A 72,089-nucleotide genomic window follows, 5' to 3' on the forward strand; every position below is an offset into this window, starting at 1 on the left:
CTCAAAGTCAGAACTTTCAAAATGTTGACTAAAGTAGAACAAGCATGGGGGGTGTACAAGGAGGATAGAGGGGGTCATGGATGATGAGCGATATTTGACAGTATCAGAGAAGATAACACGGTGCACCAAGGACATCACTGGCACCAGTCTCAGGATCATATACCTGTTACTGGGGTCACATCATGCCACCGGCACCAGGGTCAGGATCATATACCTGTTACTGGGGTCACATCATGCCACCGGCACCAGGGTCAGGATCATATACCTGTTACTGGGGTCACATCATGCCACTGGCACCAGCGTAAGGATTAGATACCTGGTACTGGGGTCACATCATGCCACTGGCACCAGGGTCAGGATCATATACCTGTTACTGGGGTCACATCATGCCACTGGCACCAGCGTAAGGATTAGATACCTGGTACTGGGGTCACATCATGCCACCGGCACCAGGGTCAGGATCATATACCTGTTACTGGGGTCACATGCCACTGGCACTAGGGTCAGGATTAGATACCTGGTACTGGGGTCACATCATGCCACTGGCACCTGGGTCAGGATTATATACCCCTTTACTGCGGTCACATCATGCCACTGGCACCAGAGCCAGGAACATATACCTGTTACTGGGGTCATATCATGCCACCGGCACCAGGGTCAGGATTATATACCTGTTACTGCGGTCACATTATGCCACTGGCACCAGGGTCAGGATTAGATTCCTGTTATTGGGGTCATATCATGCCACTGGCACCCGGATCAGGATTATATACCTGTTACTGCGGTCACATCATGCCACTGGCACCAGGGTCAGGATTATATACCTGGTACTGAGGTTAGGATGTCACAATGGCACTTGGCACCCTGTAAAACGCTGGAGAGCTTTGCACCATTTTTCCCATTGAATGTAGGGTGAATTGGGTTTCGGATCATTGATGACGTTTTTTCTTCATACCTGATGTATCTCAACACAAATTGTTATATCTAAATGTGGCTAAAAATGATGGAAAACACTTCCCATATAATAATGTCACATACATTATGTATACTGCTGTCTCTCTTGTGTCTGATCACTGGGGGTCTCTTGTACTACTGTCTCTCTTGTGTCTGATCACTGGGGGTCTCTTGTACTGCTGTCTCTCTTGTGTCTGATCACTGGGGGTCTCTTGTACTGATGTCTCTCTTGTGTCTGATCACTGGGGGTCTCTTGTACTGCTGTCTCTCTTGTGTCTGATCACTGGGGGTCTCTTGTACTGCTGTCTCTCTTGTGTCTGATCACTGGGGGTCTCTTGTACTGCTGTCTCTCTTGTGTCTGATCACTGGGGGTCTCTTGTACTGCTGTCTCTCTTGTGTCTGATCACTGGGGGTCTCTTGTACTGCTGTCTCTCTTGTGTCTGATCACTGGGGGTCTCTTGTACTGCTGTCTCTCTTGTGTCTGATCACTGGGGGTCTCTTGTACTGCCGTCTCTCCTGTGTCTGATGACTGGGGGTCTCTTGTACTGCTGTCTCTCTTGTGTCTGATCACTGGGGGTCTCTTGTACTGCTGTCTCTCCTGTGTCTGATGACTGGGAGTCTCTTGTACTACTGTCTCTCTTGTGTCTGATCACTGGGGGTCTCTTGTACTGCTGTCTCTCCTCTGTCTGATCACTGGGTGTCTCTTGTACTGCCGTCTCCCCTGTGTGTGAGCACTAGCGGTCTCTTGTATGGATGTCTCTCCTGTCTGTCCCTTTTCACTACTGATTTGCACTTACCTTTGTCTCAGGGTCTGTCTCTCCTGTTTCTGATCGCTCTTTGGCTGTCTCTTGTACAGCAGTCTCTCCTGTGCTTGATCTCTCTCTGGCAGTCTCGTCCAGCAGTCTCTCCTGTCTCTTCTCTATCTCTTGCTGTCTCGTTCTGCAGTTCCCTGTGCTGTATGTCACTTCCTCATTGCAGCTGTCACATGGACTGTGGGGGAGGGAGTGTTAATCTCATTCACCTGTGCTCACACCTCACCTGCCAGGTCAGCGAAGCATTGTGGTCTCTGTAGTGTAATACGTCTGTCTGAGCGCTCTCTTCTTCTGTAGTGTAATACGTCTGTCTGAGCGCTCTCTTCTCGTTCTGTAGTGTAATACATCTGTCTGAGCGCTCTCTTCTCGTTCTGTAGTGTAATACGTCTGTCTGAGCGCTCTCTTCTTCTGTAGTGTAATACGTCTGTCTGAGCGCTCTCTTTTCGTTCTGTAGTGTAATACGTCTGTCTGAGCGCTCTCTTCTCGTTCTGTAGTGTAATACGTCTGTCTGAGCGCTCTCTTCTTCTGTAGTGTAATACGTCTGTCTGAGCGCTCTCTTCTCTTCTGTAGTGTAATACGTCTGTCTGAGCGCTCTCTTCTTCTTCTGTAGTGTAATACGTCTGTCTGAGCGCTCTCTTCTCTTCTGTAGTGTAATACGTCTGAGCGCTCTCTTCTCGTTCTGTAGTGTAAGGGTATGTGCACACACACTAATTACGTCCGTAATTGACGGACGTATTTCGGCCGCAAGTCCCGGACCGAACACAGTGCAGGGAGCCGGGCTCCTAGCATCATACTTATGTACGATGCTAGGAGCCCCTGCCTCGCTGCAGGACAACTGTCCCGTACTGAAAACATGATTACAGTACGGGACAGTTGTCCTGCAGCGAGGCAGGGACTCCTAGCATCGTACATAACTATGATGCTAGGAGCCCGGCTCCCTCCACTGTGTTCAGTCCGGGACTTGCGGCCGAAATACGTCCGTAAATTACGGACGTAATTAGTGTGTGTGCACATACCCTAATACGTCTGAGCGCTCTCTTTTCTTCTGTAGTGTAATACGTCTGTCTGAGCGCTCTCTTCTTCTGTAGTGTAATACGTCTGTCTGCGCGCTCTCTTCTCTTCTTCTGTAGTGTAATACGTCTGAGCGCTCTCTTCTCGTTCTGTAGTGTAATACGTCTGTCTGAGCGCTCTCTTCTCGTTCTGCAGTGTAATACGTCTGTCTGAGCGCTCTCTTCTTCTGTAGTGTAATACGTCTGTCTGAGCGCTCTCTACTTCTGTAGTGTAATACGTCTGTCTGCGCGCTCTCTTCTCGTTCTGTAGTATAATACGTCTGTCTGAGCGCTCTCTTCTCGTTCTGAAGTGTAATACGTCTGTCTGAGCGCTCTCTTCTTCTGTAGTGTTATACGTCTGAGCGCTCTCTTCTCGTTCTGTAGTATAATACGTCTGTCTGAGCGCTCTCTTCTTCTGTAGTGTAATACGTCTGTCTGAGCGCTCTCTTCTTCTGTAGTGTAATACGTCTGTCTGAGAGCTCTCTTCTTGTTCTGTAGTGTAATACGTCTGTCTGAGCGCTCTCTTCTTCTGTAGTGTAATACGTCTGAGCGCTCTCTTCTCGTTCTGTAGTGTAATACATCTGTCTGAGCGCTCTCTTCTTCTGTAGTGTAATACGTCTGTCTGAGAGCTCTCTTCTTGTTCTGTAGTGTAATACGTCTGTCTGAGAGCTCTCTTCTTGTTTTGTAGTGTAATACGTCTGTCTGAGCGCTCTCTTCTTCTGTAGTGTAATACGTCTGAGCGCTCTCTTCTTCTGTAGTGTAATACGTCTGAGCGCTCTCTTCTCGTTCTGTAGTGTAATACATCTGTCTGAGCGCTCTCTTCTTCTGTAGTGTAATACGTCTGTCTGAGCGCTCTCTACTTCTGTAGTGTAATACGTCTGTCTGAGAGCTCTCTTCTTGTTCTGTAGTGTAATACGTCTGTCTGAGAGCTCTCTTCTTGTTCTGTAGTGTAATTGTAAAGGATCTGCCAGGCACAGCTTCTGTATCTACGCCCATAGGTAATCAGTCTGCACCTGCTTCTATGTCTGTGAGACTGACTCCATCTTCCACCACTCAGGATGGCAGGCTTAGGAGTGGGAGAGCCTATCACAGCCTGGCCAGACGGAGCTAGCTCCCGCCCTCTGTCTATTTATACCTGCCTTTCCTGTTCCTCCTTGCTTGTGATTCTTCTCGTTTGGTTTCCTGGCTCTGCTGCTGCAGCTTCTGTACTATTTGACCCTGCTTCATACTGACCCTGGCTTACTGACTACTCTCCTGTTCTGCGTTTGGTACCTCGTACACTCCTGGTTTGACTCGACTTGTTCACTTCTCTTGTTGCTCACGATGTTGCCGTGGGCAACTGTCCCATTTCCCTTAGCTTTGTGTACCCTTGTCTGTTTGTCGTGCACTTATTGAGCGTAGGGACCGCCGCCCAGTTGTACCCCGTCGCCTAGGGCGGGTCGTTGCAAGTTGGCAGGGACTGAGTGGCGGGTAGATTAGGGCTCACTTGTCTGTTTCCTTACCCACATCATTACAGTAATACGTCTGTCTGAGCGCTCTCTTCTCGTTCTGTAGTGTAATACGTCTGTCTGAGCGCTCTCTTCTCGTTCTGTAGTGTAATACGTCTGTCTGAGCGCTCTCTTCTCGTTCTGTAGTGTAATACGTCTGTCTGAGCGCTCTCTTCTCGTTCTGTAGTGTAATACGTCTGTCTGAACGCTCTCTTCTTCTGTAGTGTAATACGTCTGTCTGAGGGCTCTCTTCTCGTTCTGTAGTGTAATACGTCTGTCTGAGCGCTCTCTTCTGTACTGTAATACATCTGTCTGAGCGCTCTCTTCTCGTTCTGTACATGCAGAGCTGTCTCTCGTATGTGACCTCTCCTGTGGAGCATCTGTCTCTTGATAATTTTGTTCCTCGCGGTCTCGTCTCCATGCGCGTGGAGGTTGTCTGCAGATTATTGCTCCTCATCACGTGCCTGACAGTAAGGTCACCACCCCAGATCAGCGGCCGTGTTCAGGGTGGATTTACACTTTGGCCACACACGTTATATAAATATACCCCAAGAAGGGTAAGAGAGGGCGTGAAGCCACCTGAGATTTCCACTCCGATCCTCAGACAATGGCTCTCTGTAAGGCCACGTGCACACGATGCTTATTACGGGCGGATTTGCTGCACGTCGTTTTGTGTGACAAATACTCAGCATAAAATAACCAGCAAAGTAAATGAGATTCCAAGAAATCTCCTCTATACGTTGCGTTGTTTTTCTGCACGTTATTGACCTGCGCAGCCGTTCTCCCCCGATGACGCCACGGTATGTGGTGAAACATGTAGAGACTATTTTAGTTATTTTAATATAAAATCTTTGTCAGGACCTGCCCTAATAATACCAGCACAACTAACACCAGAGGGAGAGGGAGAATGTACAGCACTTTAGGAGGAAAATCTAATGCTGAGTGTGTAATATACTATAGGAGGAATGCCTCTAATACTGAGTGTAATATACTATAGGAGGAATGCCTCTAATACTGAGTGTAATATACTATAGGAGGAATGCCTCTAATACTGAGTGTGTGATATACTATAGGAGGAATGCCTCTAATACTGCGTGTGTGATATACTATAGGAGGAATGCCTCTAATACTGAGTGTGTGATATACTATAGGAGGAATGCCTCTAATACTGAGTGTGTGATATACTATAGGAGGAATGCCTCTAATACTGAGTGTGATATACTATAGGAGGAATGCCTCTAATACTGAGTGTGTGATATACTATAGGAGGAATGCCTCTAATACTGAGTGTAATATACTATAGGAGGAATGCCTCTAATACTGAGTGTGTGATATACTATAGGAGGAATGCCTCTAATACTGAGTGTGTGATATACTATAGGAGGAATGCCTCTAATACTGAGTGTGTGATATACTATAGGAGGAATGCCTCTAATACTGAGTGTAATATACTATAGGAGGAATGCCTCTAATACTGAGTGTAATATACTATAGGAGGAATGCCTCTAATACTGAGTGTAATATACTATAGGAGGAATGCCTCTAATACTGAGTGTGTGATATACTATAGGAGGAATGCCTCTAATACTGAGTGTGTGATATACTATAGGAGGAATGCCTCTAATACTGAGTGTAATATACTATAGGAGGAATGCCTCTAATACTGAGTGTGTGATATACTATAGGAGGAATGCCTCTAATACTGAGTGTGATATACTATAGGAGGAATGCCTCTAATACTGAGTGTGTGATACACTATAGGAGGAATGCCTCTAATACTGAGTGTGTAATATACTATAGGAGGAATGCCTCTAATACTGAGTGTAATATACTATAGGAGGAGTGCCTCTAATACTGAGTGTAATATACCATAGGAGGAATGCCTCTAATACTGAGTGTAATATACTATAGGAGGAATGCCTCTAATACTGAGTGTGTGATATACTATAGGAGGAATGCCTCTAATACTGAGTGTGTAATATACTATAGGAGGAATGCCTCTAATACTGAGTGTGTAATATACTATAGGAGGAATGCCTCTAATACTGAGTGTGTGATATACTATAGGAGGAATGCCTGTAATACTGAGTGTAATATACTATAGGAGGAATGCCTCTAATACTGAGTGTGTGATATACTATAGGAGGAATGCCTCTAATACTGAGTGTGATATACTATAGGAGGAATGCCTCTAATACTGAGTGTGATATACTATAGGAGGAATGCCTCTAATACTGAGTGTGTGATATACTATAGGAGGAATGCCTCTAATACTGAGTGTGTGATATACTATAGGAGGAATGCCTCTAATACTGAGTGTGTGATATACTATAGGAGGAATGCCTCTAATACTGAGTGTGATATACTATAGGAGGAATGCCTCTAATACTGAGTGTGTGATATACTATAGGAGGAAAGCCTCTAATACTGAGTGTGTAATATACTATAGGAGGAATGCCTCTAATACTGAGTGTAATATACTATAGGAGGAATGCCTCTAATACTGAGTGTAATATACTATAGGAGGAATGCCTCTAATACTGAGTGTAATATACTATAGGAGGAATGCCTGTAATACTGAGTGTAATATACCATAGGAGGAATGCCTCTAATACTGAGTGTAATATACTATAGGAGGAATGCCTGTAATACTGAGTGTAATATACTATAGGAGGAATGCCTCTAATACTGAGTGTAATATACTATAGGAGGAATGCCTCTAATACTGAGTGTAATATACTATAGGAGGAATGCCTCTAATACTGAGTGTGATATACTATAGGAGGAATGCCTCTAATACTGAGTGTGTGATACACTATAGGAGGAATGCCTCTAATACTGAGTGTAATATACTATAGGAGGAATGCCTCTAATACTGAGTGTAATATACTATAGGAGGAATGCCTCTAATACTGAGTGTAATATACTATAGGAGGAATGCCTGTAATACTGAGTGTAATATACCATAGGAGGAATGCCTCTAATACTGAGTGTGTAATATACTATAGGAGGAATGCCTCTAATACTGAGTGTAATATACTATAGGAGGAATGCCTCTAATACTGAGTGTAATATACTATAGGAGGAGTGCCTCTAATACTGAGTGTAATATACTATAGGAGGAATGCCTCTAATACTGAGTGTAATATACTATAGGAGGAATGCCTCTAATACTGAGTGTAATATACTATAGGAGGAATGCCTCTAATACTGAGTGTAATATACTATAGGAGGAATGCCTCTAATACTGAGTGTAATATACTATAGGAGGAATGCCTGTAATACTGAGTGTAATATACCATAGGAGGAATGCCTCTAATACTGAGTGTGTAATATACTATAGGAGGAATGCCTCTAATACTGAGTGTAATATACTATAGGAGGAATGCCTGTAATACTGAGTGTAATATACTATAGGAGGAATGCCTCTAATACTGAGTGTGTGATATACTATAGGAGGAATGCCTCTAATACTGAGTGTGTGATATACTATAGGAGGAATGCCTCTAATACTGAGTGTGTGATATACTATAGGAGGAATGCCTCTAATACTGAGTGTGTGATATACTATAGGAGGAATGCCTCTAATACTGAGTGTGATATACTATAGGAGGAATGCCTCTAATACTGAGTGTGATATACTATAGGAGGAATGCCTCTAATACTGAGTGTAATATACTATAGGAGGAATGCCTCTAATACTGAGTGTGTAATATACTATAGGAGGAATGCCTCTAATACTGAGTGTAATATACTATAGGAGGAATGCCTCTAATACTGAGTGTAATATACCATAGGAGGAATGCCTCTAATACTGAGTGTGTAATATACTATAGGAGGAATGCCTCTAATACTGAGTGTGTGATATACTATAGGAGGAATGGCTGTAATACTGAGTGTGTGATATACTATAGGAGGAATGCCTCTAATACTGAGTGTGTAATATACTATAGGAGGAGTGCCTCTAATACTGAGTGTAATATACTATAGGAGGAATGCCTCTAATGCTGAGTGTAATATACTATAGGAGGAATGCCTCTAATACTGAGTGTAATATACTATAGGAGGAATGCCTCTAATACTGCGTGTGTGATATACTATAGGAGGAATGCCTCTAATACTGAGTGTGTGATATACTATAGGAGGAATGCCTCTAATACTGAGTGTAATATACTATAGGAGGAGTGCCTCTAATACTGAGTGTAATATACCATAGGAGGAATGCCTCTAATACTGAGTGTAATATACTATAGGAGGAATGCCTCTAATACTGAGTGTAATATACTATAGGAGGAATGCCTCTAATACTGAGTGTAATATACTATAGGAGGAATGCCTCTAATACTGAGTGTAATATACTATAGGAGGAATGCCTCTAATACTGAGTGTAATATACTATAGGAGGAATGCCTGTAATACTGAGTGTAATATACCATAGGAGGAATGCCTCTAATACTGAGTGTGTAATATACTATAGGAGGAATGCCTCTAATACTGAGTGTAATATACTATAGGAGGAATGCCTCTAATACTGAGTGTAATATACTATAGGAGGAGTGCCTCTAATACTGAGTGTGTGATATACTATAGGAGGAATGCCTGTAATACTGAGTGTGTGATATACTATAGGAGGAATGCCTCTAATACTGAGTGTGTAATATACTATAGGAGGAATGCCTCTAATACTGAGTGTGTGATATACTATAGGAGGAATGCCTCTAATACTGAGTGTGTGATATACTATAGGAGGAATGCCTCTAATACTGAGTGTGTAATATACTATAGGAGGAGTGCCTCTAATACTGAGTGTAATATACTATAGGAGGAATGCCTCTAATACTGAGTGTGTAATATACTATAGGAGGAGTGCCTCTAATACTGAGTGTAATATACTATAGGAGGAATGCCTCTAATACTGAGTGTGTAATATACTATAGGAGGATTGCCTCTAATGCTGAGTGTAATATACTATAGGAGGAATGCCTCTAATACTGAGTGTGTGATATACTATAGGAGGAATGCCTGTAATACTGAGTGTGTGATATACTATAGGAGGAATGCCTCTAATACTGAGTGTGTAATATACTATAGGAGGAGTGCCTCTAATACTGAGTGTAATATACTATAGGAGGAATGCCTCTAATGCTGAGTGTAATATACTATAGGAGGAATGCCTCTAATACTGAGTGTAATATACTATAGGAGGAATGCCTCTAATACTGAGTGTAATATACTATAGGAGGAATGCCTCTAATACTGCGTGTGTGATATACTATAGGAGGAATGCCTCTAATACTGAGTGTAATATACTATAGGAGGAGTGCCTCTAATACTGAGTGTAATATACTATAGGAGGAATGCCTCTAATACGGAGTGTAATATACCATAGGAGGAAAATCTAATACTGAGTGTGTGATATACTATAGGAGGAATGCCTCTAATACTGAGTGTAATATACTATCGGAGGAATGCCTCTAATACTGAGTGTGTGATATACTATAGGAGGAATGCCTCTAATACTGAGTGTGTGATATACTATCGGAGGAATGCCTCTAATACGGAGTGTGTGATATACTATCGGAGGAATGCCTCTAATACGGAGTGTAATATACCATAGGAGGAAAATCTAATACTGGTGCTGGTCGGTGGTCTCCGGTATCTGGCGCCTCGCTGACTGCAGTACATCCCACATTTGCTGGAGGGTGCGTGAGGGAGGATCCATAGAGCCAACAAGACGATCGAGGTCCCACAGATGCTCAATGGGTTCATGTCTGATGAATTAGGGGGACTACTTATAAGTCTTGGTCGTTCTCTTCCAGTCACTGTAGGACATTTCTAGCCGTGTGACATGTCGCATTGTGTTGCTGGAAGATTCCATCTACCCCAGGGAAGACAATCAGCATGTATGGGAGGACGTGATCTGCAATGGTGGATTCATACTTAGATCGGTTCAGAGCCGTCCACATGGATGAGTGGCCCAGAGAACGCCATGAAAATATCCCCCAGACCATAACGCTGCCACCACCGGCTTGTGTTCTTCCAGAAATGGTTGCAGGGTGTTTGTTCTCTGATGTTTCTCACCTGACATGACAATGTCCATCCGTTCCATGAAGCCGAAAACATGACTCATTGGAGAAGACAACCCTTTACCAATCATCCATCGGAGAAGACGACCCTTTACCAATCATCCATTGGAGAAGACAACCCTTTACCAATCATCCATCGGGGAAGACAACCCTTTGCCAATCATCCATCGGGGAAGACAACCCTTTACCAATCATCCATCAGAGAAGACAACCCTTCACCAATCATCCATCGGAGAAGACAACCCTCTGCCAATCATCCATCAGAGAAGACAACCCTTTACCAATCATCCATCAGAGAAGACATCCCTTTACCAATCATCCATCAGAGAAGACATCCCTTTACCAATCATCCATCAGAGAAGACAACCCTTTACCAATCATCCATCAGAGAAGACAACCCTTTACCAATCATCCATCAGAGAAGACAACCCTTTACCAATCATCCATCGGAGAAGACAACCCTTTACCAATCATCCATCAGACAAGACGACCCTTTACCAATCATCCATCAGAGAAGACATCCCTTTACCAATCATCCATCAGAGAAGACAACCCTTTACCAATCATCGGTGGTCCAATTCCGATTCTGCCGTGTAAATTGAAGCCATTTTTTCCCCTGCACCTTTGTTACATAGGAGCAGTGACATCCGTCGGCTTCGGAGCCCCATACGCAGTAGGTTCGCTGTTGTATTAGACACACGTCTGGTCGCCCCCTGGTTGATTTTCAGGGTTAGCTGCTCCATGTAGCGTGTCGTTCGTCCCTCTCGCACCATCGTAGCTGACGTTCACCTCTCACATCAATGGCACGTAGTTCTCCGCAGTTTCCACGTCGGTTATTTCCAATGGCGCCATTTGTCCACTCACGATACACGGTCACCACAGCAGCACGCGAACAGTTCACAAACTGCGCTGTGTGAGAAATACCACCGCCCTGGCCCGAAAGCCGATAATCAGCCCGTATTACAACTCTGATAAATCGCCTGTTACCCATGACAACGAGTGATATTTGATCAGACAGCCGACTGCTCCCCTTATACACCCACCAAGCCCCCCACACATCACATGACTACGCGCTGCCCACGTGGAAAGTGGGAGGTGCTCATAACAATGGGGGGCTGCACTTTGCTCATAACAATGGGGGGCTGCTCTGTGTATTTAGCCTGTGACATGACACACAATGATCATCTTGCCAATATCAGGCCACAGTACAACAGTATCAGAGGAGAACACAATCATACCCAGGAGTGGGGGAGGAACTCTGATCACTACATTATATATGTATATAGCGGTAACATATTCCGCAGCGCTGTAACGAGGTTGGGGTCCAGTGGTCCTCACAATCTAACTTGCCAATTAAAATGTTTTTGGGGTGTGGGAGGAAAACGGAGGATGCCCTCGAGAAGACGGGGTGAACATATGGATTCCCGCAGGTGTGGTCCTTCTTTGGTTTCTAACCCAGGGCCCCAGTTCTGACCCCTGAGATATACACCAAGACCCCCGGGCCTGTCATGTTAATACTCAGCATCAATAGTAGTGACACAAACCTCACACGTGACCCTCCGCCAGCTCCTTACTCATATGTCCCTCTCATCACTCAGCTTCTATCAGCGGCACGGAAATATGTGCAGCCCCTTATCCTAGAGATCAGCGGTGTCATTATTAAAAGGACATATTACATGTCTGAGCAACCGGACCCTCACTAATGACATTATTATGTGTCTCAGCTCCTGGACCCCCCACAAATGACATTGTCACGGCTGTAGTGTATGTGGACCCACTGGGCCGCCCTGCCGGAGAAGCAGCTGATCAAACAACCGTCAGTGATAGACTACAGAACAAGAGTACCTGGGAGAAGACTTGTGCTGGGCCATCAGAAACAGGCTTGGGCTCAATAACAGGACTTGGATACAGGACACGGACACGGGCACTTGACACGGACACAGAACACGGATAATCTCAGATACTTGGCTTGAATCGGACACAAATACGGGTTACAGGATACAGCTAAGGAACCATTTGCGGGACAAATATGGGTAGACCCACCATTGCTCAGGCAAGGAATGAATGGGCAGAGTTCCTTTTGTAGTTCCTGAGAAGAGGGTAAATGATGCCTGGAGGTCCACAACCGCGGCCATTACAGTACCCCCCCCCCCCCTTATGCCCCCTCTTAGGTCCAGATCGTGAGAGAAATTTTCTGATGAGCGTTGGAGTATCCACATTTTCTTCAGGCTCCCACGACCTCTCCTCAGGACCAAACCCTCTCCGGTCACCAGGTAGAAGGTCCTCTCTCCTTCCCTCTTGTAATCCAGGATCTCTTTTACTTCAAAGATGTCAGAAAAAACGCAGGGAGTAACTGAGAACCATGGGATTTGCTGAATCAGTTCAGGTTTAGGAGGGACCCATGGAATGAGTTGGGGATTTTGAGGGTAGGAGGTAGCCGAAGCTTATAGGACACAGGGTTTATTTGTTGCAAAATTTCGAAGGAGCCAAGGAATCTGGGAGCAAATTTGCGGGAAGGGATCTTCAGACAAATGTTTTAGGAAGACAACCGGACCTTGACTCCGGGAGAAAACTGAAGGGGGGTTTTTCTTTTCCTATCCTGAAGGATCGCAGACTTAGTTTGCTGTCAGATGTGATGGAAACCTCCGAAGGAAGAATTGGCTGCAGGCACTTGAGGCGTATTAGGCACAGGAAGAGGAACACGTGGATGTTGACTGTACACAATGAAGAACGGAGAAGAAGCAGTAGATTCACTAGTATCATTGTTGTAGGAGAAGTCAGCCCATGGCAGAAGCTGTACCCAATTGTCTTGTTGAACCGAAACAAATGACGAAGATAATTCTGAAGTACCTGGCTGATCCTTTCCATTAGGGTACGTTCACACGACCATTTTTCAGGCGTAATTTGGGCGTTTTACGCCTCAAATTACACCTGAAAAGACGGCTCCAATACGTAGGCAAACATCTGCCCAGTGCATGCAATGGGTCTTACGATGTTCTATGCAGATGAGGTGTAATTTTACGCGTCGCTGTCAAACGACGGCACGTAAAATTACGGCCGCGTCAAAGAAGTGCAGGCCACTTCTTGGGACGTAATTGGAGCCATTTTTCGTTGACTCCAAAAAAGAACAGCTCCAAATATGTCCGTAGAAGACGCCGCGAAAAATGCAAAAACGTCTGAAATTCAGGAGCTGTTTTCTCCTGAAAACAGCTCCGTAATTTCAGACGTAATTGGCATTGTCGTGTGCAGACCCTTAGACTGCGCTTGATAAGTAGAAGAAAAGTCCAATTTCACACCTAAAGGTCTACGTAGGGCTCTCCAGAACTTAGATGTGAATTGCACACCCCGATCTGACACTATATGGAGGGGGAGGCCATGCAGGTGAAAGATGTGCTCGATAAACAAACTTGCCAGACGAGGAGCAATGTGTCCACCACGACCCAGACTGGAGTACATCCAGTAGAAGGAGGGAGGTCAGTAATAAAATCCAAGGCGATGTGTTGCCTTGAGTATCAGGAACTGGCAGAGGTAGGAGCAGGGCAGCAGGTTTACAGGGAGAAGCCTTGTTTTGGGCACAGTTCGTACAGGAAGAAACATAGTCTAAGATATCTTTCGGTAGAGTAGGCCACCATCAGTGACGAGCAATAAAGTCCCGAGCTTTACGGACACCAAAGTCCCCAGCCAGTTTGGTCCCCAGCGGAGAATTCTTCTCCTGTCACCAAGACGGACAAAAATCTTCCCATGAGGAATGTCCTTGAATAGCAGAGGGTTAACAGCAGAAATCCTAGAAGGATCAATAACATGCTGAGGACTTTCTTCAGAGTTCTTAGTCTCAAACGACCGGGACAGGGCATCGGCCTTAATGTTTTTGTCCAGAGGGCGGAAATGAAGCAGAAATTGAAATCTGGTGAAGAACAGCAACCGTCTGGCTTCATGAGGGTTCAGCAGTTCTGCAGACTTTAGATATGTGAGATTCTTGTGATCCGTGAAGATGATGATGGGATGAGAAGCCCCTCCAGCAGGGTCTCCACTCCTCTAAGGTCAACGTGACAGCGAGTAATTCTCAGCTCCCAATGGAAGAGTTGCGCTCTGCAGGAGAAAAGAGTTCGGGGAAAAATCCACATGATACTGTCTCACCCAAAAGAAACAGGAGCGCTGCTTCACCAATGGAAGAGGCGCCAACCTCCACTGAAAACTGCCCAATCACATCAGGATGATGAAGACGGAGGCCGAAGTGAAGGCGCTCCTGAGGTTGGAGAATGCCGACTCTGCCTCAGGAGTCCAGTCCTTAGCGTTCCCTCCCTTCTTGGTAAGAGCTGAGATGGGAGCAGCAAGAGACGAGAAATTTGGGATGAACTGACGATAAAAATGAGCAAATCCTAGAAATCTCTGTATGGCTCGGAGCCCTCGAGAGCGTGGTCATCCAAAGCAAACTTCACTCTCTCCGGATCCATTGGTAGACCAAGATCAGAGATAATATAGCCCAGGTAGGGCAACAATTTTCTTTCAAATACTCACTTCTCAAGTTTGTTACCCCTTAACCGCGACAGGACTTGGCGTACCTGTGTCATCAGATCAGGAGAGTAAATCAAGATGTCGTCCAGATAAACCACCTCACAGAAATCCTGCAAGATCCCAAACTCCTGAAACGCAGCTGGACCGTTACTCAGTCCAAAGGGCATTACGAGATCCTCCTAGTGACCGTCCTGGGTGTTGAGTGCGGTTTTCCATTCGTCACCCTGGCACATACGGATCAGGTTAGAGGCCCCACGTATATCCAGCTTTGTGAAGATCTTGGCTCCACTAATCCTGTCGAAGAGCTCGGAGATAAGCGGCAAGGGGTACTTGTTTTTTAATGTGATTAGGTTTAACCCACAGAAATCGATGCACGGTCGAAGTTATCCAACCTTCTTCACGAAGCAGAATCCGGCACCGGCCAATGAAGATTTTCTGATGATCCCCCTCTCCAGGTTCCCCTTGACATACTCCGACATGGCCTGGGCTTCAGGCTAGGAGAGAGGAAAAACCCGTCCACGAGGAGGTGAATCTTCAGCAACTGAATAGGACAATCGTAGGGACGATGAGGAAGAAGGACCTCTGCAGTGAGTGACAGAGGTAGTGGAGAAAGAACAGGATGAACCTGAGGCCGGCAGCGGTCAAGACATCGGGTACCCCATTGGAGGACCTCCCTGGAATTCCCATCAAGGACAGTGTCATGGCCGCGGGCCGTCATGCTCATTCACCTGAAAACATGGATCTGTGAGCGCTGGTCCCCATCTCCTCAGGAGACGCCAGCGCTCACTTCCGCTTCTCCCTGCTCGTGCTCGCTCTTAAAGGGCCAGCGTGCGCACCTGAAATCAAGTACAAAATTAGCCCATGAGCACCCTGGACTATAAGAGGGGCCCAGCCCCTTCCTGCCTTGCCTGAGCGTTGTTGTCATTATCCTAGTCTGTCAATGCAAATGGTCTCCTAAGTGTTTTCCAGTTCCCAGTGTTCCCCGTTCCTGCTACCTGTATCCCGTGCTATCCTGGTCAAGTGCTGTGCTGAGCTGTAGTCGTGCTGTGCTGAGTACCACGCCTGTCCTGCTACACCATGCCTGTCCTGCTACACCACGCCTGCCCCCTGCCTAATCCCAGCTGATCCTGCCCGCTGCCTAGTCCCAGCAGAGCCTCTTCGCTACTGTCCGAGCTACCACAGGTACACTATACGAACTATAGACTGTGACCTGCGCCCTGTTGGCCAGCTGCCATACCGTAAAGGCGGTACGACCCAGTGGGTCCACGTACCCAACGTGACAGACAGGAGCGTGTTGGGGAAGCCATGGCAGTCCCAGCTGGATAGGTTTAATAGCCTTGGACAGGACATAAAAGTCTATCAGTTCCGAATGGGGGGCTCCTATCTGTAGCCCCAGAGGTTTTGTGATAGACAGGATTGGGTCGGGCAGAGGTTTGGTGATAGACAGGATTGGGTCGGGCAGAGGTTTGGTGATAGACAGGATTGGGTCGGGCAGAGGTTTGGTGATAGACAGGATTGGGTCGGGCAGAGGTTTGGTGATAGACAGGATTGGGTCGGGCAGAGGTTTGGTGATAGACAGGATTGGGTCGGGCAGAGGTTTGGTGATAGACAGGATTGGGTCGGGCAGAGGTTTGGTGATAGACAGGATTGGGTAGGGCAGAGGTTTGGTGATAGACAGGATTGGGTAGGGCAGAGGTTTGGTGATAGACAGGATTGGGTCGGGCAGAGGTTTGGTGATAGACAGGATTGGGTCGGGCAGAGGTTTGGTGATAGACAGGATTGGGTCGGGCAGAGGTTTGGTGATAGACAGGATTGGGTCGGGCAGAGGTTTGGTGATAGACAGGATTGGGTCGGGCAGAGGTTTGGTGATAGACAGGATTGGGTCGGGCAGAGGTTTGGTGATAGACAGGATTGGGTCGGGCAGAGGTTTGGTGATAGACAGGATTGGGTCGGGCAGAGGTTTGGTGATAGACAGGATTGGGTCGGGCAGAGGTCGTCCTTCTACTGAAGCCACCGCCAGAGGTTTCTGCAGAGGAATTGTGGCCAAGTGGAGACGATCTACCAAGTCCTGCTGAAAAAAATGTGCAGCTGCTCCAGAGACAAATAAGCGGGGACAGAGCGCGATTCTTCACTAGTGGAGATAACCACGGTATAGAAAGTCTGGCAGAGAATTCAGTAGTCGGCGTCGATCCAATCAAACCGGGGTGATGGAGTGTCCCGGTATCTGACGCACTAAATGACCCTTGTGGCCACAATACAGACAAAACCAGTCACACATCTGCGCTGCCGCTCCCGGTTGGACAGTCTGAGTCTGTCTATTCACATAGTCTCCTCCAGGGGGAACAACTGCAGAGGGCAGGAGAGGTCTTTGAAATTTGGGCGCCAGCTGATAAGACCTTTTCTCACGGCAAATCTCCAGGGTGCGTTCCTGGATCCTCATGTTGATCCGAGTAGCCAGTAGTATTAGGGATCCAAGGTAGATGGGAGCTCTAGAGATGCCAGCTCGGATTTTCTTCGGTCCCCGTCAGAAAGTTGCCATTAAGGCCTCGTTAGTCCAGGCTAGTTCCGCTGCCGAGGTACAGAAGTGGATGGTGTTACTGCCCTAAAGTAGAGTCAGAAGTGAGGCAGCGGCAGAAGAAGTTCAGTCTCTAGAAATTGTTTTAAATATTATTACATGTCTGAGCACCCGGACCCCCACCAATGACATATTATTACATGTCTGAGCACCCGGACCCCCACCAATGACATATTATTACATGTCTGAGCACCCGGACCCCCACCAATGACATATTACATGTCTGAGCTCCCGGACCCCCACCAATGACATTATTATATGTCTGAGCTCCCGGACCCCCACCAATGACATATTATTACATGTCTGAGCTCCTGGACCCCCACCAATGACATATTATTAAGTGTCTGAGCTCCCGGACCCCCACCAATGACATATTACATGTCTGAGCTCCCGGACCCCCACCAATGACATATTACATGTCTGAGCTCCCGGACTCCCACCAATGACATTACATGTCTGAGCTCCCGGACCCCCACCAATGACATTATTACATGTCTGAGCTCCCGGACCCCCACCAATTACATATTATTACATGTCTCAGCTCCTGGACCCCCACCAATTACATATTATTACATGTCTGAGCTCCCGGATCCCACCAATTACATATTATTACATGTCTGAGCTCCCGGACCCCCACCAATGACATTATTACATGTCTGAACTCCCGGACCCCCACCAATGACATATTATTACATGTCTCAGCTCCCGGACCCCCACCAATGACATATTACATGTCTGAGCTCCCGGACTCCCACCAATGACATTACATGTCTGAGCTCCCGGACCCCCACCAATGACATTATTACATGTCTGAGCTCCCGGACCCCCACCAATGACATATTATTACATGTCTCAGCTCCCGGACCCCCACCAATTACATATTATTACATGTCTGAGCTCCCGGACCCCCACCAATGACATTATTACATGTCTGAGCTCCCGGACCCCCACCAATGACATTACATGTCTGAGCTCCCGGACCCCCACCAATGACATATTATTACATGTCTCAGCTCCCGGACCCCCACCAATGACATATTACATGTCTGAGCTCCCGGACTCCCACCAATGACATTACATGTCTGAGCTCCCGGACCCCCACCAATGACATTATTACATGTCTGAGCTCCCGGACCCCCACCAATGACATATTATTACATGTCTCAGCTCCCGGACCCCCACCAATTACATATTATTACATGTCTGAGCTCCCGGACCCCCACCAATGACATTATTACATGTCTGAGCTCCCGGACCCCCACCAATGACATATTACATGTCTGAGCTTCCGGACCCCCACCAATGACATTATTACATGTCTGAGCTCCCGGATCCCCACCAATGACATATTATTAAGTGTCTGAGCTCCCGGACCCCCACCAATTACATATTATTACATGTCTGAGCTCCCGGACCCCCACCAATGACATTATTACATGTCTGAGCTCCCGGGCCCCCACCAATGACATATTACATGTCTGAGCTTCCGGACCCCCACCAATGACATTATTACATGTCTGAGCTCCTGGACCCCCACCAATGACATTATTACATGTCTGAGCTCCCGGACCCCCACTAATGACATATTATTACATGTCTGAGCTCCCGGACCCCCACCAATGACATATTATTACATGTCTCAGCTCCCGGACCCCCACCAATGACATATTATTACATGTCTCAGCTCCCGGACCCCCACCAATGACATTATTACATGTCTGAGCTCCCAGACCCCCACCAATGACATTATTACATGTCTGAGCTCCCGGACCCCCACTAATGACATATTATTACATGTCTGAACTCCCGGACCCCCACCAATGACATATTATTACATGTCTCAGCTCCCGGACCCCCACCAATGACATTACATGTCTCAGCTCCCGGACCCCCACCAATGACATTATTACATGTCTGAGCTCCCGGACCCCCACTAATGACATATTATTACATGTCTGAGCTCCCGGACCCCCACCAATGACATATTATTACATGTCTCAGCTCCCGGACCCCCACCAATGACATTATTACATGTCTCAGCTCCCGGACCCCCACCAATGACATTATTACATGTCTGAACTCCCGGACCCCCACCAATGACATATTATTACATGTCTCAGCTCCCGGACCCCCACCAATGACATTACATGTCTCAGCTCCCGGACCCCCACCAATGACATTATTACATGTCTGAGCTCCCGGACCCCCACTAATGACATATTATTACATGTCTGAGCTCCCGGACCCCCACCAATGACATATTATTACATGTCTCAGCTCCCGGACCCCCACCAATGACATTATTACATGTCTCAGCTCCCGGACCCCCACCAATGACATTATTACATGTCTGAGCTCCCGGACCCCCACCAATGACATATTATTACATGTCTGAGCTCCCGGACCCCCACCAATGACATTACGTATCTCAGCATCTGGGTCCCACCAATGACATGGGAGCCCCCCTCCCTCATCACTTCTGTGTACAGATTTATTCCTTCCCTATGACATACGATCAGTCAGTGATTAAGTCTGAACAAACCAGACAATATTGTCCAGACGCTTTATAGGGACTTCAGGTAAATCCCGCGTTGTCATTGGATAAACTGGTTCAACAAGTATTAAGCGGGTGATACTGGGAGGAAGCGGGTGATACTGGGAGGAAGCGGGTGATGAGGCTGCTGTGTATGGCTGATAATATCCACTGCTGCAGTCATCATATAAGGGGAAGGTGAGATCAGGAGGACGGCTGCTGTCTATCTGCTGGGGCTGAGCTGCAATACCAGACATGGCCATGAACAGGAGAGGCGCTCTGTATGGGGGAAGAAAACATATGACAAAATCACTGCAGCAAAACAACAGAGAACCTTTATAATTATTAGATATTTGTTTGTTTTTATTTTATTATCAGTCTTTGGCGCTCGTCGTTACTATCGGCGCTCACCACCCGCATGGCAACCACAATGTCTCCCCCGAGGAGCTGTTGTTGTCTGGATGTGGACGCTCTGGGGTAACCCCGGCCCTTCACTTTCCCTGCTGTTAATCACTGAGGTTGGCAGCGATCCGCGCAGATAACGTGTTTCGTGCCAGGGAGCGGCGCAGCTTTGTCTGTGATTGGAATGAGGACGAGATCTTCAGTGACTCAAACATTTCCAAATGATAAAACTATCAATCAAGAGTGATCAGAATCCTAATTGTCCCACAGAAATAATTACAGGGATCAGGAGACTGGGAGCAGCCGCTTCTCTGACTCACACCCCAACCTGCGATGCTGCATGAGAGCCGCGCTCCACTCTGCTGTGTCACATCCCAACCTGCGATGCTGCATGAGAGCCGCGCTCCACTCTGCTATGTCACATCCCAACCTGCGATGCTGCATGAGAGCCGCGCTCCACTCTGCTATGTCACATCCCAACCTGCGATGCTGCATGAGAGCCGCGCTCCACTCTGCTGTGTCACATCCCAACCTGCGATGCTGCATGAGAGCCGCGCTCCACTCTGCTATGTCACATCCCAACCTGCGATGCTGCATGAGAGCCGCGCTCCACTCTGCTGTGTCACATCCCAACCTGCGATGCTGCACGAGAGCCGCGCTACACTCTGCTATGTCACATCCCAACCTGCGATGCTGCATGAGAGCCGCGCTCCACTCTGCTGTGTCACATCCCAACCTGCGATGCTGCATGAGAGCCGCGCTCCACTCTGCTATGTCACATCCCAACCTGCGATGCTGCATGAGAGCCGCGCTCCACTCTGCTGTGTCACATCCCAACCTGCGATGCTGCATGAGAGCCGCGCTCCACTCTGCTGTGTCACATCCCAACCTGCGATGCTGCATGAGAGCCGCGCTACACTCTGCTATGTCACACCCCAACCTGCGATGCTGCATGAGAGCCGCGCTCCACTCTGCTGTGTCACATCCCAACCTGCGATGCTGCATGAGAGCCGCGCTCCACTCTGCTGTGTCACACCCCAACCTGCGATGCTGCATGAGAGCCGCGCTCCACTCTGCTGTGTCACATCCCAACCTGCGATGCTGCATGAGAGCCGCGCTCCACTCTGCTGTGTCACACCCCAACCTGCGATGCTGCATGAGAGCCGCGCTCCACTCTGCTGTGTCACATCCCAACCTGCGATGCTGCATGAGAGCCGCGCTCCACTCTGCTGTGTCACATCCCAACCTGCGATGCTGCATGAGAGCCGCGCTCCACTCTGCTGTGTCACATCCCAACCTGCGATGCTGCATGAGAGCCGCGCTCCACTCTGCTATGTCACACCCCAACCTGCGATGCTGCATGAGAGCCGCGCTCCACTCTGCTATGTCACATCCCAACCTGCGATGCTGCATGAGAGCCGCGCTACACTCTGCTATGTCACATCCCAACCTGCGATGCTGCATGAGAGCCGCGCTCCACTCTGCTGTGTCACATCCCAACCTGCGATGCTGCATGAGAGCCGCGCTCCACTCTGCTATGTCACATCCCAACCTGCGATGCTGCATGAGAGCCGCGCTACACTCTGCTATGTCACATCCCAACCTGCGATGCTGCATGAGAGCCGCGCTACACTCTGCTATGTCACATCCCAACCTGCGATGCTGCATGAGAGCCGCGCTACACTCTGCTATGTCACATCCCAACCTGCGATGCTGCATGAGAGCCGCGCTCCACTCTGCTATGTCACATCCCAACCTGCGATGCTGCATGAGAGCCGCGCTCCACTCTGCTATGTCACATCCCAACCTGCGATGCTGCATGAGAGCCGCGCTCCACTCTGCTATGTCACATCCCAACCTGCGATGCTGCATGAGAGCCGCGCTACACTCTGCTATGTCACATCCCAACCTGCGATGCTGCATGAGAGCCGCGCTCCACTCTGCTATGTCACATCCCAACCTGCGATGCTGCATGAGAGCCGCGCTCCACTCTGCTATGTCACATCCCAACCTGCGATGCTGCATGAGAGCCGCGCTACACTCTGCTATGTCACATCCCAACCTGCGATGCTGCATGAGAGCCGCGCTCCACTCTGCTGTGTCACATCCCAACCTGCGATGCTGCATGAGAGCCGCGCTCCACTCTGCTGTGTCACATCCCAACCTGCGATGCTGCATGAGAGCCGCGCTCCACTCTGCTATGTCACATCCCAACCTGCGATGCTGCATGAGAGCCGCGCTCCACTCTGCTATGTCACATCCCAACCTGCGATGCTGCATGAGAGCCGCGCTCCACTCTGCTATGTCACATCCCAACCTGCGATGCTGCATGAGAGCCGCGCTCCACTCTGCTATGTCACATCCCAACCTGCGATGCTGCATGAGAGCCGCGCTCCACTCTGCTATGTCACATCCCAACCTGCGATGCTGCATGAGAGCCGCGCTACACTCTGCTATGTCACACCCCAACCTGCGATGCTGCATGAGAGCCGCGCTCCACTCTGCTATGTCACATCCCAACCTGCGATGCTGCATGAGAGCCGCGCTCCACTCTGCTATGTCACATCCCAACCTGCGATGCTGCATGAGAGCCGCGCTCCACTCTGCTGTGTCACATCCCAACCTGCGATGCTGCATGAGAGCCGCGCTCCACTCTGCTATGTCACATCCCAACCTGCGATGCTGCATGAGAGCCGCGCTCCACTCTGCTATGTCACATCCCAACCTGCGATGCTGCATGAGAGCCGCGCTCCACTCTGCTGTGTCACATCCCAACCTGCGATGCTGCATGAGAGCCGCGCTCCACTCTGCTATGTCACATCCCAACCTGCGATGCTGCATGAGAGCCGCGCTCCACTCTGCTGTGTCACATCCCAACCTGCGATGCTGCACGAGAGCCGCGCTACACTCTGCTATGTCACATCCCAACCTGCGATGCTGCATGAGAGCCGCGCTCCACTCTGCTGTGTCACATCCCAACCTGCGATGCTGCATGAGAGCCGCGCTCCACTCTGCTATGTCACATCCCAACCTGCGATGCTGCATGAGAGCCGCGCTCCACTCTGCTGTGTCACATCCCAACCTGCGATGCTGCATGAGAGCCGCGCTCCACTCTGCTGTGTCACATCCCAACCTGCGATGCTGCATGAGAGCCGCGCTACACTCTGCTATGTCACACCCCAACCTGCGATGCTGCATGAGAGCCGCGCTCCACTCTGCTGTGTCACATCCCAACCTGCGATGCTGCATGAGAGCCGCGCTCCACTCTGCTGTGTCACACCCCAACCTGCGATGCTGCATGAGAGCCGCGCTCCACTCTGCTGTGTCACATCCCAACCTGCGATGCTGCATGAGAGCCGCGCTCCACTCTGCTGTGTCACACCCCAACCTGCGATGCTGCATGAGAGCCGCGCTCCACTCTGCTGTGTCACATCCCAACCTGCGATGCTGCATGAGAGCCGCGCTCCACTCTGCTGTGTCACATCCCAACCTGCGATGCTGCATGAGAGCCGCGCTCCACTCTGCTATGTCACACCCCAACCTGCGATGCTGCATGAGAGCCGCGCTCCACTCTGCTATGTCACATCCCAACCTGCGATGCTGCATGAGAGCCGCGCTACACTCTGCTATGTCACATCCCAACCTGCGATGCTGCATGAGAGCCGCGCTCCACTCTGCTGTGTCACATCCCAACCTGCGATGCTGCATGAGAGCCGCGCTCCACTCTGCTATGTCACATCCCAACCTGCGATGCTGCATGAGAGCCGCGCTACACTCTGCTATGTCACATCCCAACCTGCGATGCTGCATGAGAGCCGCGCTACACTCTGCTATGTCACATCCCAACCTGCGATGCTGCATGAGAGCCGCGCTACACTCTGCTATGTCACATCCCAACCTGCGATGCTGCATGAGAGCCGCGCTCCACTCTGCTATGTCACATCCCAACCTGCGATGCTGCATGAGAGCCGCGCTCCACTCTGCTATGTCACATCCCAACCTGCGATGCTGCATGAGAGCCGCGCTCCACTCTGCTATGTCACATCCCAACCTGCGATGCTGCATGAGAGCCGCGCTACACTCTGCTATGTCACATCCCAACCTGCGATGCTGCATGAGAGCCGCGCTCCACTCTGCTATGTCACATCCCAACCTGCGATGCTGCATGAGAGCCGCGCTCCACTCTGCTATGTCACATCCCAACCTGCGATGCTGCATGAGAGCCGCGCTACACTCTGCTATGTCACATCCCAACCTGCGATGCTGCATGAGAGCCGCGCTCCACTCTGCTGTGTCACATCCCAACCTGCGATGCTGCATGAGAGCCGCGCTCCACTCTGCTGTGTCACATCCCAACCTGCGATGCTGCATGAGAGCCGCGCTCCACTCTGCTATGTCACATCCCAACCTGCGATGCTGCATGAGAGCCGCGCTCCACTCTGCTATGTCACATCCCAACCTGCGATGCTGCATGAGAGCCGCGCTCCACTCTGCTATGTCACATCCCAACCTGCGATGCTGCATGAGAGCCGCGCTCCACTCTGCTATGTCACATCCCAACCTGCGATGCTGCATGAGAGCCGCGCTCCACTCTGCTATGTCACATCCCAACCTGCGATGCTGCATGAGAGCCGCGCTACACTCTGCTATGTCACACCCCAACCTGCGATGCTGCATGAGAGCCGCGCTCCACTCTGCTATGTCACATCCCAACCTGCGATGCTGCATGAGAGCCGCGCTCCACTCTGCTATGTCACATCCCAACCTGCGATGCTGCATGAGAGCCGCGCTCCACTCTGCTATGTCACATCCCAACCTGCGATGCTGCATGAGAGCCGCGCTCCACTCTGCTATGTCACATCCCAACCTGCGATGCTGCATGAGAGCCGCGCTCCACTCTGCTATGTCACATCCCAACCTGCGATGCTGCATGAGAGCCGCGCTCCACTCTGCTGTGTCACATCCCAACCTGCGATGCTGCATGAGAGCCGCGCTCCACTCTGCTGTGTCACATCCCAACCTGCGATGCTGCATGAGAGCCGCGCTCCACTCTGCTGTGTCACATCCCAACCTGCGATGCTGCATGAGAGCCGCGCTCCACTCTGCTATGTCACATCCCAACCTGCGATGCTGCATGAGAGCCGCGCTCCACTCTGCTATGTCACATCCCAACCTGCGATGCTGCATGAGAGCCGCGCTCCACTCTGCTGTGTCACATCCCAACCTGCGATGCTGCATGAGAGCCGCGCTACACTCTGCTGTGTCACATCCCAACCTGCGATGCTGCATGAGAGCCGCGCTCCACTCTGCTATGTCACATCCCAACCTGCGATGCTGCATGAGAGCCGCGCTCCACTCTGCTATGTCACATCCCAACCTGCGATGCTGCATGAGAGCCGCGCTCCACTCTGCTATGTCACATCCCAACCTGCGATGCTGCATGAGAGCCGCGCTACACTCTGCTATGTCACATCCCAACCTGCGATGCTGCATGAGAGCCGCGCTCCACTCTGCTATGTCACATCCCAACCTGCGATGCTGCATGAGAGCCGCGCTCCACTCTGCTATGTCACATCCCAACCTGCGATGCTGCATGAGAGCCGCGCTCCACTCTGCTATGTCACATCCCAACCTGCGATGCTGCATGAGAGCCGCGCTCCACTCTGCTATGTCACATCCCAACCTGCGATGCTGCATGAGAGCCGCGCTCCACTCTGCTATGTCACATCCCAACCTGCGATGCTGCATGAGAGCCGCGCTCCACTCTGCTGTGTCACATCCCAACCTGCGATGCTGCATGAGAGCCGCGCTACACTCTGCTGTGTCACATCCCAACCTGCGATGCTGCATGAGAGCCGCGCTCCACTCTGCTATGTCACATCCCAACCTGCGATGCTGCATGAGAGCCGCGCTCCACTCTGCTATGTCACATCCCAACCTGCGATGCTGCATGAGAGCCGCGCTCCACTCTGCTATGTCACATCCCAACCTGCGATGCTGCACGAGAGCCGCGCTCCACTCTGCTGTGTCACATCCCAACCTGCGATGCTGCACGAGAGCCGCGCTCCACTCTGCTATGTCACATCCCAACCTGCGATGCTGCACGAGAGCCGCGCTACACTCTGCTGTGTCACATCCCAACCTGCGATGCTGCACGAGAGCCGCGCTCCACTCTGCTATGTCACATCCCAACCTGCGATGCTGCATGAGAGCCGCGCTCCACTCTGCTATGTCACATCCCAACCTGCGATGCTGCATGAGAGCCGCGCTCCACTCTGCTGTGTCACATCCCAACCTGCGATGCTGCATGAGAGCCGCGCTCCACTCTGCTGTGTCACATCCCAACCTGCGATGCTGCATGAGAGCCGCGCTACACTCTGCTGTGTCACATCCCAACCTGCGATGCTGCATGAGAGCCGCGCTCCACTCTGCTATGTCACATCCCAACCTGCGATGCTGCATGAGAGCCGCGCTCCACTCTGCTATGTCACATCCCAACCTGCGATGCTGCATGAGAGCCGCGCTCCACTCTGCTATGTCACATCCCAACCTGCGATGCTGCATGAGAGCCGCGCTCCACTCTGCTATGTCACATCCCAACCTGCGATGCTGCATGAGAGCCGCGCTCCACTCTGCTATGTCACATCCCAACCTGCGATGCTGCACGAGAGCCGCGCTACACTCTGCTGTGTCACATCCCAACCTGCGATGCTGCACGAGAGCCGCGCTCCACTCTGCTGTGTCACATCCCAACCTGCGATGCTGCACGAGAGCCGCGCTCCACTCTGCTGTGTCACATCCCAACCTGCGATGCTGCATGAGAGCCGCGCTCCACTCTGCTATGTCACATCCCAACCTGCGATGCTGCATGAGAGCCGCGCTCCACTCTGCTATGTCACATCCCAACCTGCGATGCTGCATGAGAGCCGCGCTACACTCTGCTATGTCACATCCCAACCTGCGATGCTGCATGAGAGCCGCGCTCCACTCTGCTATGTCACATCCCAACCTGCGATGCTGCATGAGAGCCGCGCTCCACTCTGCTATGTCACATCCCAACCTGCGATGCTGCATGAGAGCCGCGCTCCACTCTGCTATGTCACATCCCAACCTGCGATGCTGCATGAGAGCCGCGCTCCACTCTGCTATGTCACATCCCAACCTGCGATGCTGCATGAGAGCCGCGCTACACTCTGCTATGTCACATCCCAACCTGCGATGCTGCATGAGAGCCGCGCTACACTCTGCTGTGTCACATCCCAACCTGCGATGCTGCATGAGAGCCGCGCTCCACTCTGCTATGTCACATCCCAACCTGCGATGCTGCATGAGAGCCGCGCTCCACTCTGCTATGTCACATCCCAACCTGCGATGCTGCATGAGAGCCGCGCTACACTCTGCTATGTCACATCCCAACCTGCGATGCTGCATGAGAGCCGCGCTCCACTCTGCTATGTCACATCCCAACCTGCGATGCTGCATGAGAGCCGCGCTCCACTCTGCTATGTCACATCCCAACCTGCGATGCTGCATGAGAGCCGCGCTCCACTCTGCTATGTCACATCCCAACCTGCGATGCTGCATGAGAGCCGCGCTCCACTCTGCTATGTCACATCCCAACCTGCGATGCTGCATGAGAGCCGCGCTCCACTCTGCTATGTCACATCCCAACCTGCGATGCTGCATGAGAGCCGCGCTCCACTCTGCTATGTCACATCCCAACCTGCGATGCTGCATGAGAGCCGCGCTCCACTCTGCTATGTCACATCCCAACCTGCGATGCTGCATGAGAGCCGCGCTCCACTCTGCTATGTCACATCCCAACCTGCGATGCTGCATGAGAGCCGCGCTCCACTCTGCTATGTCACATCCCAACCTGCGATGCTGCATGAGAGCCGCGCTCCACTCTGCTATGTCACATCCCAACCTGCGATGCTGCATGAGAGCCGCGCTCCACTCTGCTATGTCACATCCCAACCTGCGATGCTGCATGAGAGCCGCGCTACACTCTGCTATGTCACATCCCAACCTGCGATGCTGCATGAGAGCCGCGCTCCACTCTGCTATGTCACATCCCAACCTGCGATGCTGCATGAGAGCCGCGCTACACTCTGCTATGTCACATCCCAACCTGCGATGCTGCATGAGAGCCGCGCTCCACTCTGCTATGTCACATCCCAACCTGCGATGCTGCATGAGAGCCGCGCTCCACTCTGCTATGTCACATCCCAACCTGCGATGCTGCATGAGAGCCGCGCTACACTCCGCTATGTCACATCCCAACCTGCGATGCTGCATGAGAGCCGCGCTCCACTCCGCTATGTCACATCCCAACCTGCGATGCTGCATGAGAGCCGCGCTCCACTCTGCTATGTCACATCCCAACCTGCGATGCTGCACGAGAGCCGCGCTACACTCTGCTATGTCACATCCCAACCTGCGATGCTGCACGAGAGCCGCGCTCCACTCTGCTGTGTCACATCCCAACCTGCGATGCTGCATGAGAGCCGCGCTCCACTCTGCTATGTCACATCCCAACCTGCGATGCTGCATGAGAGCCGCGCTCCACTCTGCTGTGTCACATCCCAACCTGCGATGCTGCATGAGAGCCGCGCTCCACTCTGCTGTGTCACATCCCAACCTGCGATGCTGCATGAGAGCCGCGCTCCACTCTGCTATGTCACATCCCAACCTGCGATGCTGCATGAGAGCCGCGCTCCACTCTGCTGTGTCACATCCCAACCTGCGATGCTGCATGAGAGCCGCGCTCCACTCTGCTGTGTCACATCCCAACCTGCGATGCTGCATGAGAGCCGCGCTCCACTCTGCTATGTCACATCCCAACCTGCGATGCTGCATGAGAGCCGCGCTCCACTCTGCTATGTCACATCCCAACCTGCGATGCTGCACGAGAGCCGCGCTACACTCTGCTATGTCACATCCCAACCTGCGATGCTGCACGAGAGCCGCGCTCCACTCTGCTATGTCACATCCCAACCTGCGATGCTGCACGAGAGCCGCGCTACACTCTGCTATGTCACATCCCAACCTGCGATGCTGCACGAGAGCCGCGCTCCACTCTGCTATGTCACATCCCAACCTGCGATGCTGCATGAGAGCCGCGCTCCACTCTGCTATGTCACATCCCAACCTGCGATGCTGCATGAGAGCCGCGCTCCACTCTGCTATGTCACATCCCAACCTGCGATGCTGCATGAGAGCCGCGCTCCACTCTGCTATGTCACATCCCAACCTGCGATGCTGCACGAGAGCCGCGCTACACTCTGCTATGTCACATCCCAACCTGCGATGCTGCACGAGAGCCGCGCTCCACTCTGCTATGTCACATCCCAACCTGCGATGCTGCACGAGAGCCGCGCTCCACTCTGCTGTGTCACATCCCAACCTGCGATGCTGCACGAGAGCCGCGCTCCACTCTGCTATGTCACATCCCAACCTGCGATGCTGCACGAGAGCCGCGCTCCACTCTGCTATGTCACATCCCAACCTGCGATGCTGCATGAGAGCTGCGCTCCACTCTGCTATGTCACATCCCAACCTGCGATGCTGCATGAGAGCCGCGCTCCACTCTGCTGTGTCACATCCCAACCTGCGATGCTGCATGAGAGCCGCGCTCCACTCTGCTATGTCACATCCCAACCTGCGATGCTGCATGAGAGCCGCGCTCCACTCTGCTATGTCACATCCCAACCTGCGATGCTGCATGAGAGCCGCGCTCCACTCTGCTATGTCACATCCCAACCTGCGATGCTGCATGAGAGCCGCGCTCCACTCTGCTGTGTCACATCCCAACCTGCGATGCTGCATGAGAGCCGCGCTCCACTCTGCTATGTCACATCCCAACCTGCGATGCTGCATGAGAGCCGCGCTCCACTCTGCTATGTCACATCCCAACCTGCGATGCTGCATGAGAGCCGCGCTCCACTCTGCTATGTCACATCCCAACCTGCGATGCTGCATGAGAGCCGCGCTCCACTCTGCTATGTCACATCCCAACCTGCGATGCTGCATGAGAGCCGCGCTCCACTCTGCTATGTCACATCCCAACCTGCGATGCTGCATGAGAGCCGCGCTCCACTCTGCTATGTCACATCCCAACCTGCGATGCTGCATGAGAGCCGCGCTCCACTCTGCTGTGTCACATCCCAACCTGCGATGCTGCATGAGTGCCGCGCTCCACTCTGCTATGTCACATCCCAACCTGCGATGCTGCATGAGAGCCGCGCTCCACTCTGCTGTGTCACATCCCAACCTGCGATGCTGCATGAGAGCCGCGCTCCACTCTGCTATGTCACATCCCAACCTGCGATGCTGCATGAGAGCCGCGCTCCACTCTGCTATGTCACATCCCAACCTGCGATGCTGCATGAGAGCCGCGCTCCACTCTGCTATGTCACATCCCAACCTGCGATGCTGCATGAGAGCCGCGCTCCACTCTGCTATGTCACATCCCAACCTGCGATGCTGCATGAGAGCCGCGCTCCACTCTGCTATGTCACATCCCAACCTGCGATGCTGCATGAGAGCCGCGCTCCACTCTGCTATGTCACATCCCAACCTGCGATGCTGCATGAGAGCCGCGCTCCACTCTGCTATGTCACATCCCAACCTGCGATGCTGCATGAGAGCCGCGCTCCACTCTGCTATGTCACATCCCAACCTGCGATGCTGCATGAGAGCCGCGCTCCACTCTGCTGTGTCACATCCCAACCTGCGATGCTGCATGAGAGCCGCGCTCCACTCTGCTATGTCACATCCCAACCTGCGATGCTGCATGAGAGCCGCGCTCCACTCTGCTATGTCACATCCCAACCTGCGATGCTGCATGAGAGCCGCGCTACACTCTGCTATGTCACATCCCAACCTGCGATGCTGCATGAGAGCCGCGCTCCACTCTGCTATGTCACATCCACACAGACTTCCATATGGCAGATCATGTCTACTCCACAGCTGCACTCACAATTCTGCTGTAACATCAGGCCTTATACTCCAGCTACATCCTGAGCTGCACTTACAATTCTGCTCTTATACTCCAGTTGCATCCCAAGCTGCAGGCACAATTGCAGAGGTTTCCTTTTATTGCTTAGTCTGCAGGACATTTCCCTGCTAGATCGGTGTCTGGCCGCAGCATGCTCTGATGCGATGCATCATGGGAGATGTAGTGTCTAGTTTCCTAGGATACAACACTTTGCAGCAGATTTATTGTTCTGACTTTCTTAGGGCGTCGGGCAGGAGATGCAGCAGATAAATGGCCGTCGTTCACACTGATGAATGTTGCGCCTCTTGCTGAACGCAGACACTTCGCTCTTCCGTGCGCCTCCTGTGGGGGGCGCACTAATGTTGGCACATTTTAAGCCGCGCCTCTTTTCTATAGATCTGGCGCACGACACGTAAAGCAGTTGTTGTTTTTTTGGGGCAAAAGTTGCTGTAGAATTCGTGCACGTTTGGCTTAGTAATTCTGCCCCGTTATGTCCCAGAATGCAGTGCGGCAGCGTGCGGGCAGATTCTATCCGGCTCTTTCTATTGGTCACAGACGATGCCGCTCCAGCACTCTTGATGGTCATTGTGTAAATTCCCTCGTCTCCTCAGCGGTTCATGGTCCTACAGATTACAGCGAGGACTGACAATGACTTCTCCCGGTGACCACCATGACAATCAGTCCCAGGAGCCCCTATATAATAGATCATGTCCCCGACACTATATATGGCACATTATATACAGTCATACGGGGGAGATTTATCACTGATGGTCCGGGAGGTCTGTGTTCCCTCTGCTGGGGACAGGCACTATTATTAGTATTACTGTGGTACTTTTATTTGGCTACTACATTTATGTTATTAAAGCACTGTATATAGACGTATGACACTGTATATAGATGTGACACTGTATATAGACGTATGACACTGTATATAGATGTATGGCACTGTATATAGACGTATGACACTGTATATAGATGTATGACACTGTATATAGATGTATGACACTGTATATAGATGTATGACACTGTATATAGATGTATGACACTGTATATAGATATATGACACTGTATATAGATGTTTGACACTGTATATAGATGTATGACACTGTATATAGATATATGACACTGTATATAGATGTATGGCACTGTATATAGATGTATGGCACTGTATATAGATGTATGACACTGTATATAGACGTATGACACTGTATATAGATGTATGACACTGTATATAGATGTATGACACTGTATATAGATGTATGACACTGTATATAGATGTATGACACTGTATATAGATATATGACACTGTATATAGATGTATGACACTGTATATAGATGTATGACACTGTATATAGATATATGACACTGTATATAGATGTATGGCACTGTATATAGATGTATGGCACTGTATATAGATGTATGACACTGTATATAGACGTATGACACTGTATATAGATGTATGACACTGTATATAGATGTATGACACTGTATATAGATGTATGACACTGTATATAGATGTATGACACTGTATATAGATATATGACACTGTATATAGATGTATGGCACTGTATATAGATGTATGGCACTGTATATAGATGTATGACACTGTATATAGACGTATGACACTGTATATAGATGTATGACACTGTATATAGATGTATGACACTGTATATAGATGTATGACACTGTATATAGATGTATGACACTGTATATAGATATATGACACTGTATATAGATGTGACACTGTATATAGATGTATGACACTGTATATAGATGTATGACACTGTATATAGATGTATGACACTGTATATAGGTGTATGACACTGTATATAGACGTATGACACTGTATATAGACGTATGACACTGTATATAGACGTATGACACTGTATATAGACGTCTGACTCTGTATATAGATGTATGACTGTATATAGACGTATGACACTGTATATAGACGTATGACACTGTATATAGACGTATGACACTGTATATAGACGTATGACTCTGTATATAGATGTATGACTCTGTATATAGACGTATGACACTGTATATAGATGTATGGCACTGTATATAGACATATGACACTGTATATAGATGTATGACACTGTATATAGACGTATGACTCTGTATATAGATGTATGACACTGTATATAGACGTATGACTCTGTATATAGATGTATGACACTGTATATAGACGTATGACACTGTATATAGACGTATGACTCTGTATATAGACGTATGACACTGTATATAGATGTGACACTGTATATAGATGTATGGCACTGTATATAGATGTATGAGTCTGTATATAGATGTATGACACTGTATATAGATGTATGACACTGTATATAGATGTATGACACTGTATATAGATGTGACACTGTATATAGATGTATGGCACTGTATATAGATGTATGACTCTGTATATAGATGTATGGCACTGTATATAGATGTATGATATTGTATATAGATGTATGACACTGTATATAGACGTATGGCACTGTATATAGACGTATGACATTGTATATAGATGTATGACACTGTATATAGATGTATGACACTGTATATAGATGTGACACTGTATATAGATGTATGATATTGTATATAGATGTATGACACTGTATATAGATGTATGACACTGTATATAGATGTATGGCACTGTATATAGACGTATGACACTGTATATAGATGTATGACACTGTATATAGATGTGACACTGTATATAGATGTGACACTGTATATAGATGTATGGCACTGTATATAGACGTATCACACTGTATATAGATGTATGACACTGTATATAGATGTATGATATTGTATATAGATGTATGACACTGTATATAGACGTATGACACTGTATATAGACGTATGACACTGTATATAGATGTATGACACTGTATATAGACGTATCACACTGTATATAGACGTATGACACTGTATATAGACGTATCGCACTGTATATAGACGTATGGCACTGTATATAGATGTATGGCACTGTATATAGATGTATGGCACTGTATATAGATGTATGACACTGTATATAGATGTATGACACTGTATATAGAAGTATGACACTGTATATAGACGTATGACACTGTATATAGATGTATGACACTATATAGATGTATGACACTATATAAATGTATGACACTATATAAATGTATGACACTGTATATAGATGTATGACACTGTATATAGATGTATGACACTGTATATAGACGTATGACACTGTATATAGACGTATGACACTGTATATAGACGTATGACACTGTATATAGATGTATGACTGTATATAGATGTATGACACTGTATATAGATGTATGACACTGTATATAGACGTATGACACTGTATATAGACGTATGACACTGTTTATAGATGTATGACTGTATATAGATGTATGACACTGTATATAGATGTATTACACTGTATATAGACGTATGACACTGTATATAGACGTATGACACTGTATATAGACGTATGACTCTGTATATAGATGTATGACTCTGTATATAGACGTATGACACTGTATATAGATGTATGGCACTGTATATAGACGTATGACACTGTATATAGATGTATGACACTGTATATAGACGTATGACTCTGTATATAGATGTATGACACTGTATATAGACGTATGACTCTGTATATAGACGTATGACACTGTATATAGACGTATGACACTGTATATAGACGTATGACTCTGTATATAGACGTATGACACTGTATATAGATGTGACACTGTATATAGATGTATGGCACTGTATATAGATGTATGAGTCTGTATATAGATGTATGACACTGTATATAGATGTATGACACTGTATATAGATGTATGACACTGTATATAGATGTGACACTGTATATAGATGTATGGCACTGTATATAGATGTATGACTCTGTATATAGATGTATGGCACTGTATATAGATGTATGATATTGTATATAGATGTATGACACTGTATATAGACGTATGGCACTGTATATAGACGTATGACATTGTATATAGATGTATGACACTGTATATAGATGTATGACACTGTATATAGATGTGACACTGTATATAGATGTATGATATTGTATATAGATGTATGACACTGTATATAGATGTATGACACTGTATATAGATGTATGGCACTGTATATAGACGTATGACACTGTATATAGATGTATGACACTGTATATAGATGTGACACTGTATATAGATGTATGACACTGTATATAGATGTATGACACTGTATATAGATGTATGATATTGTATATAGATGTATGACACTGTATATAGATGTATGACACTGTATATAGATGTATGGCACTGTATATAGACGTATGACACTGTATATAGATGTATGACACTGTATATAGATGTGACACTGTATATAGATGTGACACTGTATATAGACGTATGGCACTGTATATAGATGTATGACACTGTATATAGACGTATGGCACTGTATATAGATGTATGGCACTGTATATAGACGTATCACACTGTATATAGATGTATGACACTGTATATAGATGTATGATATTGTATATAGATGTATGACACTGTATATAGACGTATGACACTGTATATAGACGTATGACACTGTATATAGATGTATGACACTGTATATAGACGTATCACACTGTATATAGACTATGACACTGTATATAGACGTATCGCACTGTATATAGATGTATGGCACTGTATATAGATGTATGGCACTGTATATAGATGTATGACACTGTATATAGATGTATGACACTGTATATAGAAGTATGACACTGTATATAGATGTATGACACTGTATATAGAAGTATGACACTGTATATAGACGTATGACACTGTATATAGATGTATGACACTATATAAATGTATGACACTATATAAATGTATGACACTGTATATAGATGTATGACACTGTATATAGATGTATGACACTGTATATAGACGTATGACACTGTATATAGACGTATGACACTGTATATAGACGTATGACACTGTATATAGATGTATGACTGTATATAGATGTATGACACTGTATATAGATGTATTACACTGTATATAGACGTATGACACTGTATATAGATGTATTACACTGTATATAGATGTATGGCACTGTATATAGATGTATGGCACTGTATATAGATATGACACTGTATATAGACGTATGACACTGTATATAGCCGTATGGCACTGTATATAGACGTATGGCACTGTATATAGACGTATGGCACTGTATATAGACGTATGACACTGTATATAGACGTATGGCACTGTATGTAGACATATGGCACTGTATGTAGACGTATGGCACTCTATGTAGACGTATGGTACTGTATGTAGACGTATGACACTGTATGTAGACGTATGGCACTGTATGTAGACGTATGGCACTGTATGTAGACGTATGACACTGTATATAGACGTATGGCACTGTATATAGACGTATGACACTGTATATAGACGTATGGCACTGTATATAGACGTATGGCACTGTATATAGACGTATGACACTATGTAGACGTATGGCACTGTATGTAGACGTATGGCACTGTATGTAGACGTATGACACTGTATGTAGATGTATGGCACTGTATGTAGACGTATGACACTGTATGTAGACGTATGACACTATGTAGACGTATGACACTGTATATAGACGTATGACACTGTATATAGACGTATGACTCTGTATATAGACGTATGACTCTGTATATAGACGTATGACACTGTATATAGATGTATGGCACTGTATATAGACGTATGACACTGTATATAGATGTATGACACTGTATATAGACGTATGACTCTGTATATAGATGTATGACACTGTATATAGACGTATGACACTGTATATAGACGTATGACTCTGTATATAGATGTATGACACTGTATATAGATGTATGACACTATATAGATGTATGACACTGTATATAGATGTGACACTGTATATAGATGTATGGCACTGTATATAGATATAGATGTATGAGTCTGTATATAGATGTATGACACTGTATATAGATGTATGACACTGTATATAGATGTGACACTGTATATAGATGTATGGCACTGTATATAGATGTATGACTCTGTATATAGATGTATGGCACTGTATATAGATGTATGATATTGTATATAGATGTATGACACTGTATATAGACGTATGGCACTGTATATAGACGTATGACATTGTATATAGATGTATGACACTGTATATAGATGTATGACACTGTATATAGATGTGACACTGTATATAGATGTATGATATTGTATATAGATGTATGACACTGTATATAGATGTATGACACTGTATATAGATGTATGGCACTGTATATAGACGTATGACACTGTATATAGATGTATGACACTGTATATAGATGTGACACTGTATATAGATGTGACACTGTATATAGATGTATGGCACTGTATATAGACGTATCACACTGTATATAGATGTATGACACTGTATATAGATGTATGATATTGTATATAGATGTATGACACTGTATATAGACGTATGACACTGTATATAGACGTATGACACTGTATATAGACGTATGACACTGTATATAGACGTATCGCACTGTATATAGATGTATGGCACTGTATATAGATGTATGGCACTGTATATAGATGTATGGCACTGTATATAGATGTATGACACTGTATATAGATGTATGACACTGTATATAGAAGTATGACACTGTATATAGACGTATGACACTGTATATAGACGTATGACACTGTATATAGATGTATGACACTGTATATAGATGTATGACACTGTATATAGACGTATGGCACTGTATATAGATGTATGGCACTGTATATAGATATGACACTGTATATAGACGTATGACACTGTATATAGCCGTATGGCACTGTATATAGACGTATGGCACTGTATATAGACGTATGGCACTGTATATAGACGTATGACACTGTATATAGACGTATGGCACTGTATGTAGACATATGGCACTGTATGTAGACGTATGGCACTCTATGTAGACGTATGGTACTGTATGTAGACGTATGACACTGTATGTAGACGTATGGCACTGTATGTAGACGTATGGCACTGTATGTAGACGTATGACACTGTATATAGACGTATGGCACTGTATATAGACGTATGACACTGTATATAGACGTATGGCACTGTATATAGACGTATGGCACTGTATATAGACGTATGACACTATGTAGACGTATGGCACTGTATGTAGACGTATGGCACTGTATGTAGACGTATGACACTGTATGTAGACGTATGGCACTGTATGTAGACGTATGACACTGTATGTAGACGTATGACACTATGTAGACGTATGACACTGTATATAGACGTATGACACTGTATATAGACGTATGACACTGTATATAGACGTATGGCACTGTATATAGACGTATGGCACTGTATATAGATGTATGGCACTGTATGTAGATGTATGGCACTGTATATAGATGTATGGCACTGTATATAGACGCATGGCACTGTATATAGACGCATGGCACTGTATATAGACGCATGGCACTGTATATAGATGTATGGCACTGTATATAGACGTACGGCACTGTATATAGACGTACGGCACTGTATATAGACGTACGACTCTGTATATAGACGTACGACTCTGCTGTATATAGACGTATGGCACTGTATATAGACGTATGGCACTGTATATAGATGTATGGCACTGTATATAGATGTATGACACTGTATATAGATGTATGGCACTGTATATAGATGTATGGCACTGTATGTAGATGTATGACACTGTATATAGACATATGGCACTGTATATAGACGTATGACACTGTATATAGACGTATGACACTGTATATAGACGTATGGCACTGTATATAGACGTATGGCACTGTATATAGACGTATGACTCTGTATATAGACGTATGACTCTGTATATAGACGTATGGCACTGTATATAGACGGATGGCACTGTATGTAGATGTATGGCACTGTATGTAGATGTATGGCACTGTATATAGATGTATGGCACTGTATATAGATGTATGGCACTGTATATAGATGTATGACACTGTATATAGATGTATGGCACTGTATATAGATGTATGACACTGTATATAGATATATGACACTGTATATAGATGTATGACACTGTATATAGATGTATGACTCTGTATATAGATGTATGACACTGTATATAGATGTATGACACTGTATATAGATGTATGACTGTATATAGACGTATGACACTGTATATAGATGTATGACACTGTATATAGATGTATGACACTATATAGATGTATGACACTGTATATAGACGTATGACACTGTATATAGATGTATGACACTGTATATAGATGTATGGCACTGTATATAGACGTATGACACTGTATATAGACGTATGACACTGTATATAGATGTGACACTGTATATAGATGTATGACACTGTATATAGATGTATGACACTGTATATAGATGTATGACACTGTATATAGATGTATGACACTGTATATAGACGTATGACACTGTATATAGATGTGACACTGTATATAGATGTGACACTGTATATAGATGTGACACTGTATATAGATGTATGGCACTGTATAAAGACGTATGACACTGTATATAGACGTATGACACTGTATATAGACGTATGACACTGATATTAGAGCACTGTATGACACTGTATATAGATGTATGGCACTGTATATAGACGTATGACACTGTATATAGACGTATGACACTGTATATAGATGTATGACACTGTATATAGACGTATGACTGTATATAGATGTATGATATTGTATATAGATGTATGACACTGTATATAGATGTATGACACTGTATATAGACGTATGACACTGTATATAGATGTATGACACTGTATATAGACGTATGACACTGTATATAGATGTATGACACTGTATATAGATGTATGACACTGTATATAGATGTGACACTGTATATAGATGTATGGCACTGTATATAGATGTATGACTCTGTATATAGATGTATGACACTGTCTATAGATGTATGGCACTGTATATAGATGTATGATATTGTATATAGATGTATGACACTGTATATAGATGTATGACACTGTATATAGATGTATGACACTGTATATAGATGTATGACTCTGTATATAGATGTATGACACTGTATATAGATGTATGGCACTGTATATAGATGTATGATATTGTATATAGATGTATGACACTGTATATATATGTATGACACTGTATATAGACGTATGACACTGTATATAGATGTATGACACTGTATATAGATGTATGACACTGTATATAGATGTGACACTGTATATAGATGTATGGCACTGTATATAGATGTATGATATTGTATATAGATGTATGACACTGTATATAGACGTATGACACTGTATATAGACGTATGACACTGTATATAGATGTATGACACTGTATATAGACGTATGACACTGTATATAGATGTATGACACTGTATATAGATGTATGACACTGTATATAGATGTGACACTGTATATAGATGTATGGCACTGTATATAGATGTATGACTCTGTATATAGATGTATGACACTGTATATAGATGTATGGCACTGTATATAGATGTATGACACTGTATATAGATGTATGACACTGTATATAGATGTATGACACTGTATATAGACGTATGACACTGTATATAGACGTATGACACTGTATATAGATGTATGATATTGTATATAGACGTATGGCACTGTATATAGATGTATGATATTGTATATAGATGTATGACACTGTATATAGATGTATGACACTGTATATAGATGTATGACACTGTATAAAGATGTATGACACTGTATAAAGATGTATGACACTGTATATAGATGTATGGCACTGTATATAGATGTATGACACTGTATATAGATGTATGACACTATATAGATGTATGACACTGTATATAGATGTATGACACTGTATATAGATGTGACACTGTATATAGATGTATGACACTGTATATAGACGTATGGCACTGTATATAGACGTATGACACTGTATATAGACGTATGACACTGTATATAGATGTATGGCACTTTATAGATGTATGACACTGTATATAGATGTATGACACTGAATATAGATGTATGACACTATATAGACGTATGACACTGTATATAGACGTATGACTCTGTATATAGATGTATGACACTGTATATAGATGTATGACACTGTATATAGACGTATGACTCTGTATATAGATGTATGACACTGTATATAGATGTATGCCACTATATAGATGTATGACACTGTATATAGATGTGACACTGTATATAGACGTATGACTCTGTATATAGACGTATGGCACTGTATATAGACGTATGACACTGTATATAGATGTACGGCACTGTATATAGACGTATGACACTGTATATAGACGTATGACTCTGTATATAGATGTATGACACTGTATATAGACGTATAACACTGTATATAGACGTATGACTCTGTATATAGATGTATGACACTGTATATAGACGTATGACACTGTATATAGACGTATGACTCTGTATATAGATGTATGACACTGTATATAGATGTATGGCACTGTATATAGATGTATGACACTGTATATAGATGTATGACACTGTATATAGATGTATGACACTGTATATAGATGTATGACACTGTATATAGACGTATGACACTGTATATAGACGTATGACTCTGTATATAGATGTATGACACTTTATATAGATGTATGGCACTGTATATAGATGTATGACACTGTATATAGACGTATGACACTGTATATAGACGTATGACTCTGTATATAGATGTATGACACTGTATATAGATGTATGGCACTGTATATAGACGTATGACACTCTATATAGATGTATGACTCTGTATATAGATGTATGACACTTTATATAGATGTATGACACTATATAGATGTATGACACTGTATATAGATGTGACACTGTATATAGATGTATGGCACTGTATATAGACGTATGACACTGTATATAGATGTATGGCACTGTATATAGATGTATGACACTGTATATAGACGTATGGCACTGTATATAGACGTATGACTCTGTATATAGATGTATGACACTGTATATAGATGTATGACACTATATAGATGTATGACACTGTATATAGATATGACACTGTATATAGATGTATGGCACTGTATATAGACGTATGACACTGTATATAGATGTATGGCACTGTATATAGATGTATGAGTCTGTATATAGATGTATGACACTGTATATAGATGTATGACACTGTATATAGATGTATGACACTGTATATAGATGTATGACACTGTATATAGATGTGACACTGTATATAGATGTATGGCACTGTATATAGATGTATGACTCTGTATATAGATGTATGGCACTGTATATAGATGTATGATATTGTATATAGATGTATGACACTGTATATAGATGTATGGCACTGTATATAGACGTATGACATTGTATATAGATGTATGACACTGTATATAGATGTATGACACTGTATATAGATGTGACACTGTATATAGATGTATGACACTGTATATAGACGTATGACACTGTATATAGACGTATGACACTGTATATAGATGTATGACACTGTATATAGATGTGACACTGTATATAGATGTGACACTGTATATAGATGTGACACTGTATATAGATGTATGATATTGTATATAGATGTATGACACTGTATATAGATGTATGACACTGTATATAGATGTATGGCACTGTATATAGACGTATGACACTGTATATAGATGTATGACACTGTATATAGATGTGACACTGTATATAGATGTGACACTGTATATAGATGTGACACTGTATATAGATGTGACACTGTATATAGATGTATGACACTGTATATAGATGTATGATATTGTATATAGATGTATGACACTGTATATAGACGTATGACACTGTATATAGACGTATGACACTGTATATAGATGTATGACACTGTATATAGACGTATCACACTGTATATAGACGTATGACACTGTATATAGACGTATGACACTGTATATAGATGTATGGCACTGTATATAGATGTATGGCACTGTATATAGATGTATGACACTGTATATAGATGTATGATATTGTATATAGATGTATGACACTGTATATAGACGTATGACACTGTATATAGACGTATGACACTGTATATAGATGTATGACACTGTATATAGACGTATCACACTGTATATAGACGTATGACACTGTATATAGACGTATCACACTGTATATAGATGTATGGCACTGTATATAGATGTATGGCACTGTATATAGATGTATGACACTGTATATAGATGTATGACACTGTATATAGAAGTATGACACTGTATATAGACGTATGACACTGTATATAGATGTATGACACTATATAGATGTATGACACTATATAAATGTATGACACTATATAAATGTATGACACTGTATATAGATGTATGACACTGTATATAGATGTATGGCACTGTATATAGATGTATGACACTGTATATAGATGTATGGCACTGTATATAGATGTATGACACTGTATATAGATGTATGACTGTATATAGATGTATGGCACTGTATATAGATGTATTACACTGTATATAGATGTATTACACTTTATATAGATGTATGGCACTGTATATAGATGTATGGCACTGTATATAGATATGACACTGTATATAGACGTATGACACTGTATATAGCCGTATGGCACTGTATATAGACGTATGGCACTGTATATAGACGTATGGCACTGTATATAGATGTATGACTGTATATAGATGTATGACACTGTATATAGATGTATTACACTGTATATAGATGTATTACACTTTATATAGATGTATGGCACTGTATATAGATGTATGGCACTGTATATAGACATGACACTGTATATAGACGTATGACACTGTATATAGCCGTATGGCACTGTATATAGACGTATGGCACTGTATATAGACGTATGGCACTGTATATAGACGTATGACACTGTATATAGACGTATGGCACTGTATGTAGACGTATGGCACTGTATGTAGACGTATGGCACTCTATGTAGACGTATGGCACTGTATGTAGACGTATGACACTGTATGTAGACGTATGGCACTGTATGTAGACGTATGGCACTGTATGTAGACGTATGACACTGTATATAGACGTATGGCACTGTATATAGACGTATGGCACTGTATATAGACGTATGACACTGTATATAGACGTATGGCACTGTATATAGACGTATGGCACTGTATATAGACGTATGACACTGTATGTAAACGTATGGCACTGTATGTAGACGTATGGCACTGTATGTAGACGTATGACACTGTATGTAGACGTATGGCACTGTATGTAGACGTATGACACTATGTAGACGTATGACACTGTATATAGACGTATGACACTGTATATAGACGTATGACACTGTATATAGACGTATGACACTTTATATAGACGTATGGCACTGTATATAGACGTATGGCACTGTATATAGATGTATGGCACTGTATGTAGATGTATGGCACTGTATATAGATGTATGGCACTGTATATAGATGTATGGCACTGTATATAGACGCATGGCACTGTATATAGACGCATGGCACTGTATATAGATGTATGGCACTGTATATAGACGTACGGCACTGTATATAGACGTACAGCACTGTATATAGACGTACGACTCTGTATATAGACGTACGACTCTGTATATAGACGTACGACTCTGTATATAGACGTATGGCACTGTATATAGACGTATGGCACTGTATATAGACGTATGGCACTGTATATAGATGTATGGCACTGTATATAGATTTATGACACTGTATATAGATGTATGGCACTGTATATAGATGTATGGCACTGTATGTAGATGTATGACACTGTATATAGACGTATGGCACTGTATATAGACGTATGACACTGTATATAGACGTATGACATTGTATATAGACGTATGGCACTGTATATAGACATATGGCACTGTATATAGACGTATGACTCTGTATATAGACGTATGACTCTGTATATAGACGTATGGCACTGTATATAGATGTATGGCACTGTATGTAGATGTATGACACTGTATGTAGATGTATGGCACTGTATATAGATGTATGGCACTGTATATAGATGTATGGCACTATATATAGATATATGACTCTGTTATTAGAGCACTGTATGACACTGTATATAGACGTATGACACTGTATATAGACGTATGACACTGTATATAGACGTATGACACTATATAGACGTATAACACTATATAAACGTATGACTCTGTATATAGATGTATGACTCTGTATATAGATGTATGACACTATATAGATGTATGACACTATATAGATGTATGACACTGTATATAGATTTATGACACTGTATATAGATTTATAATACTGTATATAGATGTATGGCACTGTATATAGATGTATGACACTGTATATAGATATATGACACTGTATATAGATATGACACTGTATATAGATGTATGACACTGTATATAGATGTATGACTCTGTATATAGATGTATGACTCTGTATATAGATGTATGACACTATATAGATGTATGACACTGTATATAGATGTATGACACTGTATATAGACGTATGACACTGTATATGGATTTATGACACTGTATATAGATGTATAATACTGTATATAGATGTATGGCACTGTATATAGATGTATGGCACTGTATATAGATGTATGACACTGTATATAGATATATGACACTGTATATAGATATGACACTGTATATAGATGTATGACACTGTATATAGATGTATGACTCTGTATATAGATGTATGACACTGTATATAGATGTATGACATTGTATATAGATGTATGACACTGTATATAGACGTATGACACTGTATATAGATTTATGACACTGTATATAGATGTATAATACTGTATATAGATGTATGGCACTGTATATAGATGTATGACACTGTATATAGATGTATGACACAGTATATAGATGTATGGCACTGTATATAGATGTATGGCACTGTATATAGATGTATGGCACTGTATATAGACGTATGACACTGTATATAGATGTATGGCACTGTATATAGATGTATGACACTGTATATAGATGTATGACACTGTATATAGACGTATGACACTGTATATAGACGTATGACTCTGTATATAGATGTATGACACTGTATATAGATGTATGACACTGTATATAGACGTATGACACTGTATATAGATGTGACACTGTATATAGACGTATGACACTGTATATAGACGTATGACACTGTAGATAGATGTATGACACTGTATATAGACGTATGGCACTGTATATAGATGTATGACACTGTATATAGACGTATGACACTGTATATAGACGTATGACACTGTAGATAGACGTATGACACTGTATATAGACGTATGATATTGTATATAGATGTATGACACTGTATATAGATGTATAATACTGTATATAGATGTATGGCACTGTATATAGATGTATGACACTGTATATAGATGTATGACTCTGTATATAGATGTATGACACTGTATATAGATGTATGACACTGTATATAGATGTATGACTGTATATAGATGTATGACACTATATAGATGTATGACTCTGTATATAGACGTATGACACTGTATATAGACGTATGACACTGTATATAGATTTATGACACTGTATATAGATGTATAATACTGTATATAGATGTATGACACTGTATATAGACGTACGGCACTGTATATAGATGTATAATACTGTATATAGATGTATGACACTGTATATAGATGTATGACACTGTATATAGATGTATGACACTGTATATAGACGTATGACACTGTATATAGATGTATGACACTGTATATAGATGTATGACACTGTATATAGATGTATGACACTGTATATAGACGTATGATATTGTATATAGATGTATGACACTGTATAAAGATGTATGACACTGTATATAGATGTATGATATTGTATATAGATGTATGACACTGTATATAGACGTATGACACTGTATATAGACGTATGACTCTGTATATAGATGTATGGCACTGTATATAGATGTATGACACTGTATATAGATGTATGACACTATATAGATGTATGACTCTGTATATAGATGTATGGCACTGTATATAGATGTATGGCACTGTATATAGACGTATGGCACTGTATATAGATGTATGGCACTGTATATAGATGTATGGCACTGTATATAGATGTATGGCACTGTATATAGATGTATGGCACTGTATATAGACGTATGACACTGTATATAGACGTATGACACTGTATATAGATGTATGACTCTGTATATAGATGTATGACACTGTATATAGACGTATGACACTGTATATAGACGTATGACACTGTATATAGACGTATGACACTGTAGATAGACGTATGGCACTGTATATAGACGTATGGCACTGTATATAGACGTATGACACTATATAGACGTATGACACTGTATATAGATGTATGACATTGTATTTAGACGTATGACACTGTATATAGACGTATGACACTGTATATAGATGTATGATATTGTATATAGATGTATGACTCTGTATATAGACGTATGACACTGTATATAGACGTATGACACTGTATATAGACGTGTGACACTGTATATAGACGTATGATATTGTATATAGACGTATGACACTGTATATAGACGTTTGGCACTGTATATAGATGTATGACACAGTATATAGATGTATGACTCTGTATATAGATGTATGACATTGTATTTAGACGTATGACACTGTATATAGACGTATGACACTGTATATAGACGTATGACACTGTATATAGACGTATGATATTGTATATAGATGTATGACTCTGTATATAGACGTATGACACTGTATATAGACGTATGGCACTGTATATAGATGTATGACACTGTATATAGATGTATGACTCTGTATATAGACGTATGACATTGTATTTAGACGTATGACACTGTATATAGACATATGACACTGTATATAGACGTATGACACTGTATATAGATGTATGACACTGTATATAGATGTATGGCACTGTATATAGACGTATGACACTGTATATAGACGTATGGCACTGTATATAGACGTATGACATTGTATTTAGACGTATGACACTGTATATAGATGTATGACACTGTATATAGATGTATGGCACTGTATATAGACGTATGGCACTGTATATAGATGTATGGCACTGTATATAGATGTATGACTCTGTATATAGATGTATGACATTGTATTTAGACGTATGACACTGTATATAGACGTATGACACTGTATGTAGATGTATGGCACTGTATATAGATGTATGGCACTGTATATAGACGTATGACACTGTATATAGACGTATGACACTGTATATAGACGTATGACACTGTATATAGATGTATGACACTGTATATAGACGTATGACACTGTATATAGATGTATGACACTGTATATAGATGTATGGCACTGTATATAGATGTATGACACTGTATATAGATGTATGACACTGTATATAGATGTATGACACTGTATATAGATGTACAACACTGTATATAGACGTACGACACTGTATATAGATGTATGACACTGTATATAGATGTATGACACTGTATATAGACGTATGACACTGTATGTAGACGTATGGCACTGTATATAGACGTATGACACTGTATATAGACGTATGACACTGTATATAGACGTATGATATTGTATATAGACGTATGACACTGTATATAGACGTATGACTCTGTATATAGACGTATGACACTGTATTTAGACGTATGACACTGTATATAGACGTATGACACTGTATATAGACGTATGACACTGTATATAGATGTATGGCACTGTATATAGATGTATGATATTGTATATAGATGTATGACACTGTATATAGACGTATGACACTGTATATAGATGTATGACACTGTATATAGACGTATGATATTGTATATAGACGTATGACTCTGTATTTAGACGTATGACACTGTATATAGACGTATGACATTGTATTTAGATGTATGACACTGTATATAGACGTATGACACTGTATATAGACGTATGACACTGTATATAGACGTATGGCACTGTATATAGACGTATGACACTGTATATAGATGTATGACACTGTATATAGATGTATGACACTGTATATATATGTATGATATTGTATATAGACGTATGACACTGTATATAGACGTATGACACTGTATATAGACGTATGACACTGTATGTAGATGTATGGCACTGTATATAGATGTGACACTGTATATAGACGTATGACACTGTATATAGATGTATGACTCTGTATATAGATGTATGACTCTGTATTTAGATGTATGACACTGTATATAGATGTATGACACTGTATATAGACGTATGACACTGTATATAGACGTATGACACTGTATATAGACGTAAGACACTGTATATAGACGTATGATATTGTATATAGACGTATGACACTGTATATAGACGTATGACTCTGTATATAGACGTATGACACTGTATTTAGACGTATGACACTGTATATAGACGTATGACACTGTATATAGACGTATGGCACTGTATATAGATGTATGACACTGTATATAGACGTATGACACTGTATATAGATGTATGACACTGTATATAGATGTATGACTCTGTATTTAGATGTATGACACTGTATATAGATGTATGACACTGTATATAGACGTATGACACTGTATATAGACGTATGACACTGTATATAGACGTATGACACTGTATATAGACGTATGATATTGTATATAGACGTATGACTCTGTATATAGACGTATGACACTGTATATAGACGTATGACACTGTATATAGACGTATGACACTGTATATAGACGTATGACACTGTATATAGACGTATGGCACTGTATATAGATGTATGACACTGTATATAGATGTATGGCACTGTTATGTTGGATATTGTATGGCAGTGGTACGGGTGTTATAGCATTATTTGGGAAGTATATATATATATATATGTATAAGATGCCGCTCTGAGTCTGTTGATAGTCGGTCGGTTCCTCATACACGGGACATTTGGGGTCTGATCTGATGAACGGTTTTGGATCCTGGGAATATTCTATCTTCTCCCCTACGTGGTGGATTCCTCTTGGCGGGTTCCCCAGTGAGGTCCAGGATTGGTCGGTGTGTGATGGTCCAGCCTGTGTTGTATATTATATACCCGCAGTCCGGCACATAACGAGGCCATCGTCGTATGTTGTGGCGGAGAAGACGATGAGCTGTAGATGAGGACATGTCTGTGGGATCAGAGTGGAGACTCTTTGTGCCGGGCCCATTAAATAACGTGTCATGTCAAGTCTCGGAGAGCCGCTCCGCTGTGACATCTCACCAGGCCCAGGGTCATCCTCATAATTAGAGTGCTAGCTTATAGGACAAGCCGCTGGCATTGATCGCACTCCCTGCGGTCTGTGGGAATTCATCTCCTTGTTTGTACATATTTTAGTCAAGAGGAAAATGTTCCAGATAAATTACACATTGATTTTGTCCTGGAAACAATAAATAATGAATCACACGGTCACCGCTCTAGGACCGCACAAGGCCTCTACTACACATGTGCTGCCGAGCCCGGGCCAAATAACCTCTGGGGGTAACAGGAAGAGTCAGGAGTGGGGAGGGGAGGTAACAGGTAGAGTCAGGAGCGAGGGGGGGTAAGATAACGGGTAGATTCAGGAGCGTAGGGAGGGAGGGAGGTAACAGGTAGAGTCAGGAGCGAGGGGGGAGGTAAGATAACGGGTAGAGTCAGGAGCGAGGGGGGGGTGGTAATATAACGGGTAGAGTCAGGAGCAGGGGGGGTAAGATAACGGGTAGATTCAGGAGCGTAGGGAGGGAGGGAGGCAACAGGTAGAGTCAGGAGCGAGGGGGGGTAAGATAACAGGTAGAGTCAGGAGCAGGGGGGTGTAGGATAACAGGTAAAGTCAGGAGCAGGGGGGGGTAAGATAACCGGTAGAGTCAGGAGCGAGGGGGGGTGGTAATATAACGGGTAGAGTCAGGAGCAGGGGGGGGTAAGATAACGGGTAGATTCAGGAGCGTAGGGAGGGAGGGAGGCAACAGGTAGAGTCAGGAGCGAGGGGGGGTAAGATAACAGGTAGAGTCAGGAGCAGGGGGGTGTAGGATAACAGGTAAAGTCAGGAGCAGGGGGGGGGTAAGATAACCGGTAGAGTCAGGAGCGGGTGGGGGGTAGGATAACAGGTAGAGTCAGGAGCGAGGGGGGAGGTAAGATAACAAGTTGAGTCAGGAGAGGGGGGGGTAACAATAATCTCCCCTGTTAAACTATTCAATAACCCGATACACTGATCATTGTCATCTGCAGTGACCTGTGACCTGATTGGTCGTCCCAGTGTCTCACTGACCACAGATTTAACCCTTCATAATACAATGGATGAAATCCACAACAGACAATGCATTCTGGGAATTACATGTCCGCACATCCAAACTGTCAACAAATCTACCACATCTGATCTTGTGGTCACAGACTGGGAGTTACATAGTGGAAAGCGCTGGGTCCCCAGCAGCACAGAGTATGTCAGCAGAGAAGGTATAAGGATAATTATGTGCGTCTCATCTCCATGTTCATGCTCCAGTTTCCCCTCATGTTCTCAATGACCGCCCCTCCCCCCACACCTGATATAAGACTATGATTCCAGTTATGGGGGGACTTGTGGAACGTCTTCCGTGTTTTTTCTTCGCCCTGCAGCGGAGATATTTGTAGGGCATAAGAAGGTCCATTGTGTGAAGAATTCATTGTAACCTGTGACTGTCAGATGAGAAAAGTTTTCTTTGTTAAGAATGTGAACGAGCTGCCAAAGTTTTGTGTGCGCTGCGATTACCCCCTCCCCGTCTGGCCCCTCTCTAAACCCCCTCATTATTCACGAAACAAATGTATCATGTGACCCTGAGGCCTCCATCATCTGAACTTCTGCATGAGAATGACCTCAATATAGCAGAGAGCAAACTAAACCAGAACTCCATCCAACCAGCAACCCATCATCCGACCCCAACAGCACCTCATCATCTGACTCCAACCAGCACCCCATCATCCGACTCCAACCAGCACCCCATCATCCGACTCCAACAGCACCTCATCATCCGACTCCAACCAGCACCCCATCATCCGACTCCAACCAGCACCCCATCATCCGACTCCAACCAGCACCCCATCATCCGACTCCAACCAGCACCCCATCATCCGACTCCAACCAGCACCCCATCATCCGACTCCAACCAGCACCCCATCATCCGAATACAACCAGCACCTCATCATCCGACTCCAACCAGCACCCCATCATCCGACTCCAACCAGCACCCCATCATCCGACTCCAACCAGCACCCCATCATCCGACTCCAACCAGCACCTCATCATCCGACTCAAACCAGCACCCCATCATCCGACTCCAACCAGCACCTCATCATCCGACTCCAACCAGCACCCCATCATCCGACTCCAACCAGCACCCCATCATCCGACTCCAACCAGCACCCCATCATCCGACTCCAACCAGCACCCCATCATCCGACTCCAACCAGCACCCCATCATCCGACTCCAACCAGCACCCCATCATCCGAATCCAACCAGCACCTCATCATCCGACTCCAACCAGCACCCCATCATCCGACTCCAACCAGCACCCCATCATCCGACTCCAACAGCACCTCATCATCCGACTCCAACCAGCACCCCATGATCCGGCTCCAACCAGCACCCCATCATCCGACTCCAACCAGCATCCCATCATCCGGTTTCAACAGCACCCCATCATCCGACTCCAACCAGCACCCCATCATCTGACTCCAACCAGCACCCCATCATCCGACTCCAACCAGCACCCCATCATCCGACTCCAACAGCACCTCATCATCTGACTCCAACCAGCACCCCATCATCCGGCTCCAACCAGCACCCCATCATCCGGCTCCAACCAGCATCCCATCATCCGGCTCCAACCAGCACCCCATCATCCGGCTCCAACCAGCACCTCATCATCCGACTCCAACCAGCACCTCATCATCCGACTCCAACCAGCACCCCATCATCCGACTCCAACCAGCACCCCATCATCCGACTCCAACCAGCACCCCATCATCCGACTCCAACCAGCATCCCATCATCCGACTCCAACCAGCATCCCATCATCCGACTCCAACCAGCACCCCATCATCCGACTCCAACCAGCACCCCATCATCCGATTCCAACCAGCACCCCATCATCCGACTCCAACCAGCACCCCATCATCCGACTCCATCTAGCACCCCATCATCCGACTCCAACCTGCACCCCATCATCCGACTCCATCCAGCACCCCATCATCCGACTCCATCCAGCACCCCATCATCCGACTCCAACCAGCACCTCATCATCCGACTCCAACCAGCATCCCATCATCCGACTCCAACCAGCACCCAATCATCCGACTCCAACCAACGAGCACCCCATCATCCGACTCCAACCAGCACCTCATCATCCGGCTCCAACCAACACCCCATAATCCGACTCCATCCAGCACCTCATCATCCGACTCCAACCAGCATTTCATCATCCGACTCCAACCAGCACCCCATCATCCGACTCCAACCAGCATCCCATCATCCGACTCCAACCAACGAGCACCCCATCATCCGACTCCAACCAGCACCCCATCATCCGACTTCAACCAGCACCCCATCATCCGACTCCAACCAACGAGCACCCCATCATCCGACTCCAACCAGCACCTCATCATCCGGCTCCAACCAACACCCCATCATCCGACTCCATCCAGCACCTCATCATCCGACTCCAACCAGCACCTCATCATCCGACTCCAACCAGCACCTCATCATCCGACTCCAACCAGCACCCCATCATCCGACTCCAACCAGCACCTCATCATCCGGCTCCAACCAACACCCCATCATTCGACTCCATCCAGCACCTCATCATCTGACTCCAACCAGCACCTCATCATCCGACTCCAACCAACACCCCATCATCCGACTCCAACCAACACCCCATCATTCGACTCCATCCAGCACCTCATCATCCGACTCCAACCAGCACCTCATCATCCGACTCCAACCAGCACCTCATCATCCCACTCCAACCAGCACCCCATCATCCGACTCCAACCAGCACCCCATCATCCGACTCCAACCAGCACCCCATCATCCGACTCCAACCAGCACCCCATCATCCGTTTCCAACCAGCACCCCATCATCCGACTCAAACCAGCACCCCATCATCCGACTCCAACCAGCACCTCATCATCCGACTCCAACCAGCACCCCATCATCCGACTCCAACCAGCACCCCATCATCCGACTCCAACCAGCACCCCATCATCCGACTCCAACCAGCACCCCATCATCCGACTCCAACCAGCACCCCATCATCCGACTCCAACCAGCACCCCATCATCCGAATCCAACCAGCACCTCATCATCCGACTCCAACCAGCACCCCATCATCCGACTCCAACCAGCACCCCATCATCCGACTCCAACCAGCACCCCATCATCCGACTCCAACCAGCACCTCATCATCCGACTCCAACCAGCACCTCATCATCCAGCTCCAACCAGCACCTCATCATCCAGCTCCAACCAGCACCCCATCATCCGACTCCAACCAGCACCTCATCATCCCACTCCAACCAGCACCCCATCATCCGACTCCAACCAGCACCCCATGATCCGACTCCAACCAGCACCCCATCATCCGACTCCAACCAGCACCCCATCATCCGACTCCAACCAGCACCCCATCATCTGACTCAAACCAGCACCCCATCATCCGACTCCAACCAGCACCTCATCATCCGACTCCAACCAGCACCCCATCATCCGACTCCAACCAGCACCCCATCATCCGACTCCAACCAGCACCCCATCATCCGACTCCAACCAGCACCCCATCATCCGACTCCAACCAGCACCCCATCATCCGACTCCAACCAGCACCCCATCATCCGAATCCAACCAGCACCTCATCATCCGACTCCAACCAGCACCCCATCATCCGACTCCAACCAGCACCCCATCATCCGACTCCAACCAGCACCCCATCATCCGACTCCAACCAGCACCTCATCATCCGACTCCAACCAGCACCTCATCATCCAGCTCCAACCAGCACCTCATCATCCAGCTCCAACCAGCACCCCATCATCCGACTCCAACCAGCACCTCATTATCCCACTCCAGCACCCCATCATCCGACTCCAACCAGCACCCCATGATCCGACTCCAACCAGCACCCCATCATCCGACTCCAACCAGCACCCCATCATCCGACTCCAACCAGCACCCCATCATCTGACTCAAACCAGCACCCCATCATCCGACTCCAACCAGCACCTCATCATCCGACTCCAACCAGCACCCCATCATCCGACTCCAACCAGCACCCCATCATCCGACTCCAACCAGCACCTCATCCATCCAGGTCTCAATCAAGTCACAACTCCATCCAGAACCGTAACCCGGACTGTTTTACAACCAAAACTCCCTTCCTCCAGGACCTCGTTGATCCCGGAGTTTTGTGTCTTTATTGTACATGATTGTTCACAATGAGAGCAAGAGAAGAACCACCAGATGTTCCTCATCTCAATATTTCTTCTATCTACTGTGGCTGCCTAAATAAAGGACTGCTCAGCTTCATGTAGCCTCATCTCTTTCCTCGTAGGTGTAAAATACATGTACAGGCCTTCCCCTCGCTGCAATGTTAGGAAATTACCGAAGAGAACTGGGCCAGGAGCCCTCATGACGGGGAGGTGTACCGTACGTCTCGTGTGTAAGGAATGAGGCTACAGTCTGTCCCATGTGGCTGGGCAGGAATGGATAGGAAGGGTGCGCTCACCACCAAGCCGAACACCTGAGTATCTCCTGGTAGCATGTGACCACAGGTGTTGTGGGGTCGGGGCATCTTTTGCCTTTTCTCATAATTGGGATGATTTGTTTTCCAGCGGCAGAAGAGTTAAATGCTGCAGTAATATTTAAAGACACAGCGCAGGGAATAGTATGAGCGGACTTTCCCAGACTTGCCTCTTATTACAGTGAGGGAATCTCCGGGGGGAGACGGTCCTGACATGTATGAGGGTCCCGCACAGGATGAAGCGGCGCACATCGTAATCACATGGGAGAAACCAGCGTTTTCCTGTCGGTCGCAGTCAGAGTAACGGACACTGCATGGAAGTTACTACAAAACCTTATTCACACGCAGCAGAAAATTCCAGGTGTAATGGAACTCTTTTATTTTATAGAAAAATATAAAACAAATCCACAAAATCCATAACGGAAACTAAAAACAAACTCTTAACTAAAAATACATTGCTGTATATATAACACCTGACCTGGCCCCACATCCTCCACTCATAAAGCCACATTCACACCTCATCCAAAACAACAACAACTCGAGTCTCAAAAAACAAACAAAACAATAGCAAAAAAGAACCGACTCCCACCCGTGCCAACCAAAGTGCACAGAAACAAGAAAAATAAAGCAATGGATCCTCCGTGTCCCGTACATGTGGCGGACCTCACCCTTCTCACCGCAGACCTCACCCTCCACACCGCGGACCTGACCCCCTACATCGCAGACCTCACCCTCCACACCGCGGACCTGACCCCCTACACCGCAGACCTCACCCTCCACACCGCGGACCTGACCCCCTACACCGCGGACCTCATCAGCCACACCACGGACCTGACCCCCTACACCGCGGACCTCACCAGCCACACCGCAGACCTCACCCTCCACACTGCGGACCTGACCCCCTACACCGCAGACCTCACCCTCCACACCGCGGACCTGACCAGCCACACCGCGGACCTCACCAGCTACACCGCTGACCTGACCCCCTACACCACGGGCCTCACCAGCTACACCGCGGACCTGACCCCCTACACCGCAGACCTCACCCTCCACACCGCGGACCTGACCCCCTACACCGCGGACCTCACCAGCCACACCGCGGGCCTCACCAGCCACACCGCGGACCTGACCCCCTACACCGCAGACCTCACCCTCCACACCGCGGACCTGACCCCCTACACCGCGGACCTCACCAGCCACACCGCAGACCTCACCCTCCACACCGCGGACCTGACCCCCTACACCGCGGACCTCACCAACCACACCGCAGACCTCACCCTCCACACCGCGGACCTCACCCTCCACACCGCGGACCTGACCCCCTACACCGCGGACCTCACCAGCTACACCGCGGACCTCACTAGCCACACCGCGGACCTCACTAGCCACACTGCGGACCTCACCAGCTACACCGCGGACCTCACCAGCTACACCGCGGACCTCACTAGCCACACCGCGGACCTCACTAGCCACACCGCGGACCTCACCAGCTACACCGCGGACCTCACCAGCTACACCGCGGACCTGACCCCCTACACCGCGGGCCTCACCAGCCACACCGCGGACCTGACCCCCTACACCGCGGACCTCACCAGCCACACCGCAGACCTCACCCTCCACACCGCGGACCTGACCCCCTACACCGCGGACCTCACCAGCCACACCGCAGACCTCACCCTCCACACCGCAGACCTCACCCTCCACACCGCGGACCTGACCCCCTACACCGCGGACCTCACCAGCTACACCGCGGACCTCACTAGCCACACCGCGGACCTCACCAGCTACACCGCGGACCTCACCAGCTACACCGCGGACCTGACCCCCTACACCGCGGACCTCACCAGCTACACCGCGTGGCTTATTTCCCTTTAATCTTCTTGGGTTTAGGGGCTGATGAGTGCGGAGAGGTCCCCGGATTGTCCTTCTCTCCTCCACGTGTTTCGCGGCCTCGTTCTTGGTCTCTGGGCGTGTCGTCATAGTGATTTATGGGAAGATGGCGGACGCACTGATAATCGCCACCAGTTTGGATGTTGAGCGCTGAGCACTGATCGCTTTTGCCCGCTGTCATTTAATAACATGGTAAAGTGCAGATAAACTCGAGCGTCTTCGCCATTTAGATTGATCTTTCTGTCTGGAAGCCGATAAATCACAAGCGCTCTCCGGACCAGCGCGTCGGCAGCAGGACGCCCCGCGTAACGTGAATATGTCCCCGTAAAACCATGAAAATCCTGACGACTCCACCCAGTATAAGGCCATGTTCACACGGAGTGTTTTGCAGGTGGAATTTCTGCCTCAAAATTCTGTTTGGAAGTTTGAGGCAGATTTTCCTCTCCCTGCACGCCGATTTTCGCTGCGTTCTTCGCCCGCGGCCATTGGGCACTGCGGGCATAAAATGCCGCAAAATACGCTTTCTCTGCCTCCCATTGAAGTCAAAGGCGGAAACGCTCGAAGATACGGCATGTCGCTTCTTTCTCCCACAAGCCGGTTTTACCGCTCGCAAGAAAAAGACGCCTCCGCCTCCTATTTCAATGGGAGGCATTTTCGGGCCGTTTTTGATGAGCTTTTTGGGGCGGTTTCAGCGTCAAAAATCTTGTCAAAAAACTCTGTGTGAACTTAGCCAAGAATCCAACCTGAGGACCAGATGCTGGGGGCCACCGCTGACCGCCATTACAGCGCAGACGCCTCCTCCCCCGCCCATACGGGCCGCCCGAGAGCTCCAGAGGGTGAACCTGTGAGAACATAGTCCGAGGTGCCCTGTTTACATTATCGCTGTGGGCTCATAGGGGAGTCATCCAGCTTTCCACAGACCCCGAATGGCATCAAATCTGCGTTGTTATAACGTTTCAATGGGGTCTAGAAGGAGTCTTGATCTGGGGGGACGGGCTGTGATCTGGGGGGATCTAATACAACTGCCCAAAAACCGACCAATGATCCGGGAGGTCCAGCACTTGTCTAGCGGGAAGAAAATAATTATAATAATATTATTACCATAATCTACGTCACATGGCTAAACTGTGACTGCAGCTTTGGATGTGACTGGAGAAACAAGCATGAAATAACACAAAACCAATGAGGCAGTTGTGAACTTGTAATCTGGTCTGTTGTCACCTCCAGCGATAAAGCTCAGGGTGCGGGCGCGGACCCCGGACATCTGGGACACGGCGTCCACTACTCCAGGATCTGGTGCCGAGAGCAGAAGACGACGACTAAGAAATCTGAGAATGTCATTAAGAAGCAGCAAATCCTCCTCATCCACGGCCTGATCCGCCATGTCAGCTGCGCCGCAGTGTAATCAGACCGAGCCGGCAATTCTTCATTATCTGCACAGTTCACATACGAAGCAGCTAACGTGGACGGAGTCATGTCGATGAAATATTCCCAGGATTTAATGACAATAATCTCACGTTCGCTTTGACAAATATAATTGAATCAGCCGCTCCGGTCGTCACCGTCGTCCTCCGGAGGATTTAACCGCGACACTTAATCTGCAGGAAAACAAAGCGATTGCAGATTCATCACCGCACTGAAGATTCTCCGAGAACGGATCACGCTGTGCAGCAACAACGGATGAAAGCCTGGCCGGACCCTGCACAGCTGAGGGTTTGTTATAGTGTATCAGTGCAGACAATCCTCCGTAAACTAAAATCAGCAGCAGCACAAATCTCTGTCCTGGACTCAAGGCTTCTAGTGCTTACCTGCACTGATACATTGTAACAAACCCATCAGATGTGTGAAGTATTAGGTCAGGAAGGAGTTTTAGCCACTGGATGGTAACAATGTTTACATTCACTGCTAGAAAGCAGAGATATTAGAAATGGTGAGAAACTGATACACAAAGTTTATTAGCATTTTTTTTTTATAACATAGGACTTCCCCTTTAAATCCCTTCCTGACTCCCCCCAGTCTCCATGTTTATTCTATTGAGAGGAGGGGGATAAGCCGACGCCAACATGAAATCCAACATCCCAGTCGCCCGCCAGTCGCGTTGCCCCCACACACATTAGATTGTTGCTTTAGCTTTGAATCAGTCCCATAATGCACTGCACTCTGATTACAGAGAAATTAAGTGCAGCTGTGGTTGTGACTGGAGTAGGATGTGAATCAGCACAGGGTCTCCGCAGCGTTACATGGAGATGGATATTTATAGGATTCCACCCAGAATGGTTTTCAGCGTGACCTCTTATAAAAATATAATTCACCGGAGCAGCGGCGGAGAGCGAGTAAGCGCCCGTTCACACCAGCGTCAGGGGAACCCATCAACGCAAACCGTAGCAATGGTAATAGTGACTTCAATGGCGACGCTTCCGGTGCTAATGGTTTCCGTTTGTCTCCGTTCCGTAAGGTTTTTTTGATGGAATCAGTGCGGAATCAGTAGTGGCCCTCAGTATATTGGGGCCACCAGAGCGTAACGTACAACTTTATCTGTAGCAGGGCCCGGCACCGACCATGTATAATTCTGGGGTCTTGTTATGGGGGCGGCCTCCGTAGCTGCACCCCTGCGGGTCAGTTTGTAGATGGTCGGGGGCAGGTCTCTGGGATGAAGGTCCTGCCGCCGCTCTGGATCGGTTGGGGTCATGATTGGTAGGACTGTGGCCTGTATGGTTTGACCTCGCTGGTCGTAGGTCCTGACGTCTTGTTATGGGGGCGGCCTCCGTAGCTGCGGGTCAGTTTGTAGATGGTCAGGGGCAGGTCTCTGGGATGAAGGTCCTGCCCCTGCTCTGGAGCGGTTGGGGTCATGATTGGTAGGACTGTGGCCTGTATGGTTTGACCTCGCTGGTCGCGGCTCCTGATGTCTTGTTATGGGGGCGGCCTCCGTAGCTGCGGGTCAGTTTGTAGATGGTCGGGGGCAGGTCTCTGGGATGAAGGTCCTGCCCCCGCTCTGGATCGGTTGGGGTCATGATTGGTAGGACTGTGGCCTGTATGGTTTGACCTCGCTGGTCGTAGGTCCTGACGTCTTGTTATGGGGGCGGCCTTCGTAGCTGCGGGTCAGTTTGTAGATGGTTGGGGGCAGGTCTCTGGGATGAAGGTCTTGCCCCTGCTCTGGATCGGTTGGGGTCATGATTGGTAGGACTATCTCCTGTATGGTTTGACCTCGCTGGTCGCGGCTCCTGACGTCTTGTTATGGGGGCAGCCTCCGTAGCTGCACCCCTGCGGGTCAGTTTGTAGATGGTCAGGGGCAGGTCTCTGGGATGAAGGTCCTGCCCCCGCTCTGGATCGGTTGGGTTCATGATTGGTAGGACTGTGGCCTGTATGGTTTGACCTCGCTGGTCGTAGGTCCTGACGTCTTGTTATGGGGGCGGCCTTCGTAGCTGCGGGTCAGTTTGTAGATGGTCGGGGGCAGGTCTCTGGGATGAAGGTCCTGCCCCTGCTCTGGATCGGTTGGGGTCATGATTGGTAGGACTGTCTTCTGTATGGTTTGACCTCGCTGGTCGTAGGTCCTGACGTCTTGTTATGGGGGCGGCCTTCGTAGCTGCGGGTCAGTTTGTAGATGGTCGGGGGCAGTTCTCTGGGATGAAGGTCCTGCCCCCGCTCTGGATCGGTTGGGTTCATGATTGGTAGGACTGTGGCCTGTATGGTTTGACCTCGCTGGTCGTAGGTCCTGACGTCTTGTTATGGGGGCGGCCTCCGTAGCTGCGGGTCAGTTTGTAGATGGTCAGGGGCAGGTCTCTGGGATGAAGGTCCTGCCCCCGCTCTGGATCGGTTGGGTTCATGATTGGTAGGACTGTGGCCTGTATGGTTTGACCTCGCTGGTCGTAGGTCCTGACGTCTTGTTATGGGGGCGGCCTTCGTAGCTGCGGGTCAGTTTGTAGATGGTCGGGGGCAGGTCTCTGGGATGAAGGTCCTGCCCCCGCTCTGGATCGGTTGGGGTCATGATTGGTAGGACTGTCTCCTGTATGGTTTGACCTCGCTGGTCGCGGCTCCTGACGTCTTGTTATGGGGGCAGCCTCCGTAGCTGCACCCCTGCGGGTCAGTTTGTAGATGGTCAGGGGCAGGTCTCTGGGATGAAGGTCCTGCCCCCGCTCTGGATCGGTTGGGTTCATGATTGGTAGGACTGTGGCCTGTATGGTTTGACCTCGCTGGTCGTAGGTCCTGACGTCTTGTTATGGGGGCGGCCTCCGTAGCTGCGGGTCAGTTTGTAGATGGTCAGGGGCAGGTCTCTGGGATGAAGGTCCTGCCCCCGCTCTGGATCGGTTGGGTTCATGATTGGTAGGACTGTGGCCTGTATGGTTTGACCTCGCTGGTCGTAGGTCCTGACGTCTTGTTATGGGGGCGGCCTTCGTAGCTGCGGGTCAGTTTGTAGATGGTCGGGGGCAGGTCTCTGGGATGAAGGTCCTGCCCCTGCTCTGGATCGGTTGGGGTCATGATTGGTAGGACTATCTCCTGTATGGTTTGACCTCGCTGGTCGCGGCTCCTGACGTCTTGATATGGGGGCAGCCTCCGTAGCTGCACCCCTGCGGGTCAGTTTGTAGATGGTCAGGGGCAGGTCTCTGGGATGAAGGTCCTGCCCCCGCTCTGGATCGGTTGGGTTCATGATTGGTAGGACTGTGGCCTGTATGGTTTGACCTCGCTGGTCGTAGGTCCTGACGTCTTGTTATGGGGGCGGCCTTCGTAGCTGCGGGTCAGTTTGTAGATGGTCGGGGGCAGGTCTCTGGGATGAAGGTCCTGCCCCTGCTCTGGATCGGTTGGGGTCATGATTGGTAGGACTGTCTCCTGTATGGTTTGACCTCGCTGGTCGTAGGTCCTGACGTCTTGTTATGGGGGCGGCCTTCGTAGCTGCGGGTCAGTTTGTAGATGGTCGGGGGCAGTTCTCTGGGATGAAGGTCCTGCCCCCGCTCTGGATCGGTTGGGTTCATGATTGGTAGGACTGTGGCCTGTATGGTTTGACCTCGCTGGTCGTAGGTCCTGACGTCTTGTTATGGGGGCGGCCTTCGTAGCTGCGGGTCAGTTTGTAGATGGTCGGGGGCAGGTCTCTGGGATGAAGGTCCTGCCCCCGCTCTGGATCGGTTGGGGTCATGATTGGTAGGACTGTCTCCTGTATGGTTTGACCTCGCTGGTCGCGGCTCCTGACGTCTTGTTATGGGGGCAGCCTCCGTAGCTGCACCCCTGCGGGTCAGTTTGTAGATGGTCAGGGGCAGGTCTCTGGGATGAAGGTCCTGCCCCCGCTCTGGATCGGTTGGGTTCATGATTGGTAGGACTGTGGCCTGTATGGTTTGACCTCGCTGGTCGTAGGTCCTGACGTCTTGTTATGGGGGCGGCCTCCGTAGCTGCGGGTCAGTTTGTAGATGGTCGGGGGCAGTTCTCTGGGATGAAGGTCCTGCCCCCGCTCTGGATCGGTTGGGTTCATGATTGGTAGGACTGTGGCCTGTATGGTTTGACCTCGCTGGTCGTAGGTCCTGACGTCTTGTTATGGGGGCGGCCTCCGTAGCTGCGGGTCAGTTTGTAGATGGTCGGGGGCAGTTCTCTGGGATGAAGGTCCTGCCCCCGCTCTGGATCGGTTGGGTTCATGATTGGTAGGACTGTGGCCTGTATGGTTTGACCTCGCTGGTCGTAGGTCCTGACGTCTTGTTATGGGGGCGGCCTTCGTAGCTGCGGGTCAGTTTGTAGATGGTCAGGGGCAGGTCTCTGGGATGAAGGTCCTGCCCCTGCTCTGGATCGGTTGGGGTCATGATTGGTAGGACTGTCTCCTGTATGGTTTGACCTCGCTGGTCGCGGCTCCTGACGTCTCATTTCTTGCTGCGTGGGAAGAAGCGACGTCTGATAATCTGCGGCTAGGAGTCTCCTCCTCAGTTATTGCAGTAATATCCTGATTTCCCGCTGTGCGTCCTCCGCTAGTTTTTACCTTTTATTATTTAAGGACTTTGAAATGTTGAAAGGCGGCGCCAATCGTCTGGAGATTAACCGCGCGAGCGCTCAGCAGCCGGCAATGACATCTCAAGGTGAGTGCTGACAACCTGACACCGCGCCTCCGGAAACAACTGATGAGGGGAGACGATCTAATACCTTGTGGTCTCCAGTGCGATGGTCCGGGATAAATATTCGCCAGCAGCCACGATATGTGAGCGGGGGACCCGGAGCCCCCCAACCATCCAGAGCAGCTTATAGGATGCTGAGAGTGTTCCATTCTAACAGGTCACTCAGGGTTTAATGTTCGAGGCCTCGTCCTGAACGCTGGGGGGGGTCTTCTCCATTTACAAGTTATAACCCAGTTACACCCCCGACACCAATCACAGGGCTGATATCCGATAGGCGCCCATGGTGAGCACTGGACGGCGGCACGAGCGGGAAAACCCTAAGACAACGTAACCAAAACCGCAGGTAAAATCCGCGCCTCATCGTGTTTTCTTGTTTTATGCTGCGGAGATTAAACTATGCGTCAAATCCGCTACGTCTGGCCATGCCCTAATACTGCTCCTATATGCACACACGTAGTCACCCGTAATTACGGGAGCCCCATTGACTTCGTCAGTCTGGCTGTAGACCTAGAAATACATAGGTCCAGCCAGAATGAGGAAATGTCATGTTAGTAAAACCAATACGCTCCGCAGCAGACATAACATGTGCATGACAGCTGCGGACTTCATTGCGGAATTTAGAATCTCCATTGAAGTCAATGGAGAACTTCCGCCATGAGTCCGCCACTGGTCCGCAACAGACAGAGCATGCTGCGGACACCAAATTCCGCTCCGCAGCCTATGCTCTGCAGTGGAAATGTCCGCAACGTGCAAACGAACCCAACCACAAAGCTGTGGAAGGCAATGGACAAACGTTTCCACAGCAAATCCGCTACGTCTGGCCATGCCCTTATAGTAGTTATATTCTTGTATATAGGGGGCAGTATTATAGTAGTTATATTCTTGTATATAGGAGCAGTATTATAGTAGTTATATTCTTGTATATAGGAGGCAGTATTATAGTAGTTATATTCTTGTATATAGGGGGCAGTATTATAGTAGTTATATTCTTGTATATAGGGGGCAGTATTATAGTAGTTATATTCTTGTATATAGGGGGCAGTATTATAGTAGTTATATTCTTGTATATAGGGGGCAGTATTATAGTAGTTATATTCTTGTATATAGGGGGCAGTATTATAGTAGTTATATTCTTGTATATAGGAGCAGTATTATAGTAGTTATATTCTTGTATATAAGGGAAGTATTATAGTAGTTATATTCTTGTATATAGGGGGCAGTATTATAGTAGTTATATTCTTGTATATAGAAGCAGTATTATAGTAGTTATATTCTTGTATATAGGGGGCAGCATTATAGTAGTTATATTCTTGTATGTAGAGAGCAGTATTATAGTAGTTATATTCTTGTATATAGGGGGCAGTATTATAGTAGTTATATTCTTGTATATAGGAGCAGTATTATAGTAGTTATATTCTTGTATATAGGGGGCAGCATTATAGTAGTTATATTCTTGTATGTAGAGAGCAGTATTATAGTAGTTATATTCTTGTATATAGGGGGCAGTATTATAGTAGTTATATTCTTGTATATAGGAGCAGTATTATAGTAGTTATATTCTTGTATATAGGAGCAGTATTATAGTAGTTATATTCTTGTATATAGGGGCAGTATTATAGTAGTTATATTCTTGTATATAGCGGCAGTATTATAGTAGTTATATTCTTGTATATAGGAGCAGTATTATAGTAGTTATAATCTTGCATATAGGGGCAGTATTATAGTAGTTATATTCTTGTATATAGGAGCAGTATTATAGTAGTTATATTCTTGTATATAGGAGCAGTATTATAGTAGTTATATTCTTGTATATAGGAGCAGTATTATAGTAGTTATATTCTTGTATATAGGAGCAGTATTATAGTAGTTATATTCTTGTATATAGGGGCAGTATTATAGTAGTTATATTCTTGTATATAGGAGCAGTATTATAGTAGTTATATTCTTGTATATAGGGAGCAGTGGTATAGTAGTTATATTCTTGTATATAGGAGCAGTATTATAGTAGTTATATTCTTGTATATAGGGGCAGTATTATAGTAGTTATATTCTTGTATATAGAGACAGTATTATAGTAGTTATATTCTTGTATATAGAGGCAGTATTATAGTAGTTATATTCTTGTATATAGGGGGCAGTATTATAGTAGTTATAGTCTTGTATATAGGAGCAGTATTATAGTAGTTATATTCTTGTATATAGGAGCAGTATTATAGTAGTTATATGCTTGTATATATGAGCAGTAATATAGTAGTAATATTCTTGTATATAGGAGCAGTATTATAGTAGTTATATTCTTGTATATAGGGGGCAGTATTAGGGCATGACCACACGTGGCGGATTTCCTCCGCAACTGTCCGCATCAATGCCGCACAGAATCTGCGTTGCAGATTCTGCTGCGGATCTGCACAAAATGTGCAGTAAATTGATGCGGACTAGCTGCTGCGGACTGCGGGAAAAGTGCTTCTCTTCTCCCTATTCAGTGCAGGATAGAGAGAAGGGACAGCACTTTCCCTAGTGAAAGTAAACGATTTTCATACTTACCGGCCGTTGTCTTGGTGACGCGTCCCTCTTTCGGCATCCAGCCCGACCTCCCTGGATGACGCGCCAGTCCATGTGACCGCTGCAGCCTGTGCTTGGCCTGTGATTGGCTGCAGCCGTCACTTACACTGAAACGTCATCCTGGGAGGCCGGACTGGAGACAGACGCAGGGAGTTCTCGGTAAGTATGAACTTATATTTTTTTTTACAGATATATGTATATTGGGATCGGTAGTCACTGTCCCGGGTGCAGAAACAGTTACTGCCGATCGCTTAACTCTTTCAGCACCCTGGACAGTGACTATTTACAGACGTCTCCTAGCAACGCTCCCGTCATTACGGGAGCCCCATTGACTTCCTCAGTCTGGCTGTAGACCTAGAAATACATAGGTCCAGCCAGAATGAAGAAATGTCATGGTAGTAAAACCAATACGCTCCGCAGCACACATAAGATCTGCGGACTTCATTGCGGAATTTTGACTCTCCATTGAAGTCAATGGAGAAATTCCGCCATGAGTCCGCAACCAGTCCGCCACTGCTCCGCAACAGACAGAGCATGCTGTGGACACCAAATTCCACTCCGCAGCCTATGCTCCGCAGCGGAATTTTACGCCTCGTCTAAACGAACACTGCTAAATTAAAGTGTAAGTCAATGGACAAACGGCACCGCTGCGGATTAACGCTGCGGAGTGTCCGCAGCGGAATTTTAGTGAAATTCCGCCACGTGTGAACCCAGCCTTATAGTAGTTATATTCTTGTATATAGGAGCAGTATTATAGTAGTTATATTCTTGTATATAGGAGCAGTATTATAGTAGTTCTATTCTTGTACATAGGAGCAGTATTATAGTAGTTATATTCTTATATATATAGGGGGCAGTATTATAGTAGTTATATTCTTGTATATAGGAGGCAGTATTATAGTAGTTATATTCTTGTATATAGGAGGCAGTATTATAGTAGTTATATTCTTGTATATAGGAGCAGTATTATAGTAGCTATATTCTTGTATATAGGAGCAGTATTATAGTAGTTATATTCTTGTACATAGGAGCAGTATTATAGTAGTTATATTCTTGTATATAGGGGGCAGCATTATAGTAGTTATATTTTTGTATATAGGAGCAGTATTATACGGTAGTAGTTATATTCTTGTATATAGGGGCAGTATTATAGTAGTTATATTCTTGTATATAGGGAGCAGTATTATAGTAGTTATATTCTTGTATATAGGAGCAGTATTATAGTAGCTATATTCTTGTATATAGGAGCAGTATTATAGTAGTTATATTCTTGTACATAGGAGCAGTATTATAGTAGTTATATTCTTGTATATAGGGGGCAGCATTATAGTAGTTATATTTTTGTATATAGGAGCAGTATTATACGGTAGTAGTTATATTCTTGTATATAGGGGCAGTATTATAGTAGTTATATTCTTGTATATAGGGAGCAGTATTATAGTAGTTATATTCTTGTATATAGGAGCAGTATTATAGTAGTTATATTCTTGTATATAGGAGCAGTATTATAGTAGTTATATTCTTGTATATAGGAGCAGTATTATAGTAGTTATATTCTTGTATATAGGAGCAGTATTATAGTAGTTATATTCTTGTATATAGGGGCAGTATTATAGTAGTTATATTCTTGTATATAGGGAGCAGTATTATAGTAGTTATATTCTTGTATATAGGAGCAGTATTATAGTAGTTATATTCTTGTATATAGGGGCAGTATTATAGTAGTTATATTCTTGTATATAGGGGCAGTATTATAGTAGTTATATTCTTGTATATAGGAGGAGTATTATAGTAGTTATATTCTTGTATATAGGGGGCAGTATTATAGTAGTTATATACTTGTATATAGGGACAGTATTATAGTAGTTATATTCTTGTATATAGGGGCAGTATTATAGTAGTTATATTCTTGTATATAGGGGCAGTATTATAGTAGTTATATTCTTGTATATAGGGGCAGTATTATAGTAGTTATATTCTTGTACATAGGAGCAGTATTATAGTAGTTATATTCTTGTATATAGGAGCAGTGTTATAGTAGTTATATTCTTGTATATAGGAGCAGTATTATAGTAGTTATATTCTTGTATATAGGGGCAGTATTATAGTAGTTATATTCTTGTATATAGGGGCAGTATTATAGTAGTTATATTCTTGTATATAGGAGCAGTATTATAGTAGTTATATTCTTGTATATAGAGCAGTATTATAGTAGTTATATTTTTGTATATAAGAGCGGTATTATAGTAGTTATATTCTTGTATATAGGGAGCAGTATTATAGTAGTTATATTCTTGTATATAGGAGCAGTATTATAGTAGTTATATTCTTTTATATAGGAGGTATTATTATAGTAGTTATATTCTTGTATATAGGAGCAGTATTATAGTAGTTATATTCTTGTATATAGGAGCAGTATTATAGTAGTTATATTCTTGTATATAGGAGCAGTATTATAGTAGTTATATTCTTGTATATAGGGGCAGTATTACAGTAGTTATATTCTTGTATATAGGGGGCAGTATTATAGTAGTTATATTCTTGTATATAGGGGCAGTATTATAATAGTTATATTCTTGTATATAGGAGCAGTATTATAGTAGTTATATTCTTGTATATAGGGGGCAGTATTATAGTAGTTATATTCTTGTATATAGGAGCAGTATTATAGTAGTTATATTCTTGTATATAGGAGCAGTATTATAGTACACAAAAAAGTAGAAAAAATCCTCCAGCTCACCTGACACACTCCTGTGTGTCGTTGATAGCGCCCGGATCCTCGTGTCGGCACACGGAGTATCAAGTAGAAACAAAGGGAGAAGGTAGGATCCAGCGCTGAAGCGTTTTAAAATGGAACAATTTTCCAAGTTTAATTGTTGAATTTCTAAAAAGAAGGTCCAGTGGTATGAAGTCCAGGGTGTATAAGAAATTGGAGGGAGGGTATCCTCTGTAAGCCTACGCGTTTTGGACAACGCTGTGTCCTTAGACTTGGCTGTGTTGAGTTTTGAATAGAGCGCGCTGTCGTTTTATCATGTGAGGGTTGAGAACAGCTGATAGGGATGTGTTGATTGCGTGTCAACCTAATGTTTATTGTGGAACGCAACCTCATAGTTGGAAAATAAGTTAACACGGATTATGTCGATAAATGTGATGTTCATGCTGCTTTCTGCACAGGTATGTATCACGGACATGACATAGTTTAATGTGTATAAAATTGACCATTGTACATTTATATTCAAAACAAATGTGTTTATTAAATTGTCTGTTTTAGTAAAGTTTTGTTTGTTATGATTGCATTCCAGGACTCGTTCTGAGAACAGCCTCGGAGGTGACCGTCTGCCTGATTACCGTTCCTGCTCCAAGTCCGTCCTGGTACATGGGTAAGTGTTATTGAATTATGTTGAATTCTAAGTTCAAATATGTCATTCAAGATGGTAAATGAAAAATAGCTGACTTACTTTGGTTAATAAAACGAGTATTTAGGTTTCTGGAATTGTCAATTTTTCATATCTTCTTCATAGGATTTTAGTTCTAAAAAGTAATTATTTAGAGTTTTTTTTAAATAAAATTGGGTATTTCCGTGAGTGGTGGTTGTCACTGTATCTCTTTTATATTTGTGTACATTATTGTTAGGAAATTTTTTTTGCGCAGAAAAGTTTTTTACGGTGTATTTTTGACCGGATTTATTCTTGGAACAATATTTTCCAATTTATTTATTGAACACAGTATCGCTCTATATTGAAATTGTCGAGGATGTAGTGTTGGGGGGAAAATGTGTGGGTAGGACCACAACTGGACTAGTGAAGTGGGGAAAAATTAGCATTGACAACATGAGATCAGTGTTGTGACAATAATATGTACAGAACAGCTAGCATATATTGTGTCTGTACATGGTGTGAAACAAGGATAAAAATGTATAAAAATGCCTCGAATGAAGTTTGGAAATGTATTGGCTTAATATTTTTTTGTTGGTTATGTATTGTCATAATTAAGGTCTTATTTGATTGTGTATAAGTTAGTATAAATACATTAATTCTTTTTTTAAATTAAGGCCTTCTGGAAATCAGGTGTTGAGCCTATAGATCCAAAACGCTTCTCTTAGATGGGTTTTGCGTTTGATGTCTCCACCTCGCTTGGGTTGTTGGATTTTTTCTATGGCATAACACCGAAAAGTTTTCGTAGATTTGTTATGGTGGGATATGAAGTGTTTGGCTGCATTTGATATGTTCAAGATATTGGTGTTTCTTATATAGCTAAGGTGTTCTAGCATTCTTGTCTTGAATTTCCGATTAGTGCAACCAACATATTTAAGATGACACTCTGTACATTCAATTATATAGATAACCGACTCTGAATTGCAGTTGATATAATTTTGAATTGTAAAGTTATCCGTTCCTGTGGAGTTACTGAAGTTTTTGGTTGGGTATACGTAGGAACAAGTTTTGCAGGGATGCTGGCCACATTTATAAAAGCCTTTAGTCTCTAGCCATGTAGTTGTTGTGTTGTCATTAGATGTGTATAATGAAGGGGATAAAGTTTTTCCTAAAGAGGGGGCTTTTTTCGCTACTATCCTGCAACCTCCTGACAGAATTGTGCGGAGTGTGTCGTCTTCCATAAGAATGGGTAGATAATTAGTCACTATATTTTTGATTTTAGTGAATTGATTGCTTTGTTGTAAGATGAGTGTAGGTTGATTGGCAGCAGGTAGTAATTGTTGTTTGTCATTTTTATGTTGGCCAAGGAGCTGATTCCTTGATTTCTTACTGATAATATTGCTGGCTCTGTTCAACATCCATTTGGAATAACCTCTTTCTTGTAATCTTGTTTGTATGGAGTTGTGTTCCAGTTCAAATTGGTTTTGGTTGGTGCAATTTCTTTTTGCTCTGTGCAATTCGCCCAGAGGTATGGCTCTAATTGTGTGTTTCGTGTGATCACTTTTTGCATGAAGAATATTGTTGATGGCTGTGGGTTTACGATGAGTTTTAGTGGAGATAACGAGACCTTCATTTCCTTTTAATTCCAAGTCTAGGAATATAATTTGTGACGAGTCATGATGGTAAGTGAATTTCAAGTTACATTTGTTGTGATTAATGGCTGTCACAAATTCAGGGATGATGTCCATTTTGTCTTTCCAAATAATGAGAATATCGTCAATATAGCGACCGTACCATTCTATGCAGTTACTGTGGATATTATCAGGCGAAAAAATAAAAAAATGTTCCCACCACGACATTACTATGTTAGCTATTGATGGGGAA

Source organism: Rhinoderma darwinii (genome assembly GCF_050947455.1).
Source record: "Rhinoderma darwinii isolate aRhiDar2 chromosome 4 unlocalized genomic scaffold, aRhiDar2.hap1 SUPER_4_unloc_1, whole genome shotgun sequence".
NCBI lineage: Eukaryota > Metazoa > Chordata > Amphibia > Anura > Rhinodermatidae > Rhinoderma > Rhinoderma darwinii.